This window comes from Thamnophis elegans, chromosome 3 (assembly GCF_009769535.1).
Source record: "Thamnophis elegans isolate rThaEle1 chromosome 3, rThaEle1.pri, whole genome shotgun sequence".
In the NCBI taxonomy this organism is placed as follows: Eukaryota; Metazoa; Chordata; class Lepidosauria; order Squamata; family Colubridae; genus Thamnophis; species Thamnophis elegans.
In genome coordinates, this window is record NC_045543.1 from 59,400,936 (window position 1) to 59,461,883 (window position 60,948).

Here is a 60,948-nt window from a genome sequence, read left to right on the forward strand (position 1 = left end):
ACTGGGACATTCTTGGTAAAATGGGTCTTAAAACTTGAAGTTTTAAATAATTAACTCTTTCATGGAATAAATGAGGCTTTGGCTTTCAAAAAAATGGCAGCAGAATAATATGGGAAGGAGGGAGGGAGGGAGGGAAGGAAGGAAGGAAGGAAAGAAGGAAGGAAGGAAGGAATTCTGGCAAACCAAACCTATTACAAATATTGTAGCTTAACTTTCTTTCCAACTAACTTACATGCAGCATCTTTCTTTCTGAAGTCTTGTTCTGTCCTTGTTGTTTTGAATTTTAGATATATTCGGCCCTCATTATCCTACACTGAATACAGACGAGCCACCCATGGACCTTCCAATAGAAGGTACAATTCTGTTTAAGATGAATGATGCCTGTTATAGATCTAATGACATGTTTTGCTACTAGCATTTTCATCAGTATTTTCCCAACACAACTGCCTTCTCTGGGGGAGCAAAGAAACTTCAGAATCAAGGCATTTGGGTAACATTTGAAAAAAACTGCCATACAGAATAAGATGCAGATTTAATATCTGAGTTTGTTTTCAATAGGTCGCTCATAATTTGTTTGAATTAGCTACACTCATAATGTGGATAATGCCTGAAGAATGTTTTACAGTACTGTAGCTATTGCAGGTTATATAGGAGATATCAGGGGTGGACAATTTCTATCTATGAGCCTGAGAGTCTCTTAAATTGTGCAGCCAACATTTGGTGGCACAGCTGACAATTGTGTTTGGATGTTCATATATATTGCAGGAAAAAGATACACAATATGTACATCAAGGTTCTACAAGATTTGCATTTTAAACCAGCCCCCAAAATATAAATGACCCAAAATGTAAACTTCACCCACAGATGTTAGTGATTTACAAGTATGCCTTTTGAGCTGTCTCATAGATATAAATAAAAAATATGACTAGAAGGAACAGAAGCATTGCCCAACTATGAAATGAATCAAAATAAAGGTAATCTACTTTCTTTTGAAAATAAGCATGTATCGTTCTGAGTATTTTAATTGGATTGCTTATTTACATTTATTACAGGATTACGGGATGATCAAGATATTCCTCGAAACTTGTTTTTCCAACCAATACCAAGTAAAGACATGATTTAGCATAGTTAAAACTCAGTGTTATATGAATCTAACTACATTTATAATTATTTGCCACAAATATAATCTGTAAATCCCATATTTACTGCTAGTAAAGAGGTAATACCAAATTCTAAGGAATCTGAGCTGAACAGTCAGAAATTGGCACTGTTCATGAAGCATTGTTTAAATTCCTTGGCATTCACAGCAGACATTTTTAGGCATCGGAAGGACACAGTATCTATAATTTCCACAACCCCATCGATATTCCTAACAGTATCTTTGAGTGCAATAAAAATGTATTTATTCACACATTTGATAAAGCTGGAGACCCAACTTTATAAATTACTTCTAAATTGTCCTCTTCTGGGGGTGTATTTCATTTTGGTTGACACAATATAATTTGCTGTTTGTATTAGGAAACGTTTACCCCACAATTATGACAGCACTTCCTCATAAAAAATGACATGAAAAATAGCAATTTTCACCATAAATTCATGGAATGATTTTAACATCTACAAATGTAGTTTATATAATTTATATATTTCTATTTCTAATTTATTTCTAATTCAAATTTTACTTAAAAGAAATGCCACATAACAAGGGGAACCCATATTTCAACCAAACAAGCAGTACCTATCAAACGATTACAACCACAAGCTTTCTTAGACCTGGAGCATGCCTACTCTATCCATTCTGGCAGAACAGACAGATAATCTAGGGGAGAGACCATTCTACAAATAACCTTGTCCTGTGCTACACTGTAGGGCTTTAAAAGTGATAATCAGCACCTTGAATTGCATCCAGAAAGAAACTGAGAACCTGTGCAGCTTGCACAACAGACGTGTAACCTGGGTGAGCCTAGAAGCATCCAGCATTGAGTGCAACACTGAATTCTGGACCAGTTGTTGCTTGGGTATGATTTTCAAGGGCAGCCCCTTGCAAACCACATTTCAGTAATCCAAATGGGAAGTCACCGAGGCAGGAATGTCTGTGAGCATGGCTTTCCAATCCAGAAAGGATGAATCTGTGCAAAGGCCCATGAATGAGACCCATGAGTTCAGGAGGGAACTCAAATTGCATATCAGCTCAGTCAGGGAAATTCAACCCCATCCAGAATTAAGAATGACATATCACCAAATTCTGGAGGGCTAAAACCCAAAGCCATCTTCCCAGGGCTGAATCAAAATTAGTTTCTCCCCATCCTGACCTTCACAATTTTTTTTTACCATAATAAAAACCCTCCCCACTCCTCGTGGCAGCAACAACATCACTTGATCACCTCCATCTTCATTTGTGGTCCCCAGACCCACAAAACCAATTTTTAAAGGCCTTTCAGAAAAGCAGCAGGATTGGAGTCAACTGTACCTCAGTTTTGGTCACACCTGTGTCATATGCAGCATATGTGGCTAATAGCAAGAACAGTGCTAGTCTGTTTTTGTACATTTGGGCCAGTATGCTGTTCATATAATTAAAGTCCTGTTTTATTTGGACACATTCACAGCTGGAATCTCTAATCTAGAAATTATTCTGAAAACCATCAAAGTTTTCTATATCCCACCAAGAGACATATGCAGTGTACTGACACAAACTCAATATATGGTAGGAGAGATTTTTCTGTTTCTTTTTCACTCAAGCACTCACATGTATACATATACACAGTGGGTTTGTAAGTCACAATAATAGATAAAACATAAGAAATAGTAGAATTGTTCTGTTTCAGGCTACAAAGAAAGATAAGTATTTGAGTGGTTCCACATTGCATTCTTTTCTCTTCCTCCTCTTCTACAGACACAAAATCAGCATATGGAAAAGAATTGAGTATTAGTTTTGCAATTATGATTAGTTTATATTTTATAAAATAGATAATGTAATTATTTCATGCAATTACATTTAAGTATGTCCACTTGACTCATTTAATAACATTTTTATTTTCCCCAACCTCCATTATGTTTAAGTTTCAGACAGATTACATCAGGCTGAAAGAAGTGGCCAAGTTCATCAGAAAAAAGGAATTGAGGAAAAGATACTGCTTCCCATCTCTATTATTACGTTATTGGTTTCATTAATTCTTCTTGTGTGTTCTGCCTTTGGAATCTATGAATGTACCAAAGAAAAGAGGTAGGTTTACCCCTCAGGTATCCCTTCTAAAGGGGTAATTCCACCCATATGCATTTTTGTGTAGCACTAGCTAAATATTATAAATATCTAGAGTAAGATATGCCATTGCTGATCGAAATGGAGGAAGGTTTTAGCATATTTCCAGAGGTACAAACACAGGGCAACAGCAATAACTTTAAGGCAGGTGATCTTAAAAACAACTGACTGAGATCTAAGCATAGCAATAGCACTTAGACTTATATACTGCTTCATAGTGTTTTACAGCCCTTTCTAAGTGGTTTACAGAGTCAGCATATTGCCCCCAACATTCTGGGTCCTCATTTTACCCATCTCGGAAGAATAGAAGGCTGAGTCAAATTGAACCGGTGAGGATCGAACTGCTTGCAGTGAGCAGTGAGTTAGCCTGCAGTGCTGGATTTTAACCACTGTGTCACCAGCATATAATGTATCTGGCTGGGTGGCTCATAATAATCAGGGCCATTCCAGACTCTTGTTGTAGGCCCCACATAATTACATGATGAGATATTCCCTGCCTACCTGAAGGGGCTTAAAACCATTTTCCCTCAGCAAGTCTTGATGATGATAATGATGATGATGATGATGATGCATAGTCTTATGTTGACTTTTTAATTCTTCATTGCTCACTGCCTGGACTTGGAGCAGTTTGACTGAAGCAGTTGCAAATATTGTTGGTTGATCGATTGAGCAACCAAATGCTGATCTTGGGTGGTATAGATAAATGGAAGGAATCTGTTAGCAAATTCGGAGCAGCTGCCAGATTGGTGGAAAGAGAAATATCTTTGAAGGGCAAATGATGTCTGATTTGTGTCTGTTAATGGTTTGGAGACAGAGAATGGAAAACATGAGATAATAAAATCAAATTGAAGACTTTGAAAGAAGCCCGATAAAATGACTAAGAATCTGAAGTGGGCCATTTGACTTTGCAGCCTTTTGCTGTAATGTCTTGTCATCATTCAGTCTACAAATAGTCTGCTCATTCTTGGGAGGTCCAAAGCTTTCCGACGGCCTTTTGAAGCATTGTGAGAACAGAGTGCACTACTTGGGAGAATGAATAGTGTGCGCTATTTGAGAATGGCACAAGTGGCCTTGGGAAGAAGGCCTGGCATGACCAGGAACTGCTGTCAGGTTACAAGTAATATACCCATAGCAAACAAAACCTTGAAGCAAGTGAGACTCCTCAAAGAATAGTTTTATTAGGTATATCATATTGGCACAGTTCTGGTGAAAACCAACTCTGAAGGTTCCTGTGGTATTCACCTAATTTAAAAAATTTCTCCTTCCCCAAACAGTCACATGGTCCAATCAAGGCGCAGTCCTGTTACCCGGTAACATCACTCCTCCTCCTCTCTCTGACCAGGTGTGAGAATGACCTTGGTTTCCAGGAGAAAGTATCTTGTTTTGGCTTCAAAACCCCAGTTATCTCTACTCCCCTCTCCGTATCCCTCAGCTCTAGTGTGGCAACACTGAAGCCTCAAAATGGCTTCATTCAGGTCAGCTTCAGGGTTGACAACTGCTTTATATACAGTTATGTCAGGTCAGGTGTATCTCAGCAGCAGCGAGAACAGCGAAGGTCAGTTAGGTAGGCAGAGTGCAAAGCAGTGAAGGGGGCTGGACTGGGCCAAGCTAGGCTGGCTGAGGCTTTGCACTGTACTGCAAACTTCGGTCACTAAATGAACTATTGTAAGTTGACAACTACCTGTATCTGGTTTTATGCATTGAGGTTCTGTGCTTTCAACTGGGGGGGAATTTGTTATTTTTATATTCTTGTAGTCCCTCCTTTGGAGTCTTTTTGGAGTAGCACAGAAATTGCAATAAATACATAAACATAAAACTTAAAAAGATTATGAAAAAACTAAGAAGCCTCTGAATACAACAATGTTTCTCAACCTTGCAACTTTAAGATAAGGGAACGTCAACTTCCAGAATTCTCCAACCAGAAAGAATCCCCCCCCCACATCCCTCCCGTCCCCCAAGGCTGACAGGAATTCTGGGAGTTGAAGTCCTCTCATCTTAAAGTTGCCAAGTTTGAGAAACACTGGAATACAGAAATGGGATATAATGGACCTAAAAAGTACTTTTGCTCACTTTCCTGTTTTTTTTAACAATTTGGGCCTTTGCTGTAGGCACAACTAAGAAGAGTGTACATACATGTGCATACCTGGTGGCTTTTAAAATCATCATTAGTAAGATACATAGCAAGGTATTTTGATGATATGAATGAGATTAAATCACGTGATAAATTGACTGTACTTATTTCCCCACTCCATTCTACAATCCTAGAGACCAGCTTCCAGGTCAAGCCAGATGTACACAAACAGATGAACATGAAGTAACATCCTCCAATGCTATGGTGAACATTGTGGATGAAGTAACATCATATTCAGATGAGTCAGAGGGCTCGCAAGACAAACATGAAAATAGACCACCCCACTAGTCTAAAAAAGCATCTTGAACCTAGTTAAAAGAAGTAACAAAGAGTGAAAGCAGTACGTATCTATATAGCTACGTAATTATAACTTTGTTTTAAATGTAAAGAATTTCGATAGTTTTTAATTATTCTTTTATATGTAATGTAAAATAATAGAGCACTATTTAAATAATGATGTAATTCAACTTTTAAGCAATTGTTGTAATTCTAATAAACGTGTATAATTTTATTCTATTTTTTTGTACCTTTTATTTCTTTCCATTTATAGCTAACCATCACATTATATTACTCTGGGCTGCTTACAAACAGTTAACACAATATAAAACAACTGAATGATACAATATAACAGTTTGAAACAATAAAAAACAATTTGTAGGTAGTGAGGATTGTTGCTCTATTTTCCTTTGGACACATTTGAAGGCATATGGCTGAATATTGTCTTTCAATATTTTTTTCCTCTCAGGAAGTGCCTCCTACAAAAACCTTGTTTGAACTAAAGAGACTACCCATAACAAGACACCAGCTTAACTTTTGAGGCCAACCAAGATCATGTACACCAGCACCCCCCAACCTTTTAGGCACCAGGGATAAATTCTGTGGAGTTTTTTTTCATGAACCGGAGAGGGTGTGGTTTCACATGCTGCCTTTATCCCGTGGATGGGGCTTCGCTTGTTTGTGCGGACCAGTTTCTGGCATGCTGCGGCCCAGTGCCAGTCCATGGACTGGGAATTGGGGATCCTTGATGTACACTACCTTGGATTTCAGACCTTTTCCTTAATCTACCCCTGTGAATTTGTTCACAGATGTCCACTTTGTATTTCAAATGTATGTTATCTCCGTTCTTATGAACCTGGAAGGGAACCGATTTGATCTCACTGATGGACCTCCTCCTTCCAAAGTTCCCCTTTTAAAGAACAACAGCTGCCATCTGTAAGGTTAACTTTTCTGATATGCTTTAATCAGCCCCCCTGGGATGTCCTTGTCTTTTTCCCTACAGACATCATTCACATATTAAAAAAACCAAGGCAGATTTGACTGTATGATTGCAGCTGACGTGCTGATTTTTTTGATACCTCATCCCAGTGTTGCCTTTGTATCATACATGTCCTTAACATACATGTCTTAATACCCTGTCCCTTTTAGAAGGCAGTTTGAGGATTAAATAAGGTCCTTGCAGTACTAATTAACTTATGTAAATTCAGGTGATATTCTGCTCCATTCAGGAGTCAAATTAATAGTGATTTCCAGAGGGACTGAGAAATTATTCAACCAGCTTTGATATTGCTGTATAATATTATATTTCTTTCTGCTCAATATAATATTTTCCAGTTTTCTTGGAAAAGTCAATATTGTGGTTTTTCTTTAAACAATCTACTTCCATGATATTTTCAGAAAATGGTTACTGCTTTATTTGTAGCCATTTTTTACTTCCAAGAGTAGTCAACAGCCTTGCAAATCTCAGGTGGTCTCTTACCCAGGTTTTAACCAGACTCAATCTTGATTAGTTTCTGAGTTCAGCCAACATCTACTTGTCTACTGACATTTTCTGAAGCACATACAGATGATGGTAATTCAGTTTATAAATGGGAAACCTTATTTTATAGGCAAGTATGCATCATCACCAGGTGTTCTTCTTTGAGGCCCCATGTTCTGGCAGGTCATCCATCCATACAAAGTGTTTCACATGTGGATTTTTATGGAACAGAAAGAACTTTTCAGCATTGGTTTTAGTTAGAATTGACAGCCCAAGGGTGACATGATGGGGAAAGGGTATTCCTATGAAAAATTGCCTACTTTCCCCCCTTAACCCAAATCTCCTTTTTGACTATGGTAGCTGAGATATATTAGAACTCCTCAAACTTTTTTAATGGGCCTAATTCATGGTCCCTCAGACTGTTGGGGAGCCAGACCAGCTGGGTGGGCATGGCTAGGTGGTCATGTGACCGGTTAGGCAAGGCCAATTTAGCAGTCCAAACAATGCACACAAATGAAATTTTAATTTGTTTCGCTCCTGGGGGTGGAGAGCAGGTTACTGAAGGGATGTGGCTGCCTTGGGTGCATATGAGGGACTTCTGTGTGTGTGTGTGTGTTTCTCTCTCTTGTCCTCCCTCCTCCCTCTCTCTAGAGGCCGGGGAGGAAAAAATGGGTCTGTTTTTGCCCCCTCTGGCCTCCAGAAGGCGGGTGGGGTCTGGGAGATAGGCAGGGCGATGTGGGTAGGGCAGCCTCATGGTTCCGTGGGCCGGATTAATGCGTGACCCGTCAAAAGCGCGTTCCACAAAAGCGCGGTCGACGAAATCGCGTATGTGACGTCATCACAACGCGACGAAAAAGATCGAAAAATTGAAATAAAAATTAAATTACAGCAAGCCGATTCACATAAAGGTAAGGGTTAGGTTAAGGGTTAGGGTTAGGGTTAGGTTAAGGGTTAGGGTTAGAGCGTTAGCGTTACGTTTAGCGTTAGGTTAAGGGTTAGGTTTAGGGTTAGGTTTAGGGTTAGGTTAAGGGTTAGGGTTAGGGTTAGGTTTAGGGTTAGGTTTGGGGGGGTTAGGGGAAGGTTTTAGCTTTATTTTTACATTTTTCGATCTTTTTCGATCTTTTTCGTCGCGCTGTGATGACGTCACATACGCGCTTTCGTCGACCGCGATTTTGTCGTCCGCGGTTTTGTGGTAGAACCGATTAATGACTTCGGCGGGCCGTATCTGGCCCCCAGGACGTAGTTTGAGGGCTCCTGTATTAGAATAACAGAACAGAATATCAGAGTAGGAAGGGGCCTTGGAGGTCTTCTAATCCAACCCTCTGCTCAGGAAGAAACCCTATATCATTTCAGACAAATGGCTATCTAATCTCTTCTTAAAACTTCCAGTGCTGGAGCATTTACAACTTCTGGAGGCAAGTTGTTCTACTGATTAATTGTATCAGGAAATTCTTCCTTAGTTCTAGGTTGCTTCTCTCCTTGATTAGTTTCTATCCATTTCTTCTTTTCCTGCCCTCAGGTGCTTTGGAGAATAGGTTGACCCCCTCCTCTTTGTAGCAGACCCTGAGATATTGGAACACTGCTCTCATGTCACCCCCTCTTTCTTTTCATTAAACTAGACATACCAAATTCTAGCATCCTCTCCTGGACTAAATCCTTCAGGTCAGGGGTTCCCAACCCGGGTTTAGAAGTTTCAAAATGATAGTGTATATGCATAAAGGTAAAGGTTCTCCTTGCACATATGTGCTAGTCGTTCCCGACTCTAGGGGGCATTCCTCATCTGTTTCAAAGCCAAAAGTGGTTCCTATTTTTCTACTTGCATTTTTACATACTTTCAAACTGCTAGTTTGGCAGAAGCTGGGACAAGTAATGGAAGCTCACTGTTACGCAGCAGTAGGGATTCCAACAGCCAAACTGCAAACTCAATGCCTTAGTCACTGAGCCACCGCGTCCCTTTGTATATGCATAATTATATGCATATAATTATTTACTTTTGTAAGGGGTGCGAGAATACATCAGAAGGATTCTAGGGGTGCAGGGTATAGAAAAGTCTGGGAACACCTGCTTTACATGGACTGAACCACCCCTACTAACCACTCCCAGCCAATGCTATTTGGAATTGATGGAATTGGTAGTCCACAAACTGGACGGCAAGGGGGTGGGGTGGAGAGAGAGGCTGGCACACTGTGTCCAAGATGCTGTTGTTGCCAGGAGGGCTTATTTGTTATGCCAAGACCGTCGTGGAGGTCACAGCCAGGCCAGAGCCAAAGGCCTCCAAACAGCTCCGGCGCAAGCGTGGATGGCTTGGCGAAGGGTCCCTCAAGAACGTCGGGGAAACGAGGCGCAGTCGGCGGGGGCGACAACGCGCGAAGGAAGCAGCGGCAGATTTCCCCCCCTCCGCCTATGGCCGCCAGTTCTCGGCCGAGGGCGGAGTCTCCCCGGGTGAAATTGCTCCGGGTGCCGCCGCCGCTACGTTGTATCTTCCGCGACTTTGAGGGAAGGAAGGCGGGGAGTCCTCTGCCCGCGGGAGGAGGCAGCTGGTGACGGCGTCCCCGTTGCAAAGCCACCGCCGAGGCCGCGTCCCTTCCGCCTTTTCCTCCCGCGGAGAAGCGGAGGCGGCTTTGCAGAGGCCGCGGCTCCCCCGCTGAGTTACCGAGCGGCCTCGGCGAAGCTTGCGGAGGGCTCCCCTTCGGCTCCGGCTCGCCCCTGCTCCGCCTCCACCATGTCTGTAGCTGGGGATGGCGGGGCGGGGACTCCCAAGGCGCTGCCTTCGTCCGGACCCAAATCCCTGCAGGACATCCCGCACCCGCTGGCCGCCTCCAGCAGCGAGGAGCTCAGCGTGGAACTGACGCCCAGCCCGGATTTGCAACTGCCCCGCAGCATCGCCGACAAGGTAGGGTGGCGAGGAGTCCCCCCCCCCCTTCCAGGGCCCTCCGGCTTGAGCTTACGGGAAGACGCGGCCGCTTTTCTTACATTTCGGGGAAACGAGGATCGCCCAGCGACCCAAACATGGACGGAGGGTGTGTGTTTGTGTTTGTTAGCTACTTCTCTCTTGAGCCAAAATGGTGGGGATCCTACTCTTGGCTGATCTGGTTCTCGTGACAGCCCCTTTGTCGGGTGGGGGAGCCAAGTTTCCGTGCAGATCGGTGGCCTTTTTATTCGCAGGGTCTGCAAGTTTAGAGGTCCTGCGAGAGCCATCATGCGTGGAAGGGCTGTGAAACGTCAGTATGTTATTCGTGTCGTGGGATTCATGGATCTTTGGCCGGTGGGACGCGGGGTGTATGGGTTGGTGCAGAGCTCAGTTTCGCCGTTAACAGTTTGCCCTGGTCTCATAAACGTGTGGAGTATAATTGTAAACATAGTGAGCGGTGAAGCAGTCTCTGTATCGGGCCCTTTGAGGAGCCAGTTCTGGTGACACTTAAAGGGTCACGTAAATTAGTGGCTTGCATTCATTTGTGATATCTCGCCTGTTTTCAAGGGCAGCCCTCTCCTAATAGCTTCAAGAAGAGGTGTCAATTGTATGGTTGACAGACAAAGATGTTTGGTGCACTAGTTTTAAACTGAAGTCAAATGAAGGTAGTAGCTGCTCATACCTTTTCCGCTTGACTTTACTATGTGCTACAGGGAGAATTGGGTCTTTGCCTCCTCTCCTCCTCCTTCCTTCCCCATAACATTTACAACTACTATGCTTCTTTCACTGAGTAGTTGTGATGGAGCAATGGACTTGTTGCCTTTGTCTGCAGCTGTTCCCCTTGCACTTTTCTGTAAAGTTTTGCTCAGAATCTTCTCTCATCAGTGAAAGTCCATGTGAGGATGATGTCACTGCATCTTTGTCAAAACAGGGAAGAGACCAACAGGACTGGCCGCAAATAGTAATCCGCTTTTTATTCCCCGGGTTGCTAGAGAAGGGAAGGTTGTAGGGATAACCATGTCTGCCTTTTTTCTCTCTGCCCCATTGGTAGACTGCAGTAATAGCTTGTGAATAGCTTGACCTAAAATATTAGAAAAGGAAAAGAGCATTGCACTGTCTAGTGTAATTTGTCTTTGGCTCCGTGTGTTGTGTGAATCCACCTCTTGCAGCTTTTAAACCATGGTTTATTTTTATTGAAATTTTTATGGCTGCCCATTTCACAGACTATGGGCAATGTGCAACAATCCAGTAAAACAATAAATATAAAACATTTATCTAAATTCATTATTAAAAAAAACATTTAAATCAATAAAAACAAAACTGAGCAAGAAAGAATAATAGATGGCAGAATATTAATAACAGTGGAGCTACCTCATGAGTTCACCCATCCCTTGGAGTCCCCAGGCCTGCTGGGATAACCAAGTCCTTACTTACATTTTTTAGATAATATAGACTGATGCTTTGCTAGCCACGTTCCTTCCCTTATCCGAGCTGATCTGAAACCATATTTAGCAACAGATATTACTCCTTTATAGATTGCCTGTGGAGCAGGATACCTACAACAACAAGTAATATGGTTAGAATTAAGGGCTAAGATTTACCATCATTCCTTCTCCTGAGGCTCTCCTGCTAACTGTAAGAATATGTATGATATTATGGCAAACTTTCTTGACCTAATTTTCACAGTTGTTGTCTGTTTCTTCAGAAATGATACGTGTATTGACTGATGTGTTTTATTATAAGTTTTTCCAAGCTGCTATTCAACATTTCGGTCTCCCAAAGTTAGTGATAATAAGAAAACAGCCTATAATTTCCAGCACAATAAACAAAACCACAATGCTATACATAAACAATTACTGTATTTTTCAGACTATAAGATGCATTCAAGTATAAGACGCACCAAGATTTTGAAAAGGTAAATTAAAAGAAGTTTTTGCAATCTGCAGGCCTCCCAAACCCTCTGCATGCCTCGTTTTTTGTAAAAAAAATGGGGCATGCAGAAAGTTTGGGAGGCCTGCAAAGTCCTCCTGGGGGCTGGGGGAGAGGGCAAAAATGAGCAAAAACATACCATTTTTTGCAAAAATTGGCCTTTTTTGCAAAAAACATGGCATGCATAGCACTGTTCCCTCTAAGGTGCGCGGCCGCACAGCCGCACACGTGGCAAGAAAACCCCGCGCAGCAGTTTCGAACGGCCGCGCAGTGATTTTTGCCAAAGCAAACGTGGGGAAGTCCTTTGCAGGCAGCTAGAACTGGCTGTCTGCAAAGGACCTCTGCAAACTTGTTTTGATGAGCACGGAGCGACTGACGGTAGTTTGTGCCGGCCGTGGCCGCTCAAACTAGCGTCAGTCGCTCCTATGTTCAGCAAAGCAAGCTCGGGAGGTCCTTTGTGGGCAGCTAATCCTAGCCGCTTGTGCCCGCGCTGCGGCTGAAGTAACCCCCCCAAAGCCCCTGCCACCACCAGAATATCTGCCTCCTCCTCTTCCTCCTCCTCCTCTAACAGCATTGGATTTGCCGCCCGATGCTGCAGCTGAGATGAAGCCGCCAAAGCTCCCATCAGCAGCACCCCTGCCTCCCCCTCCACGCGGAGCACCTGAGCTGGCCCACACATTATCCCTCCCCCTTCCTCCTCTGCTGTCCTTTTGAGGAGCCATGAGGCCACGGGAGTTAGTAGAAAGGCGACGGAGCGGGCGGGAGCAGGAAAAAAGGCCTCTTGGCTTCTGAAAAGCACGGTGGAAGTGGAGGCGGCAGCAGGGGTAACCCAGAGCCCAGAGGTGCTCCAAGCGGAGGGGGAGGCATCGCCGCCGCTGCCATGGGCGGGAGCTTTGGAGGCTTCACCTCGGCTGCAGTGCTGGGCAGCAAATGTGGTGGTCCTCTTGGAGGAGGAGGGGGAGGCGGCAGGAGTTATTCTGGTGGGGGGGCTCATCGGCATCTTCAGCGGCAGCCCTGCCCCCTGTGAAAAAACCCGAAGATGGAACAGATCCACGCAGATGATGTTGCCGCAAAAAATTCAGGTGCTCAGGCATGAAAATATGCCGCTCAAACACTATACTTTTCTGCTCACACTGAAAAAAAATTAGAGGGAACATTGATGCATAGGCTTTGGGAGGCTTGTAAAGTGCTCCTGGGGGTTGTGGGGTTGCAAAAATGAGCAAAAAATGGCCCGTTTCCCCCTCGGTTTTGCCCTCCCCAGGCCCCCTTTGCAGGCCTCCCAATCCCTCTCCACATCCATTTTTGCAAAGGGGGCGGGGTTTCAGGAGGCCAAAAATGCTGTATTCAGTGTATGAGACACACCCATATTTTCACCCTCTTTTGGGGGCGGGGGAAAGGTGCGTCTTATACTCCGAAAAATACGGTAATTTAAAAGGCCAGCTGTAATAAAATAAAACCGGACTGCAAAATGTAACCAGCCAAACATCTAATGAATGGCCTTAATTGTTCAGGCAGTATTGTCAATAGAGATCATATGTAGATTGATAAACTAATACTGCAACATTAGTGACTGTAACAAACAAACTGAATAAGAAATGGTTTTTGTTTCATGTTTTTGCTTTATAGCTTGGAAACTACAATTTAAAAACAAAACAAAAGATCCTTTCCAAATGAGTACATCCTTTAGTGCATCTTCAGACCTTAAGGTCTTAATTGAGGTTATTGTACAGACAAGATAATTACAGTAATCACACAGCAGATCCTGCATGTTTTTTGCTGAGGTATCAAATAAGTTTGGCATGTGAACAAGCAACAGGTTCACTTTCATTTTGTGAATGTGAAGCCAGAATTTGCCATTTCTCAAGAGCCAGCTATGCAACTTTTGCTATAAACTAGTGTGCCAAGCCTCTTATTCCCGAGGAAAGATTTTCTCCATAGATCTACCTTCCAAATGATCTGGATTACTCAGTTGTAAACTGTAAGTCTGTAGTGTTGCTATCGAGGGGCATAATTCAAAGTTCTCTTTTCAAGGAGCATTTGTTCAATATAACCACAGAATGCAGCTATACAGGTAGACCTGAAGTTTTAACCATTTGTTCAATCATGGTTTGAGGTTACAACACTGGTGGAAAAAAGTGACTTGTCATCTGTCCTTGAAGTTGCAACCATCGTACCACCCTCATGGTCATATGATCACAATTCGGGTGTTTGGCAACTGACTTAGTATTTACAATGGTTGCAGCATCCTTTGGCCTTGTGATCCTGGGTTGAAATCTTCCCAGCTGACCTTTGGCAAGCAAAGTCAGTAGGGAAAGCTGGATTGCATAATGAAAATGTGGTTCACAACAACTATGGTAAAAATGATAAATTCTGGTCACATGATGACATAATTAAGGGACACATTGCTTAGGGACCAAAATTCTAGTTTTGGCCTTATTCTCATCACTCAGTATCTGTAATCTTACTGGTCTGGAGGGCTATTTTAGCAAATGTTCAGCTCTATTTAGATAATGTTGTGATGTATAGACCAAGTATAGAAGATATTTCTTTGCTGGAGTGGGAGAAAGAGCATGGTGTAAATCTACCTTTGATGTTGGTCCCCCTATCAATGTTCCCTCTAATTTTTTTTCAGTATGAGCAGAAAAGTATAGTGTTTGAGCGGCATATTTTCATGCCTGAGCACCTGAATTTTTTTCACAGATGTCACCTAAGAAAACAACGAAATCAGTATTATTTGAAACTCAAAGTTATGTTTATTCAAGGTACCCGCTTAATTAAAAGTGTTATATAATATCAGTATCACTTAACAAAGCTCCTCCTTAGCAACCAAAATGTTGGCTCAGAAAGTCTGGCTTTTGAAGCATGCCAATCTTAAAGCTGTTGTTACAGCACCCTCGCACCCCTAACCTTTTAGAAAAAAAAACCAGGGGTCTTCAAACCTGACAGCTTTAAGACTTGTGGACTTCAACTCCCAGAATTCCTCCTCCAGTCATGTTGGCTCAGAAACTCTGGCAGTGAAGCATGCAAGTCTTAAAGCTGTCAAGTTACAAGATCCTTGCACCCATAACCCTTTAGGGAAAAAAAAACACAGGGATCTTCAAACCTGACAGCTTAAGACTCAACTCCCAGAATTCCTCCTCCAGTCATGTTGCGGCGACATCATCTGCGTGGATCTGCTCCATCTTTGGGTTTTTTCACAGGGGGCAGGGCTGCCGCTGAAGATGCTGATGAGCCCCCCCCACCAGAATAACTCCTGCCGCCTCCCCCTCCTCCTCCAAGAGGACCACCACATTTGCTGCCCAGCACTGCAGCCGAGGTGAAGCCTCCAAAGCTCCTGCAGGCGCCCCGCCCATGGCAGCGGCAGCGGTGCCTCCCGCTCCGCTTGGAGCACCTCAGCTGGGCTCTGGGTTACCCCTGCCGCCGCCTCCACCTCCGCCGTGCTTTTCAGAAGCCAAGAGGCCTTTTTTCCTGCTCCCGCCCCCTCCGTCGCCTTTCTACTAACTCCCGTGGCCTCATGGCTCCTCAAAAGGACAGCAGAGGAGGAAGGGGGAGGGATAATGTGTGGGCCAGCTCAGGTGCTCCGCGTGGAGGGGGAGGCAGGGGTGCTGCTGATGGGAGCTTTGGCGGCTTCATCTCAGCTGCAGCATCGGGCGGCAAATCCAATGCTGTTAGAGGAGGAGGAGGAGGAAGAGGAGGAGGCAGATATTCTGGTGGTGGCAGGGGCTTTGGGGGGGTTACTTCAGCCGCAGTGCCGGGCACAAGCGGCTAGGATTAGCCGCCCACAAAGGACCTCCCCGGGCTTGCTTTGCTGAACACAGGGGCGACTGATGCTAGTTTGAGCGGCCGCGGCCGGCACAAACTACCGTCAGACGCTCTGTGCTCATCAAACAAGTCTGCGGAGGTCCTTTGCGGACGGCCAGTTCTATCTGCCTGCAAAGGACTTCCCACGTTTGCTTTGGCAGAAATCACTGCGTGGCAGTTAGAAACTGCTCCGTGGGGTTTTCTTGCCACGTGCGCGGCCGCGCATCCGCGCACCTTAGAGGGAACAGTGCCCCCTATATCTTAAAAAATAACCATGGATGTTGGAGAGGCTAGTGTTTTAATCTGCCCTCAGGAATTTACCTATACAAGTAGTTCTTGCTTAGCAACCAGAATTGAGACCAGCAGTTTTCTCACTAAGTGCGGCGGTCATTAAGTGGAAAATCATGACTATGACAGGGACTTGATGTCATTTGTCATTCAGTTGTTAAGCAAAACATGTGACTGCAACTTGAGATTTTACTTTAAAGCATTCTCCAGTAACTGCTTTTTAAAAATCAGGATTGATAGCAAAACAGTTTTTGTTTATACTGTCATAACTGTGAATAATTGATAAATGAGATAATTAGTAAATGAGGACCACCTCTAATGTTTAAGACAAAAGTGGGAAACTAGATAATGTCAAACCAGTACTTAGTAGCTCCAACAAACATAAGGAATTTTTTAAAAATGTAGTCCTGGAAATCCATAGATTCCTCATCCTTTGTTTAGAAGTTGTAATTCCAAGAACCTTTAGATCAGATTTCCCCAGCGTAGAATGGAATGGAATGGGAATAAGGAATAGGAATAGGAGTAGAATAGGGAATAGAATACTTTACTTGGCCGAGTGTGGTTAGACACCCAAGGAATTTGTCTCCAGTACAAAAGCTCTCAGTGTACATGCAAAGCAACAGAATAATGATAATCATAATACCAATAGGAGAGGGAAGTAAGAAGGATAATGATAAATATTAATGCTACGGTCATACTGCTTGAGTAAATACACATAGAGATTAAATAGCACTGTGACAATTAGGTGCTGCTCAGCAGAATGATGGCCTGGGGGGGGGGGGAACTGTCCCTGTGTCTAATTGTTTTGGCCTTGTGGTGTCATCCTGAGGGGAGCTGAAATAATTTATGTCCAGTATGTGGGGGTTGCAGATATCTCTTCAGTCCTCCTTTTGACCCGTGCAATATACAGGTCTTCTATGGAAGGCAGTTTGGTTGCAATAATTCTTTCTGCAGTCTTAACTATCCCTTTGAGTCTGTTCTTGTCCTATTTGGTTGCTACACAAGCCAAACAGTTATATAGAAGTCAATATGACAAGCTCAATAATTCCTCTGTAAAACTGTATATAGTTCCTGGAACAGTCTGAACTTCCTGACTGATGCAGGAAGAACTTTTTTTTTGTGGTGCCCTTTAAATGATGATTCTAATGTTAAATGTTCAAGTCCTGGGAGATTATAGAACCCCACAATTTAAAGGACTCTACTGCTGATACTGTGCTGTTGAATATGGTAAGTGGTGGTAAAATAGAAGGGCTCTTCCTAAAATCCACTCTCAACTCTACGGATTTAAGCATATTGAGCTCCAGATTGTTACGGCTGCACCACAGGGCAAGTTGTTCAACCTCCCGTCTATATGATGATTTATCACCATGTCTAATGAGGCCAATGACTTATCATCTGCAAACTCGCCTCACAATTAATAGGTTGTGAATTCGATCCTAGGTAGAGGCAGATGTAGGATCTCCTGCTTGGGCAGGGGGTTGGACTAGATGATCCTTCCAACTGTGTTAATCTGTTAAAGTTCCATCTAGGTCCCATCTAGATTGGTTGAATAAGGGAATGCTTGATTTTTTTAAAAAATAGTTCACAGATTCTATTGCATCCACCTGCCTCAACATTGGAGCGTACTTACCAAGGCGATATCTCATCTGCTGCCAGAGTAAACATCAATAACTGCTTGGCTTTTACAGTCTGATAATGTAGGTTGCTTTATCCTTTTTAGCCAATATCAATATGGAGAAAATTAATTACAGTAACTGCAGTCTGATGCTGGATATTTTCCAGAGATAAATCTATATTTTAAGTCAACACAGATAACTTAATGATTTTTCTCTCCCTCTAAAATAAGTGTTGGTTTAGGTGATTACAGGCTTTCATTTACAGCTAATTTTGGAGAGGGAACTTGAAAGATTCAAAGTAGTGATAATACCTCAACGTTTTAGCAAGGTATTAAATATGACAGGATAACATGGAAACTATTAATTATTCTTGTCCTCTTTAGTTGTACATTTAAGACTGTTGAATTGTTTCAGTTCATCCATATTGAAAAGAGTAGAAATGACTACAAGAGAACTGAAATATTTTAGCTTATTCTTATAGCTACTGGTTTTCAACACCTCTTTAATCTTAAAATCTTTAATCTTTAATCTCTTTAATCTAGGTTCAGAAATTAAGGAGGGTTGAATATGGGAATTCTAAGGCCAAGGGTAGAATGGGAAGTTAAAAAATATTGCAAAGGAAAGCAGTGAGGAACATAGTTGCCAAGAAAATTGCCTGGTTATACTTAGTTATCAGACGTCAAGCTTAACGTGAGATCTTTACCTTCTGATAATGCTGAACCAATGCAGGAGCAGGGGTTCAAATTTAGTAAAATCCATAATCAAATACCAATGTAGAAAAGCAGAATATTTAGCTCATGCAGTGATGTGTAGAATATTTAGCTCATGCAGTGATGTGTAGAAATGTCTCAGATATTTGTCAAGTTGATATAAATACTTTTGAGGAAAATTGAAAGTTTCCATAATTTCAATAAAACATATGATACAATAATTTACACATAACATTATAAACATATTGCAAAGATTATATAAACATCTGTCCTGATTGACAAATTCATTTTGCATAAGCTGTCTTGCAGAGATAGAGAGAGGAAGTCTGGAATGCTGTTTTTTCCTTGAATGACTAATTTGGATCATTTGCAACTGTTGGGATGTTCTCTTGTGTCTCCAAGTTACCAACTTCTGCTTCTCCCACAAATACTCTGTTAAGATGATATTTTGCTAAGTTGTAGATATTGATGAGGTTTTATATAGCAGCTATGCAGTTTTTAGTTGCATGCAGTCTTTCTGTTTAAGGAAAGGCAGTGGCAGATTAATTGTGCTCTTTAGGCATTGGGTGTTAAAGCATAATTAAAGGTTAAGCAAAACTTAAAACAGATTGCATTGCATTTCATGAAAAAGTGAACTCTCTAGAACAGGGCTGGCAACCCTTTGGGTTCACAAATTCAGAAAACGTCTAACTTGACTCTGGTGGTGTGTCACCCCTCCTCCTTAATAAAAGAGAAATGATTCTTTACATATTCATTTAATTTGACAAACCTCTTGTTCACATGAATGCAAAAGTTTTTCACACAATCATTAGATAATGTGCTTATTTTGGAGACTGTGGTTGCAGATAACTTGTGCTCTTGCACCTTGAAGACAAATGCAAAGCATCACCCAGGCAGCATTTTGAAGACAACTGAATTATGTGACTGCCACATTTCCTATCACATTTGCAAGTTACCCTTTCATGTCACCACCAATCACAATTCTCAATATGACAGATTGCATGCTAATACAGATGGAGAGAATCCATTTTAAGCTGTGACTGGTCCAGGGTCACATATTTTTTGCATTTTTGTTCAGTATCTCAAAACAATTGTTGTCAGGTGTTGGTGAAGGGTGTGTCACTCAAAACTTTGTGGCATATCACCTTTGACACGTGTCATAGGTTCGCTGTCAGTACTCTAGAAACATTCAGCTTGGCATAGGGTTAGAGTTCATTGGTTTATTTATATACCTGTAGCACTGGCACAGAATTAGCAATGTTATCAAACAAAACTTGAACAAATAGGACTTCAGACAGGAACGTGGTGCTTGAAAATTCTGTGCCACCTCTTCTCCCGGAGAAGACCGAGTGGCTGTTGTGTTTCCCTCCCAATAATTCGGCTAGTGTTCCATCGCTCAGGCTGGGGGGTCAAATTTTATACCCCTCAGAGAGGGTTCGCAACTTGGGAGTCCTCCTGGATCCACAGCTGACTTTCGACCACCATCTGACGGCTGTGACCAGGGGGGCATTTGCCCAGGTTCGCCTGGTACGCCAGTTGCGACCCTACCTGAACCGGGAGGCCCTCACAACAGTCACTCGGGCCCTTGTGACCTCTAGGCTGGAATACTGCAATGTGCTCTACATGGGGCTGCCCTTGAAGAGCATCCGGCGAATTCAGGTAGTCCAGAAAGCGGCCGCGCGAGTGATTGTGGGTGCACCTCGGTTCGCCCACATAACACCTATCCTCCGCGAGCTGCGCTGGCTACCTGTTGATCTCCGGGTGCGCTTCAAGGTGCTACTTGTCACTCATAAAGCCCTTCATGGTAGTGGATCTGCGTACTTGAGAGACCGCCTCCTGCCAATTACCTCCTTGCGACCAATTAGATCGCATAGATTAGGCCTCCTCCGAGTTCCATCTGCCAGTCAGTGTCGACTGGCAACCACACGGAGGAGAGCCTTTTCAGTAGTAGCTCCGACCCTTTGGAACGATCTCCCCATGGAGATTCGTACCCTCACCACTGTCCAGACCTTCCGCACAGCCCTTAAGACCTGGCTAGCCCGTCAGGCCTGGGATAAAGATTATAATCTGTCCCCACCCGAATGATGAATGAATGTTGTATACTATTTTACTCTTATGTATTGTTTTGCGTTTATTGTCTTGTACCTTCCCTTCCCTATTTTATGTAAGCCGCCCTGAGTCCCCTCAGGGAAAAGGGCGCCTATAAATATTAATAAAATCTAAAATCTAAATCTATTCTTCATTCGGAGAGAAAGTTACCACCCCTGTTTTGTTCTTTCCCATCTTCTTGGAGGAAAAAGGAGAGTTGATCTAATTTCCCACTGGATTTTTTTTTTTGATTGCAACAAGGGACTAAGGTATTGTCTCTGGACATTCTCTTTGCAAAAGAGAAATATATGACTAAAGAAAATGATTTTGGCCAGAAGTGGAAAAACAACATTGCCCTTTTCTACTTCCGTGGAGGAAAAGAAGGCTGGCTTCTTTTCCATGAGCATAGGAAAAGTTATTTTTTGGAAGCACTGCCCAGTTGGGGAGGGGGGGTCCACATCTGTTGCATTTATGACATCTGCTTGAAGACAAAATCCATTGAGAGCAACCTGCCCTTTGATAATACATTCTAACAGTAGTTATTTAGCATAAAGCCTGAGGTTAGAGTGTGCAGGTAAAGACCAGAGGTGGGTTCCTACCGGTTCAGCTGAACCGGTAGTGGTTTGGCAGCCTGGGTTGCTGCAACCGGCAACAACCCAGGCTTGCCATGCCCCCGAACCAGTTCTCCTGGTGGCACCATAGGCACCATCATCTTATTTTTGCTTCTGCATATGCACAGAGCACTTTTATTGCACTGCACATGCGCACATCAAGCGTGCGGCACAGCCATGAGCAAACCGGCAGTAGTGATTGCCAGAACCCACCCCTGGGAAAGACCATCTCATATTTATGGTTGAGATATTTCTTGATATCTATGTGCCAAGCACAATGATGCTAAACCTTGTGTAATAACATAATGTGCTAATTACTGGTTAAATGGAATGATACAGGAAATAGACATTACATCTATTTCCTGTATCATCTTCCTTATTAACCAAAGGTCCTTATTCCAAAGAAGATTGCACTGCCACAAAGTTTCTGCTGTTTCTTGAGAAATGAGTTACATTGTTCAACAAACCAGATAACCTCTCTGGTAATTTATATAATGTAGAGTTGAGCCAGAAAAAATGTCTCTGTGTATATTTGGGAGGAAGATACTGGAGAATGCATTTCAGGAGTTACATAAAAACAAGTGTATTTGTAGTTGCAATTCAAATGGGAATTGGAATTGTGACGTTTTCAGATTGCTTAAGAGCTGTGATGGCACAGTGGGTTAGAATGCAGCATGGCAGTCAAATTCTACTGACTGCCAACTCCCTGCAATTCGGATCTTACCACCAGCAGTTCAGCAGTTTGATTCTGACTGGCTGACGGTTGTCTCAGTCCTTCCATCCCAGTAAAATGAGGACCCAGATTGTTGGGGGCAATATGCTGACTCTGTAAATCACTTAGAGGGGGCTGTAAAGCACAGAAGCAGTGTATAAGGTAAGTGCTATTGCTTTTTCTAATAATGCAGAAGCCAGACAGTCATTCATGATCTTTTTAGCATTCTTTATGTTTGTAAAGACATGTATATTTGTAAAGAGTGAAATTGGCAGTTTCCTTCATAGCACACTAACATTTAATTTTTAAGTAGAAGATTCTAAAAGTATTAAATCAGGCAATGCAGATGTTTGATGGAAGGTGACTGTAATCACATTCATGCTTTTGCAGTGGTAGGTTTCCAAATTTTTTACTACTGGTTTGCTCGTGCTCGCAAACATGTGCGACACTTCTGCGCATGCGCAGAAGTGTCTGAGCAGGTGGGCGGAGCTTCCCACTGCTGCTACTACTGGTTTGCCCGATCCGGGCCAAACTGGGAGCAGCCCACCTCTGTGCTGTTGGATACTGGATACTAGTTATACTGAGATCATGGATACAGGGCCTCAGTATAACTAGAAGATCAGAATTGTTTCTAGCCTTTCTTCCATTGCTATCCTCTGGTAACCGTCCTTAACAGAATCAACAAATTGGCTAGCATGTAAGAAATTAGCCCATCTAGAATGCTCTTTCCTTTGCCTGTCCATAGGTGTTCAATCCTCTCTACCTATATGGAGAGAATACTCATATATGGAAAGAGTGTTATTTATCTATATGGAGAGAGTATTAGCCAGATTAGCTGCCCACTTTTAACATGGCAAATAGAAAATAAGGTTAGAAAGTTGGATAAGTAACTTAAAGCAGTTCAGAAAAACCGACAAAATAGAAAATGTTGCTTCAGTGTACTTTTACCTAAGGAAGAGGATATTTGTATTAGCAAAGATATTCCTTATTCCAAAGAAATAGGAAAAATTCTGAAAGAAAAATCAGCCTTGCAATGCATACTGCAGTACAGATAGTCCCCAACTTAAAACAGTTCTTTTAGTGACATTGAGAAAAGTTGCTTAGGGTCATTTTCACACTTGCAGCATCCCCAGGATCATGTCATCAAAATGCAGATGCTTGTCAGCTGACTCATATTTATGACAAGTTGCAGTGTCCCAGGCTCCTTTTACAACCTTCTGACAATCAAAATTAATGGGGAAGCCAGATTCACTTAGCAACTATGTTAGTAACTGAACAACTGCAGTGATTCACTTAACAACAGTGGCAAGAAAGATTGTAAAATGAGGCAAAACTCATTTAACAAATGTCTTGCTTAGCAACAGAAATGTTGGGTACAGTTGTGTTATAAGTCGAGGACTACCTGTACTCTGAGACATTCCACATTGTCTTCTGGGATACTTATTTCATATTACAGTACTCTTTCCCAAGAAATCAGCAAGATCATTCCTATCACACAAACTTGGTTCTTATTTGGCTACCATTGAAGTCCATACCTCATACCTGTACTTGAGAGACCGCCTGCTGCCAATTACCTCCCAAAGACCCGTTAGATCACACAGGGTCGGCCTCCTCCGGGTTCTGTCCACCAGCCAATGCCACCTGGCTACTACCTGGGGGAGGGCCTTCTCTGTGGCAGCTCCGGCTCTGGAACGAACTCCCCGCGGAGATTCGGACCCTCACCTCTCTCCAGGCCTTCCGGAAAGCCGTCAAAACCTGGCTGTGCCGGCAGGCCTGGGGGTGATGAGTTCCCCTCCCCTCTCGACTTGTATGGTTGCATGATTCTTGTTTATTTTAATCACGTGTATTGTGTTTTATGTTCTCCTTTTCCCCCTTTGAGTTGTTTGCCGCCCTGAATCCCTCCCGGAGAAGGGCGGCATACAAATAAACTAAATCTTAACCTTAATCTTAATCTCATAGCACCTTTAAAAGCTTTAGTTCTCTTGGGGCAGTATTTTCATGTATTTCTTCTAATTCACAAGGAACCCTTTCCCTCATCTTAATTCATGGGTAGCTATTTTTGTCTTGAATACATCTTTAGCTTCTGTCATTCTGCAGATCCTGAAATTCTTCTAAGCCAGTTGATGGAACTATTCTATACAGTAACATTTGGAGAGTGAATTCAATATAATTTGAACTCAATATAAGCCCTCTCTGCGGTCATGTGAGCCGTCACCCAACTCGGCTCTACCGCGCATGCATGTGTGCCTCGCTGGTCAACTGATTTTTGGGTCTCTGCCGTGCCTGTGAGAGGCATATACAGGGAGGCAGGTGGTCATGCGTGCATGCATGAGGGCAGAGGGAGCAATAGGGGGTGCGGTGCCCCCCCGCATGCCTCGTTTTTTGTTTCAGGAGGCTTCAGGAGGCCTGCTATGCCCAAAATGGGCTGGGGGGTGCACAGGGGCAGCACAGGGTGTCGTGCGCATACACAAGGGAGCGGGGCACATTGCATTGTGGGTGTGGGCACACGCAATTTCGGCACATGAGGACAAAAGAGTTAGTCATCACTGATTTAGGACATACTTTATATGTACTCCAGTATCTGGATTTCATCTTTGTAATATAAGCAGACTAGAAAATTTTCGGCCATTTGTTTGCTTTATCTCATCTGCTCCCATGAGCCTCTGTTGTTTTAAAAACTGACAATTATGCAAAATTGACAGTAACATATAATCTCTGATGAGTAAGATTTACTTTCAATTTATTTCCTTGATAAAGGGGCAACTGAAATTGAAGAATTGTCTCTGCTTTTTATTTTAAACTATTTTTAATTTGTATGCAAGTCTGCAATTTGCACCGGGAAATGGAAAAACAAAACAAAACATTACGACCAAATGTTATGAATTAAGAACTCCCCTGGTTCTTTTAAAAATGCCAGGGCTGTGGGCTAAACTGGGAAGTGGAAAAAAAATCACAGAAGAAAACAGGGCAAACCACTAATTTATCACTGCCAGGAAAGCTACGTGTTTGAGTTCATTAAAATCTCAGGAGTTAAGCATCACTTATTTTACCTTTATGTACAGACAGTGCTTTCTGAAATGAAAGGATCATTTTTAAATTGTTGGAAGAAAAAAAGAGAATCAAAGACCATGGTGGTAAAAAGCTCGTACGTTTTGAGAATAGAACATTCCATTTCCTCATTGGACCATGCCACACCTCTTCCACACCATGCTGTTGTGGGCATGGTTCAGACTTAAAAGGATTAATTTTTGGAAGCCATCGAGGTGCCTTTAAAATGGTATCCAAAGGAGGCTCAGCATGGTCTGGAAGGGGAATGAAACATTCCAGAGCTCTATGGAAAAATTCTTTTCTTGAACTTGTGGTTTTAACATATCCCTGCAGAAGATTGTAAATATTCCTTCCTCATGCCAGTGGTATTGATTTACCAATCTCAGAGTTTCCAGAGGCATAGAACTGGGCATAAGGAGGATGGCCAAATGCTGGAAGCAGCAAGAAAAAGAATCCTTAGCCAGAAGGCAATCATGAATATAGAAAGCATTGTCTTTTGCAGAGATAGTTGCAGAAAGAGCCCTTCCAACTTCTTCTGGAGGAATTGGAGGTAAATCAATTGGCTTAGAAGGGAATTCCTTAGCTGAAGGTTTTGGCTGTAGTCCATTTCACTAAAGTTATTAGGGAAATATTGGCATTAGTAATCTAAAGACTAGAGAAACAAAATCTAAATAAGCACATATGTATCTGACAGATACATAAGGGACATAATTGCTCAGTGGCTAAGACACTCAGCTTGTCAATCAGAAAGGTCGGCGGTTTGAATTCCTAATGCTGCGTAATGGTGTGAACTCCCATTACTTGTCCCAGCTTCTGCCAATCTAGCAGTTTGAAAGCATGTAAAATGCAAGTAGAAAAATGGTGGGAAGGTAACAGCGTTCTGTGCGCCTTTAGTGTTTAGTCATGCCAGCCACATGACCACGGAGACATCTTCGGACAGCACTGGCTCTTTGGCTTTGAAACGGAGATGAGCACCGCCTCCTAGAGTCGGGAACGACTAGCACATATGTGTGAGGAGAACCTTTACCGTTATCTGACAGAACAGAATGGAGGAAACTAGCAAATAATCATTTAGTAAGATTTGAAAGATAACTTTTTTACATTAGCAAGAGGGAACAGTGGATTGGAGCAGGATCTTCAGTCTTATTCTGCTTCTAGTAAAGATAATGTTTGCCTACATTACAACAGAGATAAGATCACAAGATAACATAAAGCACTGAACACGTGAAGCTCTATATAAAATCTGTATAAATGCTAAATATTTTTATCAGATTATAGTAATATTCTCTACAATGGAATATCCATTATTGTGTTATGGTATGGTATGCTGGTTTGACAGCCACAGACAGAAAGGCATTACAGAGAGTGATGAGCACAGCACAAAAAATTATGGGCTGTCCCCTGACACCACTGGACAAAATCGCCAAGAGTCACTGCCTCAACAGAGTGAGGATAATCTTCAGGGATGATTCACACCCTGGTCAGCATTTCTTTACTCTCCTACCATTGGGCAGGAGATATAGAAGCATAGCCAGCTGAATGAATAGGCTGAAAATAGCTTTTATCCGTGGGCTGTCAGACTTCTGAATGCAACATAACATCACAAGTAGGTTTAATATAATAGACTTACAGGGCCAGCACAATATGCAACATGTTCATACTGATGTAATATAATGTTACGTACATATAGGTATATGGGAATGTGTGTTAGTTATTACTTATTTGGGTTTAGGGATTCTGTTTCTTTCATTTATTGAGTTATTGAGATGTATTTTTTTGTTTCGGGGGGGGGGGATGCACCAAGGGAGGCTCATTCAATTTCATTGTACACATGTTGTGCATTGACAATAAAGGTTTGATTTGATTAGTATTCAATGTGTGGCTCTTTCTGCTGATTCATCTCTCTGGATGAACTTCAGGAACTGGTTTTTGTCCCTTTTTCCCACACCTGATCGTTGTGTCTTCCTCCAGGATCTCAGTTTGCCCAATGGTACTCCTGCAGATACTTCTAGTCCCGCCTCTTCCTCCTCGCTTCTCAATAGACTACAACTGGATGATGACTTGGATGGGGAAATGAGGGACCTCTTTGTCACCGTTGATGATCCCAAAAAGCATATCTGTACGATGGAGACTTACATCACTTACCGAGTCACAACTAAGGTATCACAAGTTAAGTTGCTCTTTTCAGAAATATTGCTTTTATTGAAAACAACTCTTATTTCAGTTTCCTTGAAATGCAAAGTAGCATTGGGATTCACGTGCATTCTCAAAGTTTGTTTCCTCTTGTCCTAAGAATATTTATCAAATTGTCAAGTCAGAGTTGATTGCATTCTTCATGTAGAAGAATGTAAAAGAATGTGCATATTGGAAGCATGCAAGAGCCTCTTGCAGTACATTTTGTTTCCTTTACTTGGTTAAGATCTAAAATATTTTTCATTTCTAATTGGTGTTAGTTGCATGTTTTGAACTTTAATAATGGAAAGGTTTCTACAGCCCACCCAATTTCAAATAAGACAGAAAATCTTGACCCTTTCTCACTATGGCTATATGAAAAGTAAAACAAAACACTATCCTGGAAAAAGACACATTTGTATCATATCCAAGTAAACAGCATCAGTATGTTTGTGTAGTCCCCAGGAGTTGAGCTTAACTCAAAAAAGACATTTGTGAATTGTGAATCTATGGAAGAGACAACAATTTGATTTTGGATTTGTTATAGAAAGAAAGACCTTTTTCTTCTGTCTTTTGTGCCTATAATAATAGGACCATAAAACAGTATTTCAGAACCTTGTATCTTTGTAAGTTGCCTAAGAAGGGAAAATTCATAATTTGTTTAATTTACTTCTGTTGCTTGAGTGACTCAGCTTGTGAAATGCTGCATGGTTTGCAAATGGAATTAAACAAGAATTTTGCAGCATTCAGAGAGAATGTGTTTTATTTAAGAAATGTGAAACATTAGTTTTCATACATTAGACTTTCTTGTTCTTACCACTTTCAATGTTTATTCTTTCATTCCAGACCACTCGAGCTGAGTTTGACTTGCCAGAGTATTCAATGCGCCGAAGATACCAGGATTTTGATTGGCTTAGGAATAAACTGGAGGAATCTCAGCCAACTCATCTCATTCCTGTAAGTACTAAGACAGAGCCACTAGCACACTATTCCTTTTTAAACAGTGTCCATCTCCCATTAGGGGTCTAGGACAGAGGGCTGTGGCCCACTGGCCAGGGCGAATGCTTGGGGGCATGTCAGCCAAAGAGAAAAGCTAGAGGTGAATCCCCAGAAGGAGAACCCTGGTGGAGAAGCAGGTGCAGCCAAGACGAGGAGCCGAAAAGACCCATTCCACCCATTATAGGTCCACAATGGCTTGAGTGGTTGGAATGCTGGACAGGAGTTTAGCAAGCCCACGTTTGAGACCCAAGAGCTGCCGTGAAGTGAGGTTGAGCTCTCGTCCTTTATTGCAGCTCCTGCCGGGGACATGAAAGGAGCCCCCAACTGGGCGTCCCCCCATACAACGGTGATGTCACTGGCTAATCCTTTCAGGAATCGCCTCGGTGCTTCTGACACAAGTGCAAAACAAACAAACAAAAATCCTTCCCATTATTTGTCCAGGGAGTCTCTGAGAATTGGACACAATTTGAATGGAGGGGAAAATGGATTCAGGATATATCAAGATGTTAATTCTGCGCTGAACAATTTTCTGTTGAACTGTTACCTTGAGATTATGATTCAAAGTTTTAATTTTATAAAATTTGATTTATAGTTTCCTAATATTGATTTAGATTTAAATTGAGAGTCTCATTGGATTTCATGAAGCTGCATATTTTTATGAGTAAATAACAAAAGTTTCTTGGACTGGAAACCATCTTTGCTTGTTGTTGATGTACTATTCCATTTTACATGCTCACTTTCAAATCATGTTATCTAATAGCACTCCCTTTTTTATAAAGTGGGTTACTGGATAAATATGTCTATTAAATTAACTTTAACTGCTGGGATCTTTGAGATTTTTAACCTGCACTTTAATTCATCTTCTACTTCATGCCTTTGCCACTACTAAGTGAGATTTAAAATGCATGTTTGGAGAGTGGCAACATTGTTGTCCCCATAAATATAAATATTAATATTCAGAAATGGAAGGTAATTTGCAGTTAATGTGATCTTATGATGTTAACACTGCAGTCTTAACTATATTTTACTGTTAACTTGGAGATTGCAATGATAAGCTGGCAACTAAAACAGGCTGCGATGACTGAGTCGCAGCTTCTCTTACAGCTCTGCAGGGAACAAAGTGTACTTAAAACAACCCAGATGTCTTTGAGATAAAGCAGAAGGACAAGGCAGGTTGGGGCGGGGGAGGTAGTATTGCATGGTTAACTGGCCTGAGATTCTAAAGTCAGAAAAATCCAAAGAAAATACAAAGCCTTTAACTCTTACTGGGTGGGAACCAAGGAAAAAACTCATTCTGCTACAGAACAGGTGTAACCTGAACATCAAGGAGATATGTCAGGTTCCAAGATAGATTTTAATTCTCCCACAGTTATCTAGATATTAATGCAAAAAGTACTGTACACACACACACACACACACACACACAGACATACATACATATGAATCTTGCTTCCTGTAACTTTCTTCCTCCCTTCCTCAGCCTCTTCCAGAAAAATTTGTAGTTAAAGGTGTGGTTGACCGTTTTTCAGAAGAATTTGTTGAGACAAGGAGAAAGGCCTTGGATAAATTCTTAAAAAGGATTGCGGATCATCCAGTACTTTCTTTCAATGAACATTTTCATGTATTCCTTACAGCCAAAGTAAGTGCATTGAATCCACACAGATTTTCTGCTTTTCAAAGCTTGTAATTAGAGGTGCAAGCCCTTAGACTAAGAACATTTCTTGCAGCAGCATAATATAGTCTCTTAATTCATTAGCCAACTCTTTGTTAAATGCTAGCTTTAGATTCTGGTAGGTGTTGAGTATTGTCTTTTAGTGTACAGCTTGTAGTATTTAGAACAATAAAATAAACCCAGCTGAATTTTTTCAGTAGCCAAGAACATCCTTTTTTTCTTCAACAGTTACTTCACTTTGATGTCTTCATTGCTTTAAAATAGTCACTAAGATATTGCTAAGGATTTCCTACTTTTTAAAAGCACTCATATAGTCCACAATTTAACTATAACAAATTCAGTGGTATGAATGTGACTGTTTCTTGCTCAGACAGTTGTATGAGAGTGAATAGTTTCAGCAAAGCTGTAATGTATTAATAATTCTATTGATACCAGGATCTTAATGCTTACAAAAAACAAGGAATTGCTTTGCTTACCAAGATGGGAGAATCGGTAAAATATGTCACAGGAAGCTATAAATTAAGAAGTCGACCGTTGGAGTTTGCTGCCCTGGGTGAATATCTAGATACATTTTCTCTGAAGCTAGGAACTATTGATAGAATAGCACAGCGGATAATCAAAGAGGAAGTGGGTAAGTAGGACTTATAGCTTCCCTTGTAACTCCCATTTTGTTATTTTTGTTTTCAAGAAACAAATTGTGAAAGATGCATGCATTCCTCGTCTCTTGGATGTAGATTGTATGCTGCAGAAGTAGCTCTGCAAAAAGATTTTGGAAATGCTTGGGCATGTTTTAAAATCACTAAATTCTTATATAATCTCTTCTCCTTATTTTGCTTCTTACAATACTGTTCTTCATAGTTTTCCAAGGGTAAATAGTTTCTTATTTGCCTCGTGCCTTGCCAAATCTGAATATTTTGACTCAAAATTGGATTCGAATTTTTTTTTTAAAAAAAGGGGCTCATAATCTTGAAACACAGAATTTTCTGTCCCTAATTTTTTATCTGCTGCAGAATATTTAGTGGAACTACGAGAATATGGTCCCGTTTATTCAACCTGGAGTGCACTAGAGACAGAGGTGTCTGAACCTCTTGAAGGAGTATCAGCCTGCATTGGAAACTGTTGCACAGCCCTTGAGGAATTGAGCGAAGACATGACTGAAGACTTCCTGCCTGTTTTACGAGAATATATCCTGTATTCAGATTCCATGAAGGTAATGTAGAGTTTGTTGCAGAAAAATCTAATCCAGAAAGCACACACAGATAACTGATTCAGTTGGATTCATTAACTTCTTTATATACATAATAACAGATGAATAAATGTGCAGTACCAATAGTAGATTTTTCAATGTGGTGGAAGTTACAAGCAGGAGAGAACAGTTTCATCTCAGAGTTCAGAGCAGACAGAGTAGTTTCAGATTAGATTCTCAGCACAGACTCAGATCTGTTTAAGCCCCCTTTGGCTGACTTAGTTGCTATGCTTATTCATTGGCTGACCTTGTTACCATGTCTCTCCCAGTCATGAATATTCTAACAGAATTACAACACAGATGTCTGTACATGCCTTGAGTAGCTTTCCAAATCCTTTCTTTAAAGGAAAAGTAGCTCTGACCCATCCTTTTACACGTTAATTAAAAAAACTTCCACTTTAGCATTCCTGAAACTATTCTGTGTGTTTCTGCCCCCAGAACACGAATTGACTGAACAATGAATGCAAACTTTTATGGCTGGCATAGATGGAAAACTGGCTTTGGATTAATAATAATAATTCCATCATCAGAGCTATTTTCAGAAATATGTTTTTTTCTAGAGCAAATTTCCTTTTCTCTGTTACTTAATGTGATTTGCTCTCAGTTTAGTGGTATGTATAGTTACATAGAGTTATTTGAAACCTTGGGCCTGGAATGTAATTTATGGTTTTATTCTTCAAATCCTGGAGTGGTACCAGTTGAAGGGTAGGCAGAGGTTGATGGTTTGTCAACAAACTGCAGATGAGGACAGAGGATTGTTACCCACTACTTCCCTACAAAGGTCTAGCATATCTATTCTATGTGGTATCTCTTAATTTTGGCTTACAGTAATTCACATATGGCATAGGAATTTTTTTTCTCTTAAAATCCCTGTCTTCAATATATATATATACATGTGGGTTGTTGCCATCAGAATAGAGAGTTAAAATGTTGCCTGCAGGATTTTGCTGCATATCCATACTATATTTAGATTTCATGGCTAACCACAATACAGGCACTCTGTAAGCCTGTTTTCCTTGACCTAAAATTTATTTTAATGTTATTTACATGTACCAAGAGGCTGGAGTCTACATAACACATGAAGATCTGCTGTTTAAATGTAATCCAATTGTGTGTTTCTGGTGTATAACTTAACGATATGTAGGTTGTGGGAATTACAAGAGGGCCAGGTTGTGTGGTCTCCATGCTGACTGCTGTTGCATTTTTTAAAAAAGCAGAGCAATAAGAACTCTTGGGATGAGACAGAACAACTGGGCAGTTAGTACAAACAGTCCCCAATGGAATGTTTGGACATTAGGTAAGGAGTTAGTTTTTAAATGTTAATATTGTTCGTGCTAGAGTAGTTTAAAATATATTTGAAATACTCTCAATGGGCAAATGCTCTCAGTTAACCTTGCTCTGTCTTGAGAAATTGCACTGCTTTGTATGGTGTTTGAGAGATCTGCAATTTTCCAGTCTTAATTTTAAAAGGAAGGATGCGGTGGCTCAGTGGTTAAGATGCTGAGCTTGTCGATCAGAAAGGTTGGCAGTTTGGTGGTTCGAATCCCTGGCGCCACATAATGGAGTGAGCTCCCATTACTTGTCCCAGCTTCTGCCAACCTAGCAGTTTGAAAGCAAGTAAAAAATGCAAGTAGGAAAATAGGGACCACCTTGGTGGGAAGGTAAACAGCGTTCTGTGTGCCTTTGGCGTTTAGTCATGCTGGCCACATGACCACGGAGACATCTTCGGACAGTGCTGGCTCTTCAGCTTTGTAACGGAGATGAGCACCACTCCCTAGAGTTGGGAACGACAAGCACATATGTGCAAGGGAAACCTTTACCTTCAATTTTAAAAGAAAAAAACTTGACATGTCTTTTATCAATAAAACACAGAATAATACAGGGTGTGCAATTAATTTTTCCTAACTGGGAGTTTGTGCAGGGTCAAACCAATAGGCTGGGTTTAATTTAATCATGTTAAGGGAAGAGGGAGGAGGGAGCTTTGCCTTTGCTAAATATATATATTTAGTGTCATAACCCCTGGTATGCCCCAATTATGGGATTACGAACCTGTGCTGTATTGCATCTTAGGCAGATGTCTTAACCATTGAGCCACAGGTCCTCCTCCTTATCAGCTGAAGGGTATGGCTAGCTGATGAGAGCTAAATAGCTTGAAATAATACTAGTCTCCCTTTATTTATTTATCAGCACAAATACAACAAATGTAACAAAGGCAACAGTAAAAATATGGGTTTCTGTCGTGATGGACTCTTGTGATGAGCCGATAGACAGATAATGGAAGCAGTTAGCTTCCTCCCATAATTGGGGCATACCAGGGTTGTGACACTAAATATACACCTACCTCCCTGGCTTCAGCTGATAAGGAGGAGGACCTATGGCTCAATGGTTAAGATGCAATACAGCACAGGTTCGAATCCCAGTAAGGGTATGTCTAGCTGATGAGAGCTAAATGGCTTGAAATAGATCTATACTAGTCTCCCTTTATTTATTTATCAGCACAAATACAATATATATATATATATATATATGTATGTATGTATGTATGTATGTATGTATGTATGTATGTATGTACACACACACATACATACATATATATATACATACATACATACACACATACATATACATATATACATAGATATATATACATACACATACATATACATAGATATATACATACACATACATATATACATAGATATATACATACATACATGCACACACATACCACACACAGTCATTCAAACTTAAAAGGAATAGCTTTTGTATTGTACCAGGTTTCCCTGAAAATAAGACAGTTAGGGTCATTGCAGCACTCCCAACATCACTTTATCAAAATTCTGGCACTTGGCTGCCTGCCAGGACTTACGACAACTGAGGTGCTTCAATTCTCCCCCCCCCCCACACACACACTTTTGGGCCATTTAGCCACCTCTACCAGCCCCAAAAGAGCAGGGACGGTGGTAGATAGTCAGGGGAATTGAAGAGGATGCAACTCTCTATCTTACCGTATATACTCGAGTATAAGCCGAGTTTTTCAGCCCACTTTTTGGGCTGAAAAAAGCCGCCTCGGCTTATACTCGAGTCTACAACTGGATCCGGCAGTGCTGTTGCCTGTTGGAGGAGGAGGAGGCGAACCAGCCTGCCATCGCCGGCCACCGCTAGCCCCGCCGCTCTTCCCGACCCCTTCCAAGCCCCACAGTCCAGCGGATGGAGCAGCGAAGCCCCGGGGCTTCGCTGCTGCTCCCCGCATTTTCTGCACGGGGATCCCTTGGAGAGGGGATTCCAGTTGCCGGGCAGAGAAGAGCTCTTCTGATGGGACAGGTGAGCTCCGAGTCGGGGCGGCTGCGGAGGCTTCTCCCGCGCCTCGGCTTTGAGGGCTCCATCTCCGCCTACTACCCGTTCCTTTTCGGGGGCAGCCGCCAAAGAGGTCGAGGAAGGAGAGGCGGCGGGTCGTCAGCCCCCGGCCGTGCTGCTGTTGCTGCTGTCCCCCTTTGCCCTGAGGGTGGTGAAGGAGATGCTCGCGTAGGCGGCGCAGAGCAGAGCCGGCCTCGGCGCTCACGCCCTCCAGGGGCTCTGCCGAGGAGCAGCACAAGTTGGGCTGAGAGGACGAGAAGACGCGGTCCAGCACGTGTTTTCGACGCCTCAAGCCGCCCCACCTGGAACCGACGACGACGCCCCCTGCTAACAAGTCCGCCTTGGCCGGCTGCTCCGCGCGCGACTCCGCGGAAGCGACGACGATGTCCGCACTGCGGCGTTCGGCTCCCGCTTTGCTGCTGCCTTTGCCTTTGCCCCCCAGCTGCAGGCTCCTCCACAGGCGGCTCTGGAAAGACGACGCCGGCTCCCCTTCGCCGGCCTTGCTGCTCCCTGTTGCTGGTGCCGCTCCGGGTTCCTCGGCTGCTGCCATTCTTTTCTCCCCGCCTCCCTCCCTTCGCCTCCGCCGCCGCCTCCGCCTTTTCCACCAACCCCGCCGCCCGTTACCGCTGCAAGCGCGGAGGCAGGAAGAGCAGCAGCGCGCGACGGCGGCGGCGGCGGCTTCAGCCCAGTCCGGCCGAAGGAAGAGGTTGCACTTGTTCGCTATCGCAGCGGGCGACCGCCTCAGGGGCTGGGCCTGGGCGCTGGAGGGCTCCCGCTCTCGGCATCGGAGGCCGCGAAGAGAGGAGCCGCGGCTCGGAGCATGGCAGGAAGCGCGGAGAGCTACCGAAGTTTCGACGCGCCTGACTTTTCCTGATTAGGAAGGAGGTCGGCTGTCTCCATCGGCCGCGCAGACTCGCTTTGTAGGGGAGGGGTGGGGCACAATAAAAATGATTATCGGGTGGCGTTGTTAAACACTCGTCCCCCGTCCCCCCCAGCAAAAACAATAAGACCGGAGAAAGTAATATATTATAAGGCAATTGCCAGAGTTAAACTTCATCGACGTGGAAGAACAATGCTTTATGATGTAAATTCGGACTTGTATGAATTTGCAAAAGTTTCTCTTGAGTTGTTTGCCCGCTTCAGAAGGCTAGAAGAAAGAAAATTAAAGGTAAATGCAGCGTGTCTCTCAATATCACTGATCAACCCAAGGGTGCTTTTTCAGGAGGCAACTGGACTTTATTGTTTTTTTCTTTGGAGACGTTTCGTTTCTCACCATTCAGCTCTGACAGGATAGTGGGGAAGTAGGATAGTGGCAGAGCTGAAGAAGCTTCTTGGATGAAACGTCTTCCCAAAAAAACCCAAGAAAGCCCAGTTGTTGCCTGAAAAAGCACCTTTAGGACAACCGTGACCTGGATGACTGACAATCTCTACAGACCCCCGGGGCTTCGCTGCTTCATCCGCTGGACTGTGGGGCTTGGAAGGGGTGGGAAGAGCGGCGGGGCTAGCGGTGGCCGGCGATGGCAGGCTGGTTCGCCTCCTCCTCCTCCAACAGCACTGCCGGATATCCGCCCAACGCTGCGGGGGCGCCAGCGGGAGCTTTGGCGGCTTCACCTCAGCCGTAGCGCTGGGCAGCAAATGTGCTGGTGCTGTTGGAGGAGGAGGAGGCGGCGGCAGCAATAGCACCTGAGGACAGGACAAGAAGCAATGGAAACTTGTCAGAAGAGACTCAAGCTGGAAATAACGAGAAATCTGACAGTAAGAACAATTAAAATCCTAGGAAAATGTCCTTTCATGAAAAATTACTTTTTCAGTTAACTCTGCCTGACATTAGTTGGGCGAACAGAAATATTAGTTGGCCAATTCTAAAAGGGAGCACCAGAAAGAACTTAAAATATTTTTAAGAGAGCTGGGTTTTTCATTTATATTATATGTATGAACAGAATTAACACAAATTGCAGATACCAATCAAACATAAAGAAAAAAAGGATGAAATAATGCTCATTTTTAAAAACTCAGTGAAAATAAAACAATACCAAGAAGGTGGCATACTGGTTGTGATTTGATCTCTTCGGGGGATCCCGGGGATCCCCTATACAAGTATTTTAATATTGCAGACTTGCAGTATTATAAGTCATACTGATATTATAGAACACTTTAATTAAGCGGGTCCCTTGAATAAACATAACTTTGAGTTTCAAATAACACTGATTTTTTATTTTTGAAAGTTACCGTAGCTGCTGCATTTCCCACCCTAGGCTTATACTCGAGTCAATAACTTTTCCAGCTTTTTGGGGTAAAATTAGGTGCCTCGGCTTATATTCGGGTCGGCTTATACTCGAGTATATACGGTACTGTGGCTTGGGACCAAGCTGAGATGGTGACAAATGGGACCAGCATTACAGTCACTAAGTGCAGTGATCACATGAGGTCACGCTTTTTACAATTGCATTGCTTAGTAATGGAAATTCTGGTTCCAATTACTCATTTTTCAGCTGAGGAGTACCTGTACTATGACAAATAGCTGAAAATCCTTAGCCTAAACTGAAGTCTAACTTAATTCTGTCTAAGCTGATTTTTTTTTCAACTCTGCAACCCATCTTGCCGAATATATATTTGTAAAAAGGCCTCAAAATATCATTTTAAGATGTAAATCCAGAGTGGGGAATTACAGCCCTTTCCTGACCTCTGGACTTCAACTCCCAGAATTCTTGAGCCAGCATGGACATGACTCAGGGATTCTGGGAGTTGAAGTTCACAAGTCATAAAAAAGCTGTAGTTCCCCACCTCTGATGTAAATGAAAAAGATAGAAGTAAATAAAGGATTTTTTTTTTGAGTTTGTGCATTTGCTGGCTATACACCCATCATAATTACCAGTCATTTTTCAATCTGATTTTCGTAGTTGGGTAAACTGAAGAGGGATGTGTGAGGAAATGTGAGGCATTTAGATTGTTAATTATTGTTGGTGGGAGGCAGTATTAGAGATGATATGACCATAGATGTAGCCACATAGAACTGTCTTTCCAGTAATGTGATAAGTGGTTGAGTTAAGCCTTATTGATACATTGATCTGAACCAGTGGTGGGATAATTTAACAACTGGTTCTCTGTCCTAATGACCAGGTGGGTAGGCGGGGCTTAGTGGGCGTGTGGGCGTGTGGGCGTGGCCAACTCAACATTACTCAGGTCGATGGCGCTTTGCCTTAGCTGTTACAATGTAATAAGGGTTAACCAGAGAGGCAGTTTCTGTAAGTAGGGCAATAAAAATTAAGCTAGAAACAACACCCGAATGTTTCCTTCCTGCCTTCCTTACAGGATTAGCCCTGTAAAGTGGAAAAAACCAAAAGAAGATTTCTTCCAACAACCGTTCTCTCAACCTCTTAGAAAGTTCAGAACCGGTTCTCCCGAATAGATGCGAACTGGCTGAATCCCATCACTGATCTTAACACATCAGGCTCAAATTGCAAGGGAGATTGAGCTGTGGACGTTGCATCTGTTCTCTGTATTTTTAGTCCTTTGTCAACCTTCAGTCTTAGACTTGGTCCACTTAAGTCCCGGGTGTCAAACTTGCCGCATCACATGACGTTTTGTGACGTTTTTCCCATTTGCAGAACGTGTGTGATGCATCCGGCCCATGGGCTGCTAGTTTGATACCCCCTGACTTAAGTGATGAAGGTTGTAGTTTTTGCTCATATATCGCTCATATATTGCTGAAGTGAAGAAGCATTGGCTCTAGGCATAAGAGCTGAAGAATATATAGATGAATGGATGAATAAATAAATAAAATATGGATGCAAAAGAAAAAGAGATGTATGGTTATTAACAAAAAAACACAATAAGGGAGTTTTTGTTTAAAAAACTTCTAACTTGTGGCGGGGCTGATGGATGTTATCTTCTGAAAGAACCTTCCCTCCTCTCTCTCTCTCTCTCCCTCCCTCTCTCTCTCTCTCTTTGTAAAGTAAACATCTCTATTTTCAAACTGTATTGCAATATTCTAAAATTTGAAAAAAAGGAGACACTTACATTACATGTCCGTACTTTATAGATAAATCAGAGTCCTGAATCAAAGACTTATGCTGCCAACTTCCTAGGATCTCTGGAGGAATTTTGAGAAATTAGGAGTGAAGGGCCACCATAGCACATGATTGTATGGTGCAAAACCAGGACAGGTAGCTCCGTCCACCTATCAGTTTAGATTTTAGCCTATGCAAAATACCATTAGGGTCATTTAAGACTCGATGGCATTACTTTTCTGCTGTTAACCACACCTTTGTTTCTCAAAACTGTATTGAACTACATGAAACAGATGAGACATTATGTTATAAAATAAAAGAAAGTGATATAATCACTTCTTCTTCCCACTTTTTCCCATTCTCCTCTTCACGGCATGCAGGTAGCCCTCAACTTACAACCACAATTGAGCCCAAAATTTCTGCTGCTAAGCAAGACAGTTGTCAAGTGAGCTTTGCCCCATTTTACAACATCTCTTGCCACAGTTGTTAGTTGCTGAATTACTGTAGTTGTCAAGTTAGAAACACAAGGTTAAGTGAATCTGGCTTTCCTGTTGACTTTGCTTGTGAAAAGATCACAAAAGATGAACGGGTGACCCTGGGACACTACAAGTCAAAATACATGCCAGTTGCCAAGCGTTTGAATTTTGATCACGTGACCATGGGAATGCTGCAACGGTCATAGAAAAAAGGTCATGTCACTTTTTTCAATACCATTGTAACTTTGTTCACAAAATGAAGGCTTGTAAGTCAAGGATTAAGATAAAGGTAAATGTTCCCCTGCCCATGCGTGCTAGTCGTTTCCGGCTCTAGGGCACTGCACATATGTGCTAGTTGTTCCTGACTTTAGGGAGCGGTGCTCATCTCTGTTTCAAAGCCGTAGAACCAGCGCTGTCTGAAGACGTCTCTGTGGTCATGTGGCCGGCCTGACTAAACACCATAGGTGCATAGAACGCTGTTACCTTCACACCAAAGGTGGTTCCTATTTTTCTACTTGCATTTTTACATGCTTTCAAACTGCTAGGTTGGCAGAAGCTGAGACAAGTAACGGGAGCTCACTCCGTTACGTGGTGTTAGGGATTCAAACTGCTGACCTTTCTGATCGACAAGCTCAGCACCTTAGCCACTGAGCCACCCTCTCAAGTCAAGGTTTACCTGTATTTTTCCTGAACCGCGGTGGTTTCAAATGGATTATGCTTGTCATTGCTATACAGGATATGAGAGCTAGAAAAATGGAAGCTTTCCTGTAGTATAAAAAGACACCATTGATTTTTACAGTTAATTAATTAATTAATTAATTAATCAATTGCAGCGCCTCTTTCTCTCTTCTCCCCTCTTAGAATGTCTTGAAGAAAAGAGATCAAGTTCAAGCAGAATATGAAGCCAAACTAGAAGCCGTGGCCCTCAAGAGAGAACCGTCCCAAGGTTTGCTATGGGAGAGAAGCTTTTAAATAGAACGTGGGGTCTGTTCCATAGTTTATTTTACTGAAGCGTTCCAATATCTTTTTCTATTCTTTGAGTAGTAGCATCTTATTTTGATTCAATGCCAACACCTATTGAACAGAGGCTAGGATGTGGGTCAGTTTTGTGAAAAAAGTTATTTTGAAAATAAGAATTCTTATGAAGTATAGTATCTCAACTCTATTTAATTATAAGTAGCATTTTCTGTTCTAATTATAAAACTGTTTCCTGATAGGTGAATAGAAGCCTTTATGCAGTTGATGTATTCTGGGTCATGAAGTAAAGGAGATTTGATTTGATTTGATTTGATTTATTGCATTTCTATGCCGCCCTATTCCCAGAGGGACTCAGGGCGGCTCACAAACCAAGTAAGGGGGAGGGGAATACAAACAGGAGGAAAAACAATGGACAAACAACTACAACAATTTAAAAACAATCAACAACCACACAATTCGAGCGGGGCGGGGAACTCGTCAGCCCCAGGCCTGTCGGAACAACCAGGTTTTAAGGGCTTTGCGGAAAGCCTGAAGGGTGGTGAGGGTCCGAATCTCCATGGGGAGCTCGTTCCAGAGGGCCGGGGCAGCCACAGAAAAGGCCCTCCTCCAGGTGGTAGCCAATCGGCATTGGCCAGTAGATGGAATTCGGAGGAGGCCTAATCTGTGGGATCTAATAGGTCTGTTGGAGGTAATTGGCAGCAGGCGTCTCTCAAGTAACCAGGTCCAATACCATGAAGGACTTTATAAATGACGACTAGCACCTTGAAGCGTATCCGAAGACCAATAGGCAGTCAGTGCAGCTCGCGGAGGATAGGTGTGACGTGGGTGTACCGGGGTGCACCCACAATCGCTCGCGTGGCTGCATTCTGGACAAGCTGAAGTCTCCGAATGCTCTTCAAGGGCTGCCCCATGTAGAGCGCATTGCAGTAGTCCAGTCTTGAGGTCACAAAGGCACGAGTGACTGTTGCAAGGGCCTCCCCGTTCAGGTAGGGACGCAATTGGTGCACCAGGCGAACCTGGGCAAATGCCCCCTTGGTCACAGCCGACAAATGATGTTCAAAAGTCAGCTGTGGGTCCAGGAGGACTCCCAAATTGCGAACCCTGTCTGAGGGGCGTACTCTTTGACCCCCCCCAGCCTGAGAGATGGAATACTTGGCCAATTGGTGGGAGGGAAACACACCAGCCACTCGGTCTTATCCGGATTGAGTGCAAGCTTGTTAACCCCCATCCAGACCCTAACAGCCTCCAGGCACTGATACATCAGGTCAACCACTTCACTGAGTTGGCACGGGGCGGACCGATACAACTGTGTATCGTCCGCATACTGGTGGTATTTTATCCCGTGCCGTCGAATGATCTCACCCAGCGGCTTCATATAGATGTTGAACAGGAGGGGGGACAGGACCGAACCCTGCGGCATCCCATACTTCAGGGGCCTAGGGGTCGATCTCTGCTCTCCAACCAACACTGACTGCGACCTATCCAAGAGGTAAGAGGAAAACCACCGAAGGACGGTGCCTCGCACCCCCCCTCACGTAATCGTCGCAGAAGGATACCATGGTCGATGGTATCGAAGGCTGCTGAGAGGTCAAGGAGCACTAGGACGGAGGCATGACCCCCGTCCCTGGCTCTCCAGAGATCATCGGTCAGTGTGACCAAAGCAGTTTCTGTGCTGTAGCCAGGCCTGAATCCAGACTGAAAGGAGTCTAGATAATCAGTTTCATCCAAGGACCACTGGAGCTGAGAGGCCACCACTTTCTCGACAACCTTCCCCAAGGGGAGGATGGAGACTGGACGATAGTTGTTTAAGATGCTGGATCCAAAGATGGCTTCTTCAGGAGGGGTCTCACCACCGCCGCCTTTAATGTGGGGGGAAAGAACCCCTCCCGAAGGGAGGCGACAACTATCGCCTGGATCCAGCCCTGTGTCTCCTCCCTGCTGTTCGCAACCAGCCAGGAGGGACACGGGTCCAGCGCACAAGTGGAGGCACTCACAGCTCCCATGGCCTTGTCCACTTCCTCAGGAGTAACGAGTTGAAAATCAATCCAGAGATGTCGCTCCAGATTCTCCCCTGGTGCCTCGGCTGGCTCTGCGCAATTGGAGTCCAGGTCTGTCCGAAGCCGAGCAACTTTATCCGTGAGAAATTGGACGTATTCCTCAGCTCTAGCTTGCAAAGGATCACTCATATCCCTCCTATTCAGGAGGGAACGGGTTATCCTAAACAAGGCGGCTGGGCGTGACTCAGCGGAAGCTATCAGAGCGGCAATATGAGTTCTTTTTGACGTCCATATTGCCCGGAGGTAGGCTCTGATGCAGGATTTTAGTAGTGCTCGGCCTGACTCGGACTTACTGGATCTCCAGCGGTGCTCTAGGCGTCTCTTTTGGCGCTTCATCTCCCGGAGTTCCTCAGTGAACCAAGGAGCCCTCCTGGATCCACTGCCTCGGATCGGCCGTAAAGGCGCAATCCGGTTAAGAGCCCCTGACGCTGCTGAGTTCCAAGCAGCAACCAGGGACTCCGCCGGACTGCGGGCGAGTATCAGGAACAACCCCAAGCGCCATCTGAAAGCCCAAAGAGTCCATAAGCGCCTGGGATGGAACCACCTAATCGGTTCCTCCTCCCTACAGTGGGGTTGGCCTCCGAAAGTCGAGCCTCAGTAGGTAGTGGTCCGACCATGACAGGGACAAGATCTCACTACCCCTCAAACCAAGATCACAGCTCCACTGCTCCGAGAGGAATACGAGGTCGAGCGTGTGACCCGCCGAGTGAGTCGGGCCTCGGATTATTTGGGTCAAGCCCATGGCTATCATGGAAGCCATGAACTCCTGCGCTCCATCAGAGTGCTCGCCGAGCGAAGGCAAATTAAAGTCCCCCACACCATAAGCCTGGGGAACTCAATTGCCAGCTCAGCTACTGACTCGAGGAGCGAGGGGAGGGCTGTTGCAACGCTGTTGGGAGGCAGGTACGTTAACAACAGGCCCACTTCACCCTCGAGGTCCAACTTCACCAGCAAGGACTCACACCCGACAAGCTCCGAGCAGGGATCCTACGAGGAACTAGAGACTCTTGGATAACAATAGCCACACCCCCACCCCTTCTCTGGGTCGCGGCTGATGAAGCACCTGAAAACCCTCTGGGCACATCTCAGTGAGGGGGACTCCTCCCTCCGGGCCCAGCCAGGTTTCAGTGATACATGCCAGGTCTGCTCTCTCGTCTAAAATTAGGCCCCGGACGAGAGGAGCCTTGTGAACCACAGACCTGGCATTTAGCGACAACAGCCTGAGACCAGGGTCCTGATTACTCACGCCATCTGGCCTTGGAGTGGGACTAGAAGGCCCGGAAGGAGGGATCCCTGTGACGTAGGGAACCCTCCTTCCCCGGTAATGGCTAGCCCTAAAGTCCCCGCCATATCTGCCCCTCCCTGTTAAGACCGTAATGCTCCGGCCCACTCCCATGTCCATGGTCCCTCCACCCACCCTCATAGCCCCCGCATTCTCCGGCAGGCCTTTCGAATCAGACATCCTGAGGCTGGGATTAGGCCCAGGCCCCCCTGACACTTCTGCAGAGCACTCAGTGCAGGGGGTACCCAGTTAAAGTCCCAGCCTACTCAGACATACGCAGTCACACAACCAATCACTCCCCACTAACAATTTAAAAACACAAAAAATTACAATAATAATGAGGAATTATTGGTTTCATTTCTAGACATAATAGCACATCTCCTTCAGTTTATTCTTGTTAAGTGTTCTGAGTTTGCTTTGTCACTATTCATTCTTGCCCAAGAACCTACAGGGTTTTTAAAAAATCAGTGCTATTTTGTGGAAGGATTATTAATTGCTTGTTTGGGAATAAATTTCATTGGATTTAATTTACCAAATTCTGTATGCAATAGCTTGAAAATCTCTCTCAGGACAACATCCAGTAGTAACTCCATTTTGTTTTCTGAACAATCTCATGTTGAAAGCAATATTCACCCAAGTATACTTTAGAACTGTGCTAAGAAATTTATATCACTCAATCTTGGTTAAAAGCCAATACCTTGTTTGGTACCTTAACTTTAGAATTTCTTGATATTTCTATAGCTAAGAAAGCAAAAGATCCTTAATATATACGGCTCTTATTTATACTTTGTACTTGACCATCATATAATTGGCTATCATGGTAAGTACAGAGGTACCTCAGTACATGTTAATTGGTTTCAGAAGGTGTGTCAAGTACTAAAAAAGGACAAATCCCAAACCAAAACGTGACTTACCACATGACCCTTTGTTTTGGCTGGGAAGAACTTTCTGTGTGTCCCTTTTCCCTGTCAGTGACCTTCCCAGCATGGCCAACTTCCTATCCACCTTCTGTGGCCATCCTCTGCTTCCTTTTGTAGTGACCTTCCCAGGATGGCTGACTTCCTGTCTGTTCTCTGCAGCCATCCCCCTCTTCCTATCACAGTACGCTGCATACTAAACAAACGCCAAGTACTGGGACAACATTTTCAAAATACGTTGAGTACCAAATTCAACGACTTTTGAAGCAGTTGAATATTGAAGTACCACTATAATGATTTGAGTATATATACAGATAGAGTAGACCAGGGGTGTCAAACTAGCGGCCTGTGGGCCAGATGTGTCACGTTTAGGCCACGCCCACCCCAGCTCCATCAATGGGGAAAATGTGATGAAACATCACATGAAGACAAGGTGACGTGGTGAGTTTGACACCTGTGTAGTTGACTGTAAGTCTGCAGCAGATATTAATTAAGTTCCCTGTGAGAAAGTGGAAGGTATTTCTGATTCTTCTCAGTGGAAGGCATCTTTTGATGTCTTAAAAGCTTTCAGAACTTATTTCCACAGCATTGCTTCCTTTTTGGTTTTCAGATGCCCACAGATGTTGAAAAGTGTCAAGACCGGGTAGAGTGTTTCAATGCTGACCTGAAGGCTGACATGGACAGATGGCAGAACAACAAGCGGCAAGATTTTAGGCAGCTGCTGATGGGAATGGCAGATAAAAACATCCAATATTACGAGAAGGTAATGCTGTGAATTTGCCACTAAATGCAGGAAAGCAATTGAATGTAATTTACTGATTAACTTGCTTATGCCAGTGGGGTACAAAGCTGATGCAATAAGATTTAGAATTGCTCTCTCTTCCCGTTAAAGCTTTAGTAGTTTTATATTTCCACTGATGAGGCCGAATCCTGTCTGCAGAGATAGAGCAGGGTATGACTCTTGTAGTTTGCCAGTAAGTGATGGCCATAGCATAGGTTAACCTTGCATATCATGGGCTAGGTTGGTTGCAAATTCTGGGAAATGTCCTTCCAACACATTTGGAAGTCATCAGGTTATAGAGGACTGACTACCAAAGGCTATTTGCAAGGCCACCATTAATTCTGTTCTGGGTAGGACCTTGCAGAAGTTACATGTTAACACTGGTCAAAAAGACTCGTGTATGTTAAAATGATTGAGATCTGCCAAACAGTATTGGCATTGCGGGGCTGACCAATCAATCCCCCCACCCCACACCCGCAACCCATTTTCAGAAAATTTTAATCCTTAGTTTCCTTGAAGAATTTAACAGCTGAAATATTTTTGCATGCTTTTGCTTCTGTAAAGGTTTGTCCTTTTTAAAATGGCAGAGATGATTTAGGAATCAAGCAGCAGGAATTTCAATTTTCGATTTTGATTTTATTGTATTTCTATGCCGCCCTATTCCCAGAGGGACTCAGGGCAGCTCACAAACCAAGTTTGGGGGGGGGGTACAAACAGGAAAAAAAAGACACGGACAAAACAATACCACAATTTAAAAACAATCAACAGCCACACCATTCGAGCGGGGGGGGAACTCGTCAGCCCCAGGCCTGTCGGAACAGCCAGGTTTTAAGGGCTTTGCAGAAAGCCTGGAGGGTGGTGAGGGTCCGAATCTCCACGGGGAGCTCGTTCCAGAGGGCCGGAGCAGCCACAGAGAAGGCCCTCCTCCGGGTGGTAGCCAATTGGCATTGGTCAGTGGATGGAATTCGGAGGAGGCCTAATCTGTGGGATCTAATCGGTCTGTTGGAGGTAATTGGTAGGCGGTCTCTCAAGTACCCAGGTCCAATACCATGAAGGGCTTTATAAGTGACGACTAGCACCTTGAAGCGTATCCGAAGACCAATAGGCAGCCAGTGCAGCTCGCAGAGGATAGGTGTGACGTGGGTGTACCGAGGTGCACCCGATCGCTCGCGCGGCTGCATTCTGGACAAGCTGAAGTCTCCGAATGCTCTTCAAGGGCTGCCCCATGTAGAGCACGTTGCAGTAGTCCAGTCTTGAGGTCACAAGGGCACGAGTGACTGTTGCAAGGGCCTCCCCGTTCAGGTAGGGACGCAATTGGTGCACCAGGCGAACCTGGGCAAATGCCCCCTTGGTCACAGCCGACAAATGATGTTCAAAAGTCAGCTGTGGGTCCAGGAGGACTCCCAAATTACGAACCCTGTCTGAGGGGCGTACTGTTTGACCCCCCCAGCCTGAGAGATGGAATACTTGGCCAATTGGTGGGAGGGAAACACACCAGCCACTCGGTCTTATCCGGATTGAGTGCAAGCTTGTTAACCCCCATCCAGACCCTAAAAGTCTCGAGGCACTGACACATCACACATCAACCGCTTCACTGAGTTGGCACGGGGCGGACAGATACAATTGTGTATCGTCCGCATACTGATGATATTTTATCCCGTGCCGTCGAATGATCTCACCCAGCGGCTTCATGTAGATGTTGAACAGGAGGGGGGACAGGACTGAACCCTGTGGCACCCCATAATTCAGGGGCCTAGGGGTCGATCTCTGCCCTCCAACCAACACCGACTGCGATCTGTCCGAGAGGTAAGAGGAGAACCACCGTAGGACGGTGCCTCCCACTCCCCCTCCCGCAGTTGTCGCAGGAGGATACCATGGTCGATGGTATCGAAGGCCGCTGAGAGGTCAAGGAGCACTAGGACGGAGGCATGACCCCCGTCCCTGGCTCTCCAGAGATCATCGGTCAGTGCGACCAAAGCGGTTTCCGTGCTGTAACCAGGCCTGAATCCCGACTGAAAGGGATCTAGATAATCGGTTTCATCCAAGGACGGAGCTGAGAGGCCACCACTTTAGACATTGTTGGACCTAAGTAAACCCCAGTGCTATTAAGTAGGATCTTAAAAGTATTAAAACTTTCAGAGCAACAGTGCTACTACCAAATAACCCAGACACTATTGGAAATGCAAACAGGTTCATTAGTGTAAAGTTGAATGAGTTGTAAATTATGTGAAACCATATGTGGGTAAGTAATTTTTTACACTGTAAATAAGACTAATAGATCTTTTTTACTTGTCAGGACTTCTTTCCACATGGGCTTTTTGCCATATACTTTTTGTCTCTCCTTAGCATCATCTTATATTGATTTATTATAAAACAAATAAATATTCTATATTTCCTATGCTCCTTCCCACAGTGTCTCTTCCACATAACTCCTTTGTTCCTGTTCGCCTTCATGTTTTTTCGCTCTGGCCAAGCTCCCACCTATCATGGTGCTAAAAAGTTTTATGAATCTTTTTGAATTTTCAATTTCAATTCACAAGTATCACACAAAATATGATCTGTCCTACCCACAAATCCTAAAACTATATAAAGAAAACCCATTTAAACAAATGAATCAAAAGTGATCTAAAGCTATAGATTTGTGTGTGGCTAAAGTACGTGAACCTTTGATAGGTAGGAAATCTTGAAAATATAAGCACCAATGCATCTGGAAAGTGCTAGATTTGGAAAGGATGTGAGATATTCCACATAAAGGAAGACAATCTTCAAGGTGTATATGGTGTTTATCCACAAATTGTGTTATTTAGGGCTGCTTCAGTTTTAAATGACATTATTATAAGACCATTCTTGTGACTACTTGATTTAAAATGGCATTGTTAATTGTATCTGTTTCTTTGATTCAAATAGTGCCTTACAGCGTGGGAGTCTATTATACCACTGTTGCAAGAAAAGACTGAGACCAAATAAGCAGTAGCTTTTTTCTGAATTTCTTCCCTGCACCACGGACATTCACCAAATGCCCAGAATCATTACCACTAATTATACTGAAGATTTACTATACACCTTGATGTAGGATTTTTTCCCCTCTCTTGGAGGAACACCAGGTGTGCTATTTCTGAACTGTACATTTTTTGCCACTTTTTAACCAAGCCACCTTGAACATTCTTACTTTGGATGATGGAAGTTAAAACAAGAGCACTTTTTTTTCTCTTGGACCACTTTATATTAAATGAAATTGATGAATGAAACACTAAAATCATAATAAAAATAAAGACTCTTAAATGCAAGGTGCCAACTTGCCCTTCCTTTTGTGTTATTGATCGTGAAACAAGCATCTTCAAGCCATCCTGATTTTGCTTCCCTTCACATATAGAAAGGGAATATTATTGATGTAAGATACCTGTTGGATTCTGTAGCATCTCTTTAATGTGAGCTTTTTGTGCAGAATGGGAAATATTTAATTTAATGTAGAAACAAGAGTTGCTATGGTCTCCATATAATATATTGGAAATGTATAGAATATTTGTAAAGTAATGTTTCTAATCTAACCTATGGATATGGTGCATACTCTGACTTCAACTTTGGGATGGTAGAGGAAAGAACCTTATGATTCTGAAAGTTTGTATCCAGTATTGTTTACAGTTTTTTTCCTTAAAAAAATGGAAAGCCAGGTAATTGCTTGATTTCTCAAAATGTTTGGTTTGTGTGTGTGATAAGCTACTCTCTATGTCATGTCTTAGCTCATGCCAAACTTCTCATTGTCACCTTGTTTTTTGTTTTTTTACTGTGGGAATCTTCTTCAAGATAAATTAGTATGAAGTATTTAAGCAAGCAAATATCTCTAGGTGGTTTTTTTACTGAAATAATTCTGAATTCTGAAATAAATTCTTGACACATTTAAGGAATCTGGAGGGAAAGTACCACTTTTCCCTACTAAATGGATCAGCTCAGGATTTCAAGCACTTCTGATTCTGCCTTTGTTCTTGTGTTTCTTTTTAGTTCAATAGGTATTAATTTTGTGGAATTCTGTATTTATTGTATTCATATTCATCCTTGAAAGGGAGTTGTACAACCAAAATGGAGCCTTGATCTAAGGTTTCTTGCTTCATTTATATTTTAGGAATTCCTTGGATTTTTTTTATACAATGGTCATAAAAAACCCCAGAAGTGTAAGATTTGAGAGTAGTGATTTGTTCAATAGCAAAAAAGAAAAAAGAAAAAAAGAATTAAATCTGAATTTATTTCTGTATGACATTTTGTGAACTAGAGCTAACATCATTAAATGTATGAGATAACGTGGACTATAAGCTCTGAAAACTTTCTGCCTTCCTCAGTGTATTGTCTTCCAGACCGGTTAGGCTACAATTCCTGTCCTCAAACAATTTTGGCTGCCATGGTTGGGCTGATAAACGTTAAAAGCTCTGCATAGTACGTAATCCATCATGTTAATGAAAAGTAGCTTAAATAATGCTTTAAAAAACTTTGAAACACTTGATGGTTGGCTGCTCAACAGACTTACATAGTTTTGTCAGCATTGCTCTATAACAGCTATAACACTGTTTAGCTAGCAATTTGCTATTTTTATTATTACCTACGATCATCGAGTGTTCAAACTATTAGAATGCCAGCACGTAGAATGCACAAAAAACATCCTTAAAAGCTTCAGTTACATTTTTCTCAGTTTCAATAGTTTGGGCACCAGTCCCCTAAATCTCTTATTAACTTGAAGGAAAATTGAAAATCTGTGTTAGGATAATTTCTGGAAATGAACTTCTGAAATCATGGCCCCCATAGCAATCCTCAGTTTTTAGAACCTGTGACGCTTGAGTCTAAATTAATTAAAATCAATAACTTTAAGCTATGTTTTTATATCAATTCAGGCGCATTTCTGGTAGTGGATCTCACATGTGATACTTGCTTAGGGGAAGAATTTTCACTTGCTCTAAGTTTAGATGTTTAGATATACATAATTATATGATCAAACAGTAACCACAAAAAGTGAGGGAAACAATAGTTTGTAGTTCAGATAATAGATGTTGCCATAAAAGCCTTGCTTGTTTATTAAAAAAAGTGGGGGGAAAGAAAAAGAATTATCTGTTCCAACACCCATAAAAGCACCATAGAGAAGAGGTACAGTTGTTCCTATGTATCTGAATAGTACAATTTAATTGTATTAGAAAACTCTCTCCCATTCATTTTCAGAGCTGGGAAAAAGTCATTCTTCTCCCTGCAGTGTTTTCTTTTTCTTAATTCTTATTAGAGTTAGAATTTAGCAGCTCCTCTTATTCCAGCTGCTGGTATTTCTAAATTCCCTAAGCAGACTTATTACTTCATTTTGCTCTAATAAGAATAGATAAACTATATTCTTTCTGCCCTGATCTGCTTGTTCATTTGGTTGAATACAGTAGAAGCCAACTTGGGGACTAAATGGACCAAACAAAAATAAGGCAAATATTCCTGCTTATTCCACTTTGTCCCAGCCCATTACTCATAAATGTATCACAATTGCCAGCCCTGTATTTATTATCTTAATAAACCAAACTGAATCCTGTTGTCAATGTTTGACCACTGGGGGGAGAAGTAGCGCACATTTTTCAGTAGCTATACATTTCAATTTTTTATTTTAAATGTTAACTCACACAATTCTAAGTGTTTATTATAATTGTTAATTATAACTGTTTGGCTTGAGAAATGGCCTTTTTCTTCGGAAATCTTACTTGTTTTTTCTAACCCAGGCTACGGCTGCTTCTGTGTTTCTTACGTGCATGGTTGTAGATCAAGCTGATATTTTTTTGAAAGAAATACTAGCTAATTAAAACTTAGCAGTAGATTTGTTACTACTGAGGGATTACTACCTTACCCCATAACAGATGATGGAACATATTTATTGCTGTGGCGTTAAGCAAGCCTTCTGTTTTTGTGCCAGCTTGCTAACTCTATAATAATTTAGAGAAATGACCAATATATTACTAAGAAAAAAAAACAATGTGAATTACTTTCTAAAAAGATAATGATAGTAATGTCATACAAAGTTGTTCTTGTAAACTATGTAATTCTTTATGTCTGCATAACTCCAATGGCCTGTTTTTTTTTTAAGCTGCATGTAACACCTGAGGCTGGCTTGCACTGGGACAGAACTGCATACCTGGTTATTAAACAAGGCTCTGTCTCAGTAGACAATCTCTCCAACACATTCAAGAGTTGCTATCTCCTGGCTTCCATAACCAGCCCATGAGAACTTTTGAAATAAATCCTTGTCTATTTAACCAGTGCCAGATTTAGACTTGGTGAGCTATATAGAACAAAGCCCTTTGCTAAAACATTACACCTGAATCTGAATGTCTCACAAAAGTGTGTACCAAAATAAGACACTGGATTACCAAACAAAAAAAATGTATACACACACAAACAATTTTTTGTGTGTGGTAATCCAAAATATGTATGTATAATTTTCAGCGAGGTATTTAAAGTGAAAATATGAATCATTTTCAAATGTTTTTATTGATTACATATTAATCATTTGGCTGGCTTGATCTCATAGATGACAATATAATATGCCTTGGAAATAATACTTAAATGTAATTTTTAAAATATTGTTAAGGCGTATTTCATACACATAATGCTGACAAAATAATCAGGATCATTTTTAGTAAGTAATAATACACATATTTGTAAAATCAGAAAACTGACATCAGATACAATTTAAAACATTTTCTTTCTTGATTTCTCAAAAGCAAAATAATTCTGGAATTTTATGAGGCCCTAAACTGTAGCTTGTTTAGCTTTTGCCTATATCTAGCCCTGTGTTTAATTAAACACACAGATAATTTCCAACATTGTGAAAAGAAATGACCCTTTAGGATTTGATTTCTTTGGGGCTTATGTAAAATGTAGCAGGAAGTTTGATATGTGCTTTTGATTCATGAGACTTTAATGCTAGGTTTCTCTTCACTCATGTTCCCCAAATTGTTAATATGCTTATATTTTGCTATTGTCAAAGAGTTGATTTGACAAACCTCTTATTCAGGGGTGATTTCTTTTCACAAAATAAAAATCTTTCAAAAGACGGTATATAAATAGCACTTCGCCCAATATTTGAGCAAACGAAACAGGAGTGATTTTTCTCTCTGAATCTTATGCTAAAACGTATGGACATACATAGGTATGGACATTTTTCTTTGCATTTTACAATCAGCATTAATAAGAGGTCATCTCTATCTGGTTTGAACTCTGTTTGGAAAGCAATCTTACTTTAACTATTTAGCATTTACAGATGTTCTATTGTGTTGGCTTCTCAACTCTCAATGCTTATTCCAAAGATGACTGACAGGTCAATTGAAATCCATCTTTTGGCATTTTCACATAGGTTTTTTTAACATTCCAAACTTACATTGGAACTTTAGATTGTAATGTAGTGATGCATTTCCTGAATTGTACTACAAATGGTGTTGCGTGTTGTGTACCTGATAATAGTGTGCATCTTAAAAAGGGAAAAAGAAGCCCCTTTGAGTGTGAGCATGTTCCTTTGCCACCCAATGCTTGTTGCTTACAGCTTTTAACAGCAATATTAAATGATTTACTTAAGACCATTGCTAGAAATTGAATTGCCCATGTAGACCACAAAAACTGGGGCCAGGTTGAATTTTTTTCCAGGAGCTTTAGGAAAGTTATGGCTTTGTGGGGCATCATTATTAAATAAAAAAAGAAAAGAATGTTAGGAAGTTGCCTTAAATCAGATTCTTCAGCCCATTCAGGTTTTTTTAAATAAATATTTCACAAACCATTGAAAAATATTTGATATTTTCATTTGGCAAACCATGCAGTTTACCTCTCAGCTGTTTGTTTTTGAAAGTGGGTCCTGGCTGCCTGCCTTTTTTCTGTACCTCTAGTTTTTAAAGCTCCCTCGGCCATCAACATCTAGCAAGAGGCACATATGGCCACCAACAGCCATTTTCCCCCTCAAGTTGATGCCAGGCAATTTCTCTCTGAACTTGGCATGAACCGATTTAAACAGAAACAACTCCACCATGGGAGTTACCATAAATGCTTTGCTGAAAGAGGCTATTCATTTTCTGAAGCTGCTTAAGACATTTCCTATTTTGTCTCTGAAAGAATCTGATACAGTAATAACATGAGAAGAAAGGCTGCAAAAGCCGAGGTTAATTCACCATATATCCTTGTGGGCAGTTGCCAAATCCAACTTCTGCAGTGATGCTGAGCAACAAAGCAGAAGCAATAAAACTTGTACAATGCTTGCACAACAAAGATAAGTGTGACGTTCAGAGGGCATGATAGTATGACAAGGTTAGATACAGATGTGTTCCATTGTGCTACCTGGCTTCTCCCCACTATATCTTTACTGGATTGTTTAATATCATCCCTTGCTAGCCAGAAACATGAACAGGAACAAAACACCTTAAATAAGTGTATTCAAACTTATTTAAATAAGTTATGTTGTATGCTGCGGACAAGCAAACTAACCGAATGTGAAACAATGCCAAAGATCTAGTTCCGTGATGGCGAACCTATGGCACGCATGCCACAGGTGGTATGCTGAACCCTCTCTCCACTGCGCATGCACGCGCGCCTCCCGTCGGCCAGATGGTTTTCGGGTCTCTGTCGCACATGCGTGGGGGGCAGGGTGCACACGGGGATCGCACGTGCATTGCATTATGCCAAAAAGGTTTGCCATCACTAATCTAGTTGATTCAATCAGCTATCTTCAATGAATAAATGAGTTGGCATGTCATCTGAACCATATTTATCATAGCGATGTAAAAATTAATTGTTATTCCTTGGCATGCATTCCATTAAAGATCCTCAGGTGTCTGAAACCGAATCTCGCAGATTCTGGAATATAAAAGCTGTTTGTTATAAGCTATGGATTGGGCCTTTTCAACAGTTCCTGTTTAGGAAAACTCTTTAGGATAGTTTTCTAAAAGACTATTTAGCCCACACCAGCTATTTGTTTCCACTTGAACAAAATATGTAAATGGATTTCATTTTGTGATCAGATTTGGGAGATCTAAGGGCATGCTTTGGCAGAAAATAACTCCCGTCCATGCCATACTTTGCACCAGCACTATGAGGTGAGGCTTACCAAATAATTTTTTCCAGTGAATTTTGTCCAGGTGCTAGCATGGTCATTCCATTTTGTGCTTTTTAAGAATTATATAAAGTATGCTTAAAAAAGGATTCTGTGATGTGTTTCTTATGTAGTTAATATTTTGTGGGGAAAAGGGAAGTAAACTAATTTATAAAATGTGGGAGATTCTTTGTGTATCTTCATGAATACAGTTTCTTTTGACAAAAGGACATTCAATAAATGTATTTTTCTCTACCAGTATCCTGGTGTTTCAGTGTATGATGTTGGACTAGATCAGGGATCCCCAAACTCTTCAGATCATCAATCCCTTCATGAAGTTTCAGATTATTCATTAATCCCAAACATTTATTATATGGAAATGATTTTATGAATACTAATACTATGAATAACAACAGCAACAACTTTGGATAATCCAGGATAGTCAACATAGACCCCTTTTGGGAAACCCCGCACTAGATACCGTACTTTTTGGAGTATGAGACTCATCCCCCCCCCCTAAAAGAGGATGGAAATGTTGGTGCATTTTATACACTGAATACGGCCATTTTTGGACTCCCGAAACCCCGCCCAGCACATCCATTTTTGGCAAAATCAGGGCACACAGAGGGTTTGAGAGGCCTGCAGAGTGCTCCTGGGGGCTGGAAAGAGCAAAAATGGCACTCCTGAGGGGTTTGGGAGGCCAAAACCGGGCCTGTTTTTCACCCATTTTTCGCAAAAACAGGGTGTGCAGAAAGCTTGCAGAGTGCTCCTGGGGGCTGGAGAGAGCAAAATCCAGACGTGTGGAGGCCAAAAACTATTTTTTTTCTTGTTTTTCTCTTCAAAATCTTGATGCTGCTTACTCCAGTGCATCTTACAGTCCAAAAAGATGGTAATCCCTGACATTTTGCCTGTTATTTCCCCCACTTTCTTCGAGATCTCAGGATTCACTCAGAAAGTTCAAGAAACCTTTTAATTCTTGGGGGCGGGAAGTGGAAATTCCTGTGTTAATATTGGTAAGAATACAAAAGCAGCAAGCAAATTGTTATGCGTATTAGTGTAAATGTTAGCCATTTTCCAAAGGAATTCTAAAGCGTGAACCTTTAGAAGCAACCTAAAACCTATTTCAGAAGAGTCTTTTTCATTGTGGGTGGAAATGCTGGTTTTACAAATCAGAACAAAAAATCTCTCTTCAGTTTTGACAGGCAGCAAATCTATTATAATATTTAGTTCAAAGTTCATGTTTAATATGTTGATTAAGCTAAGGGCAATAGTTTAAGAGGAATTGTTCTGTCTCCATTGCAGTCCTTTGCCACATTTTCCATTCTAAGCAGTTCAAAGTACTGTATTATTTACCACCAAAAAGCTGGAGATTTGTAAACCTTTTTTTAAACTTACTTTTAGACATTTGTATTTACTACCATACATTGTAATTCCAGTTCTAATACAACACCACCCAAAATAAAGTAGCTGAAAGCTTTCTTGATTTAATTAATTAATTAATTAATTTGGAGTTTTTGCTGTTTACCGCTGTAACTAGTTGATAGCTTTCTAACATTTTACTTTAGTAAGTTCTTTTGTTTTCGTCTGGGAATATTTAACTATTGAATAGTTACACATTTTAAGAATTTGTAGCATTTGAACTAGTGGAAAGTTAGCAAAACAGGAACAAAACATTTTAAAATTAAGCTGTGGAGATCTTTCATTTGATTTCCATTCTTCAATACACAACAATGAAAGCCTACTTGCCTGACAGTGCAATCATTGTGAAACAGCCACAATACTATACTCCACTTTGTGTTCCATGAATGGACTCTTGTAAGCCCCACTGCAAGCAAAAGGGGATATTCAAGTGTTATTAAACCTGGAATCAACATGAAGGATTCATATCCCAAATACATTTCCCTCATCTTCCTCAGATTTCTGCGCAGTAGTACATCTTCTCAACTGAAAATCTTAAAAGTGCCACTTTTGCCATTGGTTAAACAATATATGCTTAGCAGAATTTGTATATTAAACTTGGAATCAACACGATCACATACTGACACTTGCCAATTGGGGTTTCTTGACCTCAACTATGGATTAATGACCAATCAGTGTGTCTGCTCTAAATTCCGAATTATTATTTTTTAGATTTTTATCCCACTTTTTTCATATACAATTCAAGGTAGCAAACATACCAATATTCCTTTCTTTTCCTATTTTTCCCACAATGGCAACTCAGTGAGATGGGTTGGGCTGGAAAAAAAAATGACTGGGCCAAAGTCACCCAGCCAGTTTTTCATGCCTAGAACATATCTCCTGAAATTAAGACACACCTTCTGGTTTCTAGGCAAGCACCGTCTAGCTCTTGTACATGTCAATAAGAAACAAGCTAACCTTTCCCCCCCTCTCCTTCGTAGATTGGGCGCGAAAGCTTTAGATAAGGCAAGGACTGATCATATATCCCCAGGTTTAAGAGCACCAACTTTAGTTACACTATTTTAAAAAATTACATTTTCTTTTTTCAGAACGAATGCAAACTCTTAGATAACCAACGCCAGAGGGGAAAAAAGACGCAAGCCAACTACTGTGTTTTTAGGAGCTTTTAATAGCAAATGTTCTTCACTGCAAATCTTAAAATTACAAAATAACTTAAATTGGCAAATAATGACCCTCCCTACGTTGATAGGTTTGAACTTAAATCATGCCTATTGTAGTGTTGAGGTCCATAGGAGACCAAGTCAGGCAGAGAACATGGCTACTAACTCACTTTAATAGACAACTCCAACATGATATGTCTCCCTCCATGCTTTTGGCAATCGGCTATGGGTGGGGAATCAGATTATATATGTGACAATATTTGCAGATTTCTTAACTTGCACATACAAGTTATGAACAAGTGGGAACCCAATACAGACTTAGTCATTACACCTTACGCAAGGAGTGATTAAGTTCATCCAGAGGACCTGAAAAGAAGTGAGGTCTTGGATTCAGGAGGGCAAAGCTAAAGCCTCAGGTTTGCTTTGACTGCATTGATTGGAATGTTTTTGAGATGCCTCTGCAGACTTGGATGAACTCACAGATACTGCATCATCTTATGCCAGTTTTTGTGAAGACCTATGTGTGCCAACCAGAAACCTGCAAATATACAATAACAACAAACCTTGGTTCACAGCTAATCTTAAGCAGCAATGTCATACCAAAGAGGAAGCCTACAGAAAAGGCGATAGAATGCTGTACAATTAGGCGAGAAACGTATTAACAAGGGAGTTCAGAGCAGCAAAAAGAAGCTATTCTGAAAAGCTGAGGAATCAGTTCTCAACAAATAAACCAGCAAGCATGTGGAGAACGCTTAAAAATATCAGTGGTTATAGCAAACCTCCTTCCCATGCTGAAGGAAATAGACAACTGGCAGATGACCTGAATGTTTTACTGTAGAGAAAATTACTGCCACCCATCTCTACAATCCCCACCTTATACACACCTACAAAAGCCAAGCCTCCTACAACTGACCCCATCCCATTAGGCCAACCACCTCTGGGGATTACAGAAAATGAGGTGCAAGGTCTATTTCACAGACAAAAGCCAGGAAAAGCACCAGGCCCAGACAAGATAACTCCTTCTTGCTTAAAAGCTAGTGCTTACCAACTGGCCCCCATTTTCACCTGCATCTTTAATCAATCACTAGAGATGTGCTATATTCCTTCTTGCTTCAAACGCTCTATCATCCCAGTGCTGAAGAAACCCTCCATCAAGAAACTAAATGACTTCAGACTGGTTGCTCTAACATCTGTAGTTATGAAGACTTTTGAAAGACTAGTGCTGGCCCACCTGAAAACCACCATGAATCTACTGTTAGACTCCATGCAATTTGTCTACCAAGCAAATAGATGCTGTTAGTATCGCTCTGCACTATATCCTACAACATCTTGAATGTCCAAAGACCTATGCAAGGGTCCTCTTTGTAGACTTGAGCTCAGCATTGAATACCATCATTCCAAATATTCTTCTAACTAAACTAAATCAACTAGCTGTGCCTGACCACACTTGTAAGTGGTCATAAGCTTCCTAACAGACAGGAAGCAGCAGGTGAAGCTAGGCAAAATCACATCAGATACGTGTACAATTAGCACAGCCCTCCACCCCCGGGCTGTGTGCTCTCTCCACTTCTCTCTGTTACATGTTAACACTGGTCAAAAAGATACTCGTGTATGTTAAAATGATTGAGATCTGCCAAACAGTATTGGCATTGCGAGGCCGACCAATCAACCCCACCCCACCCCCGCAACCCATTTTCAGAAAATTTTAATCCTTAGTTTCCTTGAAGAATTCAACAGCTGAAATATTGTTGCATGCTTTTGCTTCTGTAAAGGTTTATCCTTTTTAAGATGGCAGAGATGATTTAGGAATCAAGCAGCAGGAATAGACATTGTTGGACCTAAATAAACCCCAGTGCTATTAAGTAGGATCTTAAAAGTATTAAAACTTTCAGAGCAACAGTGCTACTACCAAATAACCCAGACACTATTGGAAATGCAAACAGGTTCATTAGTGTAAAGTTGAATGAGTTGTAAATTATGTGAAACCATATGTGGGTAAGTAATTTTTTACACTGTAAATAAGACTAATAGATCTTTTTTACTTGTCAGGACTTCTTTCCACATGGGCTTTTTGCCATATACTTTTTTGTCTCTCCTTAGCATCATTATATGATTTATTATAAAACAAATAAATATTCTATATTTCCTATGCTCCTTCCCACAGTGTCTCTTCCACATAACTCCTTTGTTCCTGTTCGCCTTCATGTTTTTTCGCTCTGGCCAAGCTCCCACCTATCATGGTGCTAAAAAGTTTTATGAATCTTTTTGAATTTTCAATTTCAATTCACAAGTATCACACAAAATATGATCTGTCCTACCCACAAATCCTAAAACTATATAAAGAAAACCCATTTAAACAAATGAATCAAAAGTGATCTAAAGCTATAGATTTGTGTGTGGCTAAAGTACGTGAACCTTTGATAGGTAGGAAATCTTGAAAATATAAGCACCAATGCATCTGGAAAGTGCTAGATTTGGAAAGGATGTGAGATATTCCACATAAAGGAAGACAATCTTCAAGGTGTATATGGTGTTTATCCACAAATTGTGTTATTTAGGGCTGCTTCAGTTTTAAATGACATTATTATAAGACCATTCTTGTGACTACTTGATTTAAAATGGCATTGTTAATTGTATCTGTTTCTTTGATTCAAATAGTGCCTTACAGCGTGGGAGTCTATTATACCACTGTTGCAAGAAAAGACTGAGACCAAATAAGCAGTAGCTTTTTTTCTGAATTTTCCCTGCACCACGGACATTCACCAAATGCCCAGAATCATTACCACTAATTATACTGAAGATTTACTATACACCTTGATGTAGGATTTTTTCCCCTCTCTTGGAGGAACACCAGGTGTGCTATTTCTGAACTGTACATTTTTTGCCACTTTTTAACCAAGCCACCTTGAACATTCTTACTTTGGATGATGGAAGTTAAAACAAGAGCACTTTTTTTTCTCTTGGACCACTTTATATTAAATGAAATTGATGAATGAAACACTAAAATCATAATAAAAATAAAGACTCTTAAATGCAAGGTGCCAACTTGCCCTTCCTTTTTGTTATTGATCGTGAAACAAGCATCTTCAAGCCATCCTGATTTTGCTTCCCTTCACATATAGAAAGGGAATATTATTGATGTAAGATACCTGTTGGATTCTGTAGCATCTCTTTAATGTGAGCTTTTTGTGCAGAATGGGAAATATTTAATTTAATGTAGAAACAAGAGTTGCTATGGTCTCCATATAATATATTGGAAATGTATAGAATATTTGTAAAGTAATGTTTCTAATCTAACCTATGGATATGGTGCATACTCTGACTTCAACTTTGGGATGGTAGAGGAAAGAACCTTATGATTCTGAAAGTTTGTATCCAGTATTGTTTACAGTTTTTTTCCTTAAAAAAATGGAAAGCCAGGTAATTGCTTGATTTCTCAAAATGTTTGGTTTGTGTGTGTGATAAGCTACTCTCTATGTCATGTCTTGACACTTCTCTCGTATACCAATGATTGCATCTCAAAAGATCCCTCTGTTAAAGTTTGCAGATGATACAACAGTGATTGGTCTCATTCAGACAACGAATCTGCATACAGATGGAAGGTCTCTATAACTGTCTAGCTTGGCTCTGCGACCAAACATGACAGACACAGACTTCAACAAATAATTAGAACTGCAAGGGGGGGGGGGATGCTACCAACATGCCTTCCATTGAGGGACCTGTATACTGCACAAGTCAAAAAGAGGGTTGTGAAAATATCTACAGACCTGGACACAAATTGTTTCAACTTTATCCTCAAAATGACAGTGTATGACACTGCACACCAGAAAAACTAGACAATATCAGTTTCCATTGGAATAGAATGGAAGGGAAGGGAAGAGAAGAGAAGAGAAGAGGAGCTGGAAGGGGCCATGGAGGTCTTCTAGTCCAGGTCCCTACTCAACCAGGAGAAACTATACTATTCAGATATGTGACTATCTAGTTTCTTCTTAAAAACGTCCAGGGATGGAACGCCCACGATTTCTGTAGGCAAGCTGTTCCCACTCTGTCCTCACTGTTAGGAAGCTTCTCCTAATTCCAGGTTGCTTCTCTCCTTGATTAGTTTCTGTCCATTGTTTCTTGTCCGTCCTGCCTTCAGGCCCTTTGGAGAATAATTTGACCCTCTTTTCTCTGTGGCAGCCCTTCAAATACTGGAATACTGCTATCCTGCCGCCCATATTTTTTTCTTTTCATCTACTACAAATATTATTTTAACATAGAAATCTTTTAAGAAATTGAAGCCAGAAGCCCTTCACAGAGCTGCACAGCCAGGAGAGATCTATGGCCATTTTTGTGATCATAAACCTGGATTGCTTCATTTTGCTGACAGCAAAAAACGCCCCAGGGAGATAATGTGTTTCAAAGGTCTCAAAATTTTATAGCTCCCTAATCTGCAAGGCCGATCTCCTTAACAAAGGGAGTTAATGTTTAAACAAGGCGG

The 60,948-nt window shown here is 42.0% G+C and overlaps 1 protein-coding gene across 2 annotated transcripts; it reads left to right on the plus strand.

The window, feature by feature from the left end:
* The first annotated feature begins 9,392 nt into the window (after positions 1–9,392).
* Positions 9,393–52,490, plus strand: SNX30 (sorting nexin family member 30). Of its 2 annotated transcripts, XM_032213109.1 has the most exons (10): positions 9,393–10,036; positions 26,829–27,017; positions 27,876–27,986; positions 29,509–29,667; positions 30,136–30,331; positions 30,711–30,910; positions 39,651–39,727; positions 44,344–44,353; positions 44,634–44,786; positions 47,712–52,490. In XM_032213109.1, exons 1-10 carry the CDS (start codon positions 9,866–9,868, stop codon positions 47,769–47,771), a joined length of 1,326 nt encoding a protein of 441 aa, XP_032069000.1. In that variant the 5' UTR covers positions 9,393–9,865; the 3' UTR covers positions 47,772–52,490. The 2 variants fall into 2 exon arrangements, with proteins under 2 accessions (XP_032069000.1, XP_032068999.1); XM_032213108.1 differs by lacking the exons at positions 44,344–44,353; positions 47,712–52,490 and having other exon boundaries at positions 9,399–10,036; positions 39,651–39,735; positions 44,634–44,740.
* Positions 52,491–60,948: the final 8,458 nt, after the last annotated feature.

Bases quoted from the DNA above. Each gene is read 5' to 3' on its own strand.
- SNX30 (XM_032213109.1), top strand. From the start codon at position 9,866: ATGTCTGTAGCTGGGGATGGCGGGGCGGGGACTCCCAAGGCGCTGCCT. The intron at 30,332-30,710 runs GTAAGTAGGACT...TATCTGCTGCAG, and splicing joins GATAATCAAAGAGGAAGTGG to AATATTTAGTGGAACTACGA. The intron at 44,787-47,711 runs GTAATGCTGTGA...TGATTCAAATAG, and splicing joins ACATCCAATATTACGAGAAG to TGCCTTACAGCGTGGGAGTC.